Consider the following 72089-nt stretch of genomic DNA (forward strand, 5'->3'; position numbering starts at 1 on the left):
TTTGTTCAACTCCATCCTTTCCCTACTCACAGGTTACAATGTGCCCCTGTATGCCAGTTAGACTTGTGCGCATCAATGGGATGTACATGGTGCAGGTATTGGAGACCAGTACTATATGTTCTGTTCATTCACATGGTGTTGTGTGTGGTTTTTGGAGGCCCTGTATCCTCCTTGTGCTGGGTGCACATTACTAGGTAATGATACTTTACTGCCATACAATGACATTTCTTTGTTTATGATGGTTAGACAACATGTATGTGCATGACTGTATGAGCTATGTATGGATCTTGCCTGAGTCATTTGAGTATCTTGTAAGCAATGTGTATTGTGCCAGAGATCATATCTGACCTTCCCACATTGTTGTCTGAAAGGCATATCATGACTCACTGTGCCCCTCAGGTTGCCACACAAGCCACAAGCCACAAGCCACATTGTTGATGGCCACATGATATACTGTTATGTATGGAAGTGATGGAAATGTGAGTGTCATGTAGGTTCTATATACTCAGCCTGCAGAGACCAGGGCCTGTCAAATGTATCTCCCAGAATGGGACATACTCCAGGGTGTGGGAGAGTCAATGTGGCTATGCACCTATGGCACTGTGCCCACTCCCTGTAGACCTGCACATCCTATCATGCGTGCAATACAAGGCTCTAGTGGCAAGCCTTGACTTGAATGCCTCAGTCCATTGACTAGATTAGGAATGGCTGCTGAAGTAAGTTCCTGAACTAGTCCACCTGTGCACTTTGCATCACTGTCAAAGTGTGTTTTTGAATCATGTCAGGTCACTTACTACCACAGCTCTGTCGTCACCTTCACATAAGTCATATTTGTCCTGTACAGGCATATCGCACAAATGACAAACTAACAGTGCAGACAGTGTGTAGATTTCTAGGAGGCCATGACATGTGACTCAGTAGCTTGATTAAATAGCAGAAATTGAACAAAACATACCTTTGTATGGTGTATGCCATCTCTGTAGGTTAGAAACGTTCAAAGGTGTGTTCTGTGATACATGTACATACCACAGAAACCCACCCTGAAGTGGCATGAATCTGAATTTGTTGGGCCACATGTCCCCACATGCATAAGGAAGATACTTTCTGACCCACCATGCCAGCCTTTTCATTGTCACTCAAGTGTACGTGTAAAGTCTGTACTATGGTATTTGCCTGTAGGGACTGTATGTGAGAAACTGCCTCTTTTTTACATGATTAGCCCCACCTTTTGCTGCTATTTGATGTGGTTTCAAAGTTGTTAGTGCCCAGGGCCCCTGCTAACCAGGCTCCCTGGGTCAGATCTCTTTCCCAAAACTGTTGAGATGCATTGCACAATTGGCCACACCTTTAGCTGCCACTATAAGATCCTAGTAAATGGTACTTAGGTCCCCAAGGCATGGGGTCCTAAGGGTAGACCCCTAAGGACAGCAGCACAGATTGGCCACCCTCAGGGACAATGGATCCAAGTGCACCCAGCACTGCCAGTGCAGGCTGAATGTACTGCTGGCATCCTAAAATACCCACAAGAATACTCTCAGAATCACAACCAGACACCCTCAGCACCGCCAAACACCTGCACTTCCAGATCCACACCGACCCAAACACCACCCTCAAAGGGACCCTCGTTTACAGACCCCCCAGTCCCTGACAGCAGTTCAGCGACTCCATCACGATGACATCAGCACGCACGCTCTCGCATCCACAGACTACATACTCCTTGGGGACTTGAACTTCCACCTCGAGAATACCAACAACAACAACTCTACCACCCTGCTTGCCAACCCCACCAACCTCGGCCTTAAGCAGCTCGTCAGGACACCCACCCACTCCGCAGGACACACACTCTCTGCCAGCAAACACGTATCCTTCAGCCACACCACCGAACTCCACTGGACCGACCACTGCTGCATCCACTTCTCCTTCGAGAAACCCACAACAGATCCCCCACCACAGATGGAACAAGGTCACTGAATACCAACTGATCACTACCCTGTCTCGGAACACACCTATCGATACCACTGATATGGACACAGCAGCCCGTCACCTCAGGCAATGGATCGACAACTGTGCCAACACTCTTGCCCTGATAAAGAAACCTTCTAACAGACGCACCAATAGAAAGGCCTTCAGGTTCACTGCCGACCTTCAAGAATCCAAGCAAACATGTTGAAGACTCGAAAAGAAGTGGCGCCAAGATCAGACACCAGACAACCACACAGCTTTCAAGAACACCATTTGCAGACACCACCAACTCATCCGAACCGCCAAGAGAACAGCCTTCAAAGAACGCATCGACACCAATGCACACAGCTACACGGAGCTCTTCAACATCAGGAAAAAGCGCTCTAACCCCGGCTCCAACGTCAACGACATCCAGCCATCAGAAGACCTCTGTGACTCTCTACCCACCTTCTTCTACTGCAAGATCACAGACATCCATGACAGCTTCAGTACTCAGACCCCCTGTCAACCACCGACACCGCAGACTCACCACCACCAGCCTCCAGCTCTCCTGGACCCACGTCAATGACAACAACACCATTGAAATCATGAAGACCATCCACTCCGGCTCACCATCTGACCCCTGCCCTCACCACATCTTCAACAAAGCAAGCTCTGTCATCGCACCTCAACTCCGGAAGATCATCAACAGCTCCTTCGAGAGAGCCACCTTCCTGGAGAGCTGGAAACACAGCAAGATCAATGCCCTCCTCAAGAAACCCAAGGCGGACCTGAAGGACCTCAAGAACTTCCGGCCCATCACTCTGCTCCCGGCAAAAGTCATAGAGAAAATTTTCAACAAACAACTGACCCATTTCCTCGGGGAGAACAACACTCTGGACCCATCCCAATCTGCAGCACTGAAACCGCCCTCATCGCCACCACCTACGATATCAGGACCATACTTGACAAAGGCGAAGCCGCAGCCCTCATCCTCATGGACCTCTCAACCGCGTTCGACACCGTCTGCCACCACACCCTACGCACATGCCTCAACGACTCAGGACTCCGCGAAAGAGCCCTGGACTGGATCACCTCCATCCTCACCGGCAGAACTCGGAGAGTCCGCCTCCCTCCATTCCGCTCTCAAGCCACCGAAATCATCTGCGCCATACCCCAAGGATCGTCCCTCAGCCTGACCATCTTTAACGTCTACATGGCTCCGCTCGCTAACATCACCTGATCTCACAACCTCAACATTGACACCCAGCTGATCCTTTCCCTCACCAAGGACCTCACCATTGCCAAGACCAACCTCCACAAAGGAATGAAGGTCATCGCCGAATGGATGAAGAACAGCTGCCTGAAACTAAATTCTGACAAGACTAAGGTCCTCATCTTCGGTTCTACCCCCTCCACATGGGACAACTCCTGGTGGCCTGCCACACTGGGAACCGCACTGACCACGCACGCAACCTAGGATTCATCCTGGACTCTTCATTATCAATGACCCAGCAAGTCAACGCCATCTCCTCCTTCTGTTTCAACACCCTCCACCTGCTTCGGAAGATCTACAAATGGATCTCCACTGAAAACCAAAAGGACGGTCACCCATGCCCTCATAAGCAGCAAACTGGACTACAGCAATGCCCTCTATGCAGGAACCACAGCCAAGCTCCAGAAAAGACTGCAACGCATACAGAACGCCTCCGCATGCCTCATCCTGAACATCCCCCACCACTGCCACATCACAGCCCACCTGAGAGACCTACACTGGCCCCCCCTCAACAAGAGAATCACGTTCAAACTCCTCACCCAGGCTCACAAGGCACTGTACAACACTGGACCAGCATATCTCAACAGACGGCTCTCCTTCTACACCCCGACCTGACAGCTTCACTCAGCCGACCTTGCCCTCACCACCGTCCCACGTATCCACAGAATGACCGCCAGTGGCAGAGCGTTCTCCCACCTCACCGCCAAGATGTGGAACACTCTTCCCACCCACCTGGGTCAGACACAGAACCTACTTACCTTCAGGAGACATCTCAAAACATGGCTGTTCGAGCAGTAGCAGCCCCCCTACCCCTCAGCGCCTTGAGACCCTCATGGGTGAGTAGTGCACTTTACAAATACTCTGATTGATTGATTGATAAAATGCAAAACTGAGATGGTGCACAGCATGTGTGACCTGTCCACTACACACTGAATGCAATATAGGTAAGCCACCCCTCTGGCAGGCCTTCCAGCCCTAAGCCAGGGTGCACTATAATGCATGTGTGAGCATGGATGCATGAGAAATATGCCCCTAATGTGTCCTTGCCTACAGTGAATAAGTGAACAGAGTAGCCATTTTAAATGCATGTTCCAGACACCGGTCAGGACAAGTTGCACAGCTACATAAAGGCCACCCTGAACCTTGGGTTGTTTGGTATCAAACAACTCTGAGCAATAAACCCAAACTGGTACCAGAATTGGATTTATTGCAAAATGTACCCAGGGGCCACCTGAGAGGTGACCCCCTGCAAAAGCTAATACACCCTGACATGGTTGCTGGCTGGTCACAACCAGACTGCCACCACCAGACAACATTCTGGAACCTTGCTTTTGCTCTCTGGTTTCAGAAAACAAAGCCTTTCCTGGGCAGAGGTGTTACACCTCCTCCCCCAGGAAAGTACACTGCCCTGCCAGCGAGCTTCAAAGGGCCTGCCACCCTTAAACCTTGACTCCCAGTCCCGCTGCTAGCAGCAGATGGCCACCCCCATTGCAAACCCCCACTTTTGGCAGGAGCAATGATGGGAAAATGCACATAGGACAAGAGGAGTGGTCACCCCCAGCCTGCACCACCCCTAAGGTGTTGCATGCAAGGTGACCCCTCCATTTAATTTTCCTCCATCTTGCACGGTAGGCTGATAGCCTACCATGGATAGGAAAGTGACCTCTGCCCACAAGAAGTGGTCACATATTGGGTGTAGCCAGCCTAATGTAGATGGCCCTTTGATCACTACTAGGGACTCCCCTAAATGCCCACTAAATGCAGTATGTAGTGGGCAAACCTAGAGATGCAGGTTCCAAGGACACAAAAAGGCCAGCATCAAAGAAGACCCAAGGCTCGAGAATTGCATTCCTGCTGCACAAAAAAAGATGCTGACCTGCAATCCACCCTCAAAGTGACCTGCCTCCTGCTTCCAAGGGCACCACTGCGCACAGCTGTTGGCTCACCTATCTGCTCTGCACCTGGCTTCCCTGGGCCCTCTAAGGGTCACCCACCCCTTGCGAACTGTACAGTCCAAGGGGACTCACTAGACTCACCTTGAAGTCCGCCTGTACATTGCTTTTCCAAGTGGTTCCCAGCAGTGGTATTGTACCAGCTCCAATGACTTTTCAGCAGCAGCTCCTGCCAAAACCATAAGCTGACCCAACTTCCCCAGCTGGTCCATAGGACACCTCGATGACCCCAACCTAAAAACGAAAAGCAACTTAGGTAAAAGCATTGCCTGATTTTATATGCATTTTTTAAGTTTTCTCACAATGATTACTGTGGTGCGTAATTAGACACAAAAGACTAATTTTGCTAAACTTTGAAAAATCATAACTTAAAAAGTACTTACCCTGTTTTAATGATCTTGGTCTTAAAAACTGTATACAAATCTGCAGTATGTTTGTAAATTGTCTCAGGTTATTCTTTTGAGTGTGTGTCCACATTTATTTATTATGTGAGTACAACAAATGTTTAGCACTTCTCCAAGATTAGCCTAAGTGCTCAACCAAGCTACCATAACAATTAGAGCATGAGCTGGTCTACTTTTTACCTCTGTAAACAAAGGTGAGGTTGCTTGGACTCTCTGCACAGTGCAGATCATTTTTGTATACTATGTAGACAGCCAGCCTCCTACATTTGGTGTGTCAGTGGTGGAATAAAGACTTTGCATTTGCTGATACCACTTTTCCAGTTTGCGAGCACACGCATAACTCTCAAAATTGTCTCTGGCTTATCTGCATTTTTTTCAATTGGCAAAAATTTGGGAAAATGTTCAACTAACTTCTATTAGCCCTTGTTAAGTCCCTACAACAAGAATTAGAGTTAGAAGTCCTCAGTTTAGTTGGCCTTATCCAAAAGGGTTCCAAATTTGTTTTAAAAGTCCCAACTTTAGTAGCATAAAATATGTCGGACACAGAGAACCAGAGCCAGGAGCTCGACATGGCCCCTTACATGGTTTAAAACTATGCCCAGTTAAGCAAATTCGGCAAGCCGCACAAAATCCCTATTGGAAAATATACCAAATTAGACCATCTTAGATTTCTGGTGGACCAGTATAAGGAAGCCCACTCCACAGAAGACATAGATGGTGAAACTTCTGGTAGAGAGCAAAATGCTGTGGACAATGGGGATTAGGGTAGCTCCTCTTCCTCTAGCACTAATGTACCCAAGAGGAAGACCTGGCTTTGGCCAGGTTGACCAAACGACTGAACCTGGAGGCTCAGCTTTTGGAAATTAAAACAAAAAGAAAAGAGTTGGGCCTAGGACTCATCTATGTAGGCAGCAAACAAGTATTAAGAGAGAAATCTTTCAATCTCAAACTCCCAAAAGGAGTTGTCCATCCCTTCTCAGAAGGGGCTAACGTAGTAAAATGTTTTTCTGCCTTTGAAAGAGCCTGCATTGGGTGGGAAATTGAAAATAAATATTGGGGCACACTGTTGTGGGAGTTATTCACAGGAACTTGCATGGATAGGCTCCTGACACCGAATGAGGCAGATTCTAAATGCTATGAACTTAAGAAGAGTACCCTGATAGAGGGCTTTGGATTTACTACTGAAGAGGCCTGCATAAAGTTGAGGGAGGCTTGAAAAACCAAGAGCCAAACTTGGGGAGAGTTTGTGGACTATTCAGTAAAAACGCTGAGTGGTTGGTTAGCTAGTAACCTGTACAAGGTTATGATGGGATATGTTCTTGGAAGAGCATCTGCTAAATAATTGTTAAAATGAGAAACTACATCAATACCTGGTAGACCTATGTTCACCTTCTTCCCTAGAGTTGGGGAAGAAAGACAACCATTGGGTTAAGACAAGGGTGAACAAAACTACCACTTAGTGGGGGAGACCAAAACAAAATTGGCCAAAAAGCCCCCCCAAGGGAAAGATGGGTGCCAGAATAAAACAAAGATTCTTCTCAAGGCCCTCACATACCTGCACAGGAGGGTGGGCCCAGAGACTCCTCACAGCCTCGGGGTGGGTACTAAGGAAAGAACTTTGATCCCCAGAAGGCTTGGTGATATAATTGCAAGAAAAGAGGGTACCAAACTGGAGACCCTAGCTGTAAAAATAACATAAATGCCTCTAGCCAACCTGCAGTAAATGCAGTTTCTAATCTCCAGATGAGATCACGATTTTGGCCTGACCATGTCAGTGAACCCACAAAGGCAACACTAGTCACAGAGCATGGGGTAGAATTATCATGTGCTGCCTGGCCTAGTAATATGTAAAATGCAGGCAGCACCCTTTGTTAAATGGGGAAAAAGTTGAAGCCCTGTGGGTCACCATGGAGACCCAACACTTGGTCCATTCAAATTAGTTCCTGGTAGGGAAGTCTTATCCTGTCATCAGTGCTGACAATGAGACAAAGTTCCATCCCATGGCTTTGGTAACATTTGACTGGGGGAAATAGCTGGACAGAAATAAATGGTTTTGTCCCTATCCATCCCAGTAAATTGTCTGTTAGGGAATGACCTGGAGCATTCACCCTGGGCTAAAGTAGAACTGAAGACCCATGCAGCCATGCTTGGGATCCCAGAATGGGCCTGTGTTAAGACTAGGGCACAAAGCAAACTTCACAGAGGAAAAAAAGTGTTGGATCCTGACATAGTGGACCAACATTCCACGACAAGAAGACTGGGAGACAGCTTCTAACTGATCATATGTCAGAACCCCTGTTCCCAGGAAAATGACTTGTTATTCCCAGAGGGAACTGAGCCTGTAGAGATTGTGCCTTACCACCCAGAGCTCTTAGGCCCAGGGGGACCCTCCAGGGAGGATTTGTGCCAAGGACAAATAACCTGCCCTATTCTTGAAGGCTTGAGGCAGCAAGCTGCACAGGAAGAAAAGTGTAGTGTCAGTCACACCACAGGTTTTTTTTGGAGGATGGACTCCTGTTCACTGAGGCGGAAAACCTCAAGCCTGGTACAATCAGGAGGGTGGGAGTACCTCAGCAGCGCAGAGAGTTTCTAATCTCTCTAGCCCATGGCATTCCCCTAGCTGGGCATTTGGGCCAAAACAAAACTTAGAGCAGGCCAGTGAATCATTTTTACTGGCCCTGGAATGTCCCAGAAGGTGAAGGACCTTTGCCAGCCCTGTGTCGCCTGTCAAGCCAGTGGCAAAGCAGATAACCACCTAAAGGTCCCCTTAATTCCACTACCTGTGGTTGGGGTACACTTTGAAAGGCTAGGGGTTGATATTTTTGGGGCCCTTAATGCTCAGGCCGCATCAGGAATTAGATATATCCTAGTGGTGATAGAACATGCCACTAGATATCCTGAAGTCACACCCCTTAGGACCATCACTGCTCCTGCTGTAACAAACGTGCTCATGGGTATTTTTACCAGAGTTGGGTTCCCTAGGGAGGTAGTATCAGACACAAGTTCTAACTTCATGTCTGCATACCGAAAACACATGTGTAAGGAATGTGGTATAATTATAAGTTTACTACCCCATACCATCCACAAACAAATGGGTTGCTTGAAAGATTTAACCAGACACTAAAAGGCATGATTGGAGGACTCCCTGAAAAACTCAAAAGGAGATGGGATGTCTTATTTCCATGTCTGCTTTTTTCCTAAAGGGAAGTTCCACAAAAGGTATGTAGGATTTTCTCCTTTTGAGCTTTTGTTTGGGCATCCTGTTATGGGACCACTGCGTCATGTAAGGGTAGGCTGGGAGAAGCCTCTCAAAGAGCCCAAGCAAGACATAGTAGATTATGAACGAGGCCTACATTCAAGTATGGCATTGTACATGGAAAAAGCAAACCAAAACCTTCAGGCCAGCCAGGAGCTGCAAAAAAACTGGTATGACCAAAAACTGCTATGGTGGAATTCCAAGCAGGGCAGAATGTTTGCGTGGTGGAGCATGTGGCTCCTAGGGCTCTCCAAGACAAGTGGTCTGGGCCCTATCCCATACTTGAAAAGAAAGGGGAGGTCACTTATCTAGTTGACCTGGGCAGTTGAAAAAACCCCAAGATAATAATTCATGTCAACTGTCTACAACCCTGCTATGACAGAGCTGATGTGACCACGCTCATGGTTACAAGGGACAGGAAGAAGAGAGTGGACCTCTCTCTGACCTTCTCTACAGCAACTTACAAGACGGTTCTGTGGAAGGAGAGGCCTTATCAGACACTCTCACAGAGCAACAGCTGGCTGATTCAAGGCAAGCCCTCAACCAGTATGCTAAGTTATTCTCATTGATCACTGGTAAGACTAATTGATTTATCCATGATGTGGACACTGGAGACAGCTTGCCTGTCAAAAACAAAATTTACAGGCAGTCAGGCCATGTAGGAGAGCATCCGGACAGAAGTCAAGAACATATTGGATTTGGGTGTCATTGAACTCTCATAGAGCCCCTTGGCTAGCCCAGTAGGTTTTGTCTCAAAACCTCACTCCAAAGGAGAGAAGAAGGACATGAGGTTCTGTGTGGATTACAAGGGCCTCAACTCAGTAACTAAGAAAGATGCACACCCAATCCTAAGAGCTGATGAGCTCATAGACAGATTAGGGGTAGCCACATATCTGAGTACTATTGATTTGGCATCTGGGTACTGGCAGATTGGCCTGACCCCAGGAGCAAAAGAGAGGTCTGCATTTGCCACTCCAAGTGGGCTTTATCAGTTCACTGTTATGCATTTCGGATTGAAGAATGCCCCTGCCACCTTAAAAAGGTTGGTGAACCAAGTCCTTGCTGGGCTGGAATCCTTTAGTGCAACTTATTTGGATGACTTGGCTGTCTATAGCGCCACCTGGCAGGATCACCTGATCCACCTAGAAAAGGTCATTGAGGCCCTGCAAAAGGAAGGCCTCACTATCAAGGCGAGTAAGTTGTTTACTTGGGCCACCTGGTAGGTAGAGGCCAAGTCCAGCCCTTCCAACCTAAGATCTAGACCATTCTGGCTTGGGAAGCTCCCACAACTCAGACTGAGGTCAGGGGATTCCTTGGCTTGACTGGGTATGATAGTAGATTTGTGAAGTATTATGACACCATGGTGGCCCCCTCACAGAATTGACCTCCAAGAAAATAAATGACCAAAAAGGTTAACTGGACAGTGAGTTGTCAAAAGGCCTTTGACATTCGGAAGAATGCTATGTGCTCTGCTCCAGTCCTAAAAGCTTCAGACTACTCCAGGCAGTTTATTGTCCAAACAGATGCCTCAGAACTGGGGGTAAGAGTGGTCCTAGTCCAGAAAATTGATGACGGACATGACCAGCCTGTTGGTTGCATAAGCAGAAGACTACTACCTAGGGAATAAAAATGGAGTGCCATAGAGGGGGAAGCCTTTGCTGTGGTCTTGGCCTTGAAGAAGCTGAGGCCATACCTGTTTGGCTCTCACTTCATTGTTGAAACAGACCCCAGAATTCTCAGATGGTTGCACCAAATGAAAGGTGAAAATCCCAAACTGCTTAAGTGGTCTATTTCATTACAGGGAATAGACTTTCAAGTGGAACACAGACTGGGACTGGCAATGCCAATGCAGATGGCCTTTCAATGCTCTTACACTTACAAGATGAGGACTCACTAGAGAAAGGGTAATCTCCTCCTGTTTCATTTTAGGGGAGTTGTGTTAGAATGTGCCTCTTTTGAAATGGTTAGCCCCCCAATTGTTCCCTGGTATTTGATATGGTTTCAAAGTTGTTAGTGCCCAGGGCCCCTGCTAACCAGCTTCCCTGGGCCAGATCTCTTTCCCAAAACAGTTGGTGATACATTGGCACAATTGGCAACACCATTAGCTGCCACTATAAGACCCTAGTAAATGTCCAGCGAAGTCCAGTTCACTGACTGGCCGCTGGACAAGGAACCAGACACAGCAGCCATAACACGTTCTGCCTGACGGACCCAGAGGACAAATCCTACAAGTGTGCCAAGTTTGGTGGCAGTATGACCACCAGTGGCTGAACTGTACAATAGCCCTGGGTACTGAACCCAGAAGAAAAGTCCACTCCAGACTCTCAAAGGACCAGGAGCAAGTCCCAGTCAAGAGGCTTCAGGAGACATAAAAACCACCACCCAAAGTGGTTGTGCTGACCTGCAATCAACCCTCAAAATGACTGGCCTCCTGCTTTCAAGGGCACCTTTGCGCACAGCTATTGGCTCAACCATCTGCTCTGAACCCGGCCTCCCGTGGTCCTGCACCGAAGAATCGGTGCCCCCCACCCCTTGTGACCTCTACACTCCAAGGGGACCCACAGGACTCACCTTGAAATCCATCTGTGCATTGATTTTTTAGGTGCCCCGCCCGCAGTGGTATTGCACCAGCTCCATGGACATTTCATTAGCTGCTTCTGCTAAAACTGGGAACAGCCCAAACTTTCCCAGCTGGTCCACAGGACACCTTGATGAACGCGACCTGAAAACAAAAGGAGATATTATTCAATGCGTTGCCTGTTATTTTAGGCATTTACAAAAAAAATTCAGACTGATCCCTCTAGGGCGGAATTATGCACAAAAAGGCTAAACTTTGAAAAATCATAACTTCAAACGTACTTACCTGATTTTGATAATCTTAGTCTTAAAAATGTTATAAAAATCTCCAAGATTGGCCTAACTGCTCGACCAAGCTACCACAAAATTTAGAGCATAAGGTGATCTAGTTTTTACCTCTGTGAAACAAGGTGGGGTTGCTCGGACTCTCTGCACAGTGCACATTATTTTTGTACACTATATAGAGAGTCAGCCTCCTACACTGTATGCATTTAGTCAATGTTGCAGAGTGTAAATGTGTTTGTCCACTCAGGCCTAAGAAGTTTACCCTTCAGAAGCCACATTGGTGTATAGGTTTTCATTGTGGCTAGCATCATAGTACATCTTGGTGGAGCACTGACTACCTGATGTCCGTAGGCTTGGTTAGTCATTGTAGGCCATGATTAGGATAGTGGGTTAGTCTGCAGATGACTCCAAAAGTATGTGGTAATATCCCTATACTTAGTGGCATGTGTGCTTTACACTTGTGGTGTGGTGATAAATTGCCCTTTTTGTGTTTGGTGTTTCTGACATGTGTGTTACACAATAATTTGTGCTCAAACTTGTGTTTGTAATCGTTTGATAATTCTCTTGCATCCATACAGGTCAATGCCCTTCAGAAGAAGGGTATTTGGAAAGCCATCACCTGGAAGGTGTGGACCCTGGAGTCAATAGCCGGTAGAGCGCCCACTGTCAGAAAAAGTGGGAAGACCTGAGATGCTGGGCCCGGCAGCTGGGGCTGGCCTCCCAACGTGGCAAGACACATGTTAGAGCCTAACCTCCCTAGTGGCCTGCATTCTGGCAGTGGCCTACCCAGAGCTTGATGGGCATTTGAGAGGAGGACAGCAGCCACAAGGGGCTGAGTACAGGGCATAATCCTGCCTGTCACATAGCTAGGTTGATGTGTTAGGCACTGCCATTTCCCCCTAACTATTGTGGATGGGCCATGTGTGACACACAAGATGATTAACTGTTTGTGTAGGTATTGGAATTTAGTGCAGACTGATACGCCTTGCCTATTGCCCCAGGGACCTAGGACACAACTGAATGCACCCCACAAAAATAAATTGCTCTCTAGGGACAACACATGGCTGTGTACATTGATCAATTCAGTAATGTTTGTTGTTGTAATGGGTCTAAATTCTATACAACAGATCACTACTTCTCAGAGTTACAGTCCAAGAAAAAAGAGGTGATGGATAACTGTCCTCAGCTATGTGTCTGGTCAAGTGAGTAAATTGGCATTTGCCCCCCAGAGGCCACTTGTCTTCAGTGTGCAATGAGTTCTGGTGCCTTACTACTGTCTGTCATGTGGAGGTGACCATGATACATGTAACAGAGCATACATTGTACTTTGTGTGTAGCTAAAGATCACTACTTTCCCTTGGTATGTGGGGAATGTCAATTGACATGATTTATATCTCCCTCTCAGTTTTTAAAGTCATCAAAAATATTTGTAATTTTACAGAATATTGGGGGTTATTCTAACTTTGGAGGAGGTGTTAATCCGTCCCAAAAGTGACAGAAAAGTGACGGATTTACCACCAGCCGTATTACGACTCCATTATATCCTATGGAACTCGTAATACGGCTGGTGGTATATCCGTCACTTTACCGTCACTTTTGGGACGGATTAACACTCCTCCAAAGTTAGAATAACCCCCATTGTGTTTTCTCAAACTTGGGCTGGGCTCCTATTGGGGGGATCCTCTGCATCTTCCAAAAAATGCCCCACAGATTTTGAAAGATGCATACTGGGTGAGTGTACAAACATCAACCCTAGCAGCTGTTCCGTTGGGTAGTATGATAGACAGCTTTTTATCGTTTAAGTGTCATTATGAGTTTGAGCATTTTTTTGATACAATTTTACATCCTGTGGCACGTGCACTTTACCTAAGATTCAGATTAGGATCCTTACCAGTGCACGATCCTACTTCCAGATGGAAGAAAACTTAGTCTGTCAGATCTTTGCCCGATGGGGTGCAATACTAGGAGAACAATTCGCCATCTTTAATTCTACTGTCCTGCATATAAAAACCAAAGGGCCCGCTGGATAAGACCTCTTTGTAACTGCATGGGAATTAAGGATCCCCATTCGGCTCCCAGGATTTGTTGTACCAATACCCACGGGCCGGTGGTGTGTGCTGTGGCAAAGTTTTAGCAGCCACATGGCGTATTAGAGCAAGCTTATTGACACAATATTTAAGGATAGAGACTGTGTTTTTAATTGGTTTAATATTGTTCTTTTTAGAGTTTGACAATATAATTGTATTATACCAGACTTCTGCCTAGTATAGGGAAAAATTGTAAGGTTTTAGGAATGTAATTTATTTGCTCAAGTTTATTGTGTTATTTGTTTGATTTAGAATATAAGCTTGGTAAAATATTCTATGCCATAGGCTCACGAATATTAAGAAAAACTAAGCCACATGCATCCATTTATAGAGCAATTTAGTGTCTGATTTGCATGCCCTGGGTTTAAGCAATGCAATTTTTTTTTCTCTCAAGGATTTTAGTATTGTATTTTTATAAGTTGTATTGAGAAATATGGTCTTATGTGTATATTTGTACTGCTTTTATGGTAGCTGCTGCCGAAATAAAGCTCAAATGAATGAATTAATGTATTTTCTCTCACTTAGTACTCCTACCTATCTGCATTCCTCTGTCTTTTCACTGTTTCCTAGGCCCCTGCCAACCCTACCCAAGAAGAAACTCACACCTCTGAAGAAAAAGCCCACCTCCCAAACCGGCCTCTCCCAAACCTACCTCATCCCAAATCCGTCTCTACCCCACCCAAGCATGATCCCTGAGGTGCCTGCCTGCCCACTTGGTGCTCCTTCCTGTGGAGATTCCCTGGCAGTGATTAGAGTCAAGGTGGGGCATAGTACTGTGCATGGACTCTTATGGACTGGTCAACGGCTTTTGTTCTTCACAATTTTGGTTCAATAACCCCAAATTGTTTTTTGTTGGGTGCACACTTGTCCTGCCATTACTTTTCTTCCTTTTTGTTGTTCATGAGTAGCTTGTGTTGTATGCCTACAGTTGTGTGTGTTTCAACCTGATTGCTGATCCATTTGCTGTTGTTTGCAAAATCAGACTTTGTGGGCAGTGATGGTGTGACTCAAGACAATGGGTAGATGTTCAATGTATGGATTTGGGTTTGTTAAGCCAATTGGGGTGTTATTGCATTGTGTTATGTGTGCTATGGTAAGTATTTCATCTTGTGTTGGCCAACATCAGCATGTATGGTGTTAGATATGTCCCCGTGATATGGATAGTACATTTATTTCATTTGTGGAAGCTAAAGTTTTTTTGTCCCCACATGGAGAGTGTTCAATTGTATTTGCATTTGACTGATCATGTGTCCATTTTCATGTGTCTACTTTGCAGCTATTTCATCTCGATTTATGGTGCATGCTGTTGCTGTTGAATCTGCTTTCCTGACTTGCACTTTCACATTTGGCAGATAGGCATGCCACTTGGCTCTACTATTGTATGTCCCTGGGATACATGAAGGGTTCAGTTCCTGTGCAAATGGTGTTTTGGGACATGTACAATGTGAAATGTATCCCAGGGCCGCATCCTTCCAGGGGTGCACCATCCTTATTCTGCAGGTATTCTTTGCACTGTGAACTTTGGATATTTGTTTCACAAACTATTATGCATCCCACTGACCTTTCATTGTGTTGCAATGTGGATGTTTAATGGGAGGGCTATTTGTGTTCCATGTCACAGCCATGGACATGGGTCTTCAATCTATCTGACGACAGTCCAAGGCATGTCAGCAATGTGAGGGTGTCAGTTGAATTGGTAGATGTGAGGTTGCTGTGGTGTTGCTGTTATGTGACACAATGTTGTGTACACTTCACTTTCCCTGTGCCTAAGGTGGGAAGATGTGTGTTTTTGTGACCTGCCCAGAGGGGGTGTTTGATAGCTGTAAATGTGTCATTCTTTGTGAATGACTCTAACTGTGGACACAATGTCAAGTATACTTGGTGCCCGTAGCATGACCCCTATATCATGTGGATGACGGCATGAAGATTGGTTGTTGAGTTTCATGAAACAGGTAGGTGTGTGTCCTTGCTCTCGTTTGTGTCCACGGCGGCATGGATTTTGGGCTCCATCGATGAGCAGCAGTGATAGGATGTGTGTGATGGGCTCCATGGTGGCACAGGATGTGTAAAACTGCCTGCGGGTGAGTTGCTTTCTTTATACCTTTGGTTTCCACCTTCTGGGATGTGGTGGTTGGACCGCCATGGTCACATTGCAGTAAGCAATATTATAATGCGTCCGGCAGAAACACTGGCTCTGTCAACCTGTTTGGCCTGCCTCGCCACTGCGGTGATCTGCACTGCCTGGTGATACCAGTGGGATCGCAATGGTCCACCCGCCAAGCTGCTAGCGGTCGCACCGCCACCACCGCCATGGGAGTGCATAGACTGCCAAACTCTTAATCAGGCCCTAAGTCTGATCGCAGAAAACACCGTAACTTTGTTCAGCAGCTCCACAATGACGACTATTCCTCAGATGCCACTAGCTGCCTTGCCCCATTAAACTTACCTTCTCAGACATTTTTTTCTGAAATCTTTCTAAGTCCAAATGTAAGCAGAGACCAGGCCCAATCCACTTTGTGCATCCGACCTGCTCTCCATCACGTTCGGTCATAACTTCATTTTTTGCTCCGACGTCGCTCAACAAAATGTTGGTGTTAATGCTTTTTTTTTTAAGTGCTATTTTTCATTAACATTTTAAAAATTCATAACTCTTGTTTTACTGGTTGGATTTCTGTCATTTTAGTGTCAAATAGTGTATTATTAAAATGTACTCTGTTTTTCTAAATTAGTTTGAAAGTTTTCTTGTATTGTGTTTTCACTGTATTACTGTTTAAGTGCTGCATAAGTACTTTACACAGTGCCTCCAAGTTAAGCCTAAATGCTTTTGTGCCAAGTTACCAGAGGGTTAAGTCCAAGCTACTTTAATGGCTTTTTGTGGATCGTTGTGACAGGGGGTGTGGCTGTTTCACCCACCTCAACCAACAACCCAGTTTGTCACATTGATGAATCATGTTGCTACATAAAGGATTGCTTTCAGGGGAGTGAGGGTAGTCTTTGGGACACCTGTGAGTAGAGTATTGCCTCCATGTAAGGAGGGGAATGCTAGAGCTAGGCTTCTACTAGGTGGTCTCTGAGATACCAGTAAGCAGGGTATTACCTCCATCTAGGTGGGAGAGGATTAAGGCCAGTCTTCTCCTTGAAGAAGGAGTTTCAATTTTTAGTGACTTAGGGTCTGATTACGACCTTGGCGGATAGGATGCTCTGTTAACAAGGTGACAGATATCCCCCCCACCGTTTTACAAGTTCCATAGGATATAATGGAACTTGTAATGTGGTAGATGGGATATCCGTCAAATTTTTGACAGAGTAATTCCCTCCGCCAAAGTGGTAATCAGGCCCTAAGTCACTAACTTCCTCTTCCTTCTCACGTTCAATTCAAGCACTCCCTTGTTGATTCTGAGGTTTCCGTTTTACACACATTTTATACATGTTTTGCAAACTCTGCATATACTCTATACCCACTGTTTGACTTTTTTCCTTATGCAGGGTCATCCCCAATCTTTTTGCCTCCCGCCTCCTATTTTTTCTGACTTGTTGTTGTTGGCTTTTGAACTCTGAGCACTTTACCACTGCTAACCATTGCTAAAGTGAATATGCTTTCTGTGTAAATTGTATGGTTGATTGGTTTATCCATGATTGGCATATTTGATTTACTGGTAAGTCACTAGAGGTGCCCAGGGCCTGTAAATCAAATGCTACTAGTGGGCCTGCAGCACTGGTTGTGCCTCCCACAATAATAGCCCTGTAAACATGGCTCAGACCTGCCACTGCAGTGTCTGTGTGTGCAGTTTTTAACTGCAAATTCGACTTGGCAAGTGTACCCACTTGCCAGGCCTAAACCTTCCCTTTTCTTACATGTAAGACTCCCCTAAGGTAGGCCCTAGGTAGCCCCTTGGGCAGGGTGTAGTGTATGTTTAAGGTAGGATATATACTAATGTGTTTTATATGTCCTGACAATGAAATACTGCCAAATTCGGTTTTCACTGTTGCAAGGACTAACCCTCTCATAAGTTAACATGGGGGCTGCCTTTAAATATGAGTAAGCATAGATTCCCTTTGGGAGCGGATAGACATGTGGAGTTTGGGGTCTCTTAGCTCACAATTTAAAAAGGCATCTTTTATTAAAGTTGATTTTAAGATTGTGTGTTTGAAAATGCCACTTTTAGAAAGTGAGCATTTTCTTTCTTAAACCAATCTGTGACTCTGCCGGTTTGAGGATTCCCTGTCTGGGTCAGTTTGACAGTTGGGCTGCTTGCACCGCTCTCTAGACAGTGACACAAAGGCAGCTGGGGTGTAGCCTGCATATCCTGATGAGCCATCTGTGCTAAGAGGGAGGGGAGGAGTGGTCACTCACACCTTAAAGGGCTGTGCCTGCCCTCACACAATGCAGTCTCCAACCCCCTGGTGTGTGTCTGGGGCCTGGCCTGGGCAAGGCAGGATTTCACAAACAAGAGAGACTTTCCTTTGAAGTAGGCCTACTTCAGAGGCCAAAATGGGTATAAGAAGGACACCCAAAACCACAGACTTTATATCACTTCTAGAAATCAAAAGGAACCTCTGCTTGGAGAAGAGCTGAAGAGCTGAGGAAAAGTGCGGCCCTGCCTGTGACTGTGCTTTGTGGAGCTATACTGCAGTTGCTGCTTCTGCCTGATGAAAGGCGACAAAGACTGGACTTTGTTGTGCATTTCTGCTTGTGAAGAAATCTCCAAGGGGTTGTCCTGAGCTTGCCTCCTGTTGTTGAAGTCTCAAGGCCATCAAAGACTTCCCCTGCCAACACCTGGACTCTCTGCTGAGACTGCTGCCCTGCCAAGTGGTGCCCTATCCAGTTCCTGGGGCCTTGACAGGTGAAGCTGGCAGACCAAGATTGACCGTGCGGGCAAATTTCCAACGCAACCTCCAAGACGTGGCTGAAGAAACGACGCGCCGCCGGCTCCACGGCTGAAATTGACGCACCGCCTGCAGCACAGCTGGAAGATCGACGCACGCGGCTGGAGAACTGACGCGCCAAACCGCAAACGGAGGCTGGTAACATTGCAACCCACAGGGCGCGGTTTTGCTGATACCATGCAGCAGGATTTTCGAAGCAAACCTTGCTGGGCGTGGAAAAACAATGCAATGCCTTCCCCGACCCGAGTGCTGCATCGCTCTCCTGCGGACAGGAAAAACAAAGCACGCCGACCCAACCGCAGAAGGAGAAAAGACGCACGGTCTCGCTTGGGGGTGGGAAATCGATGCTCCTCTCACCGCTTACCTTTTTTGATGCACACTCGCCCAACGCTACCCAGGTACTTTTCAACGCTAACAGTATTTTACCTGTTTACCAAAGGATTTAAGACTCTTTTGCTTTTAAAATTAATAACTTGACTTGTGTACGTTGGATTTTTGTTGTGTTGGTCTTGTTTTGTTTAGATAAATATTTCCTATTTTTCTAAACCTGTGTTGTGTCATTTTGTAGTGTTTTCACTGAATTACTGTGTGTGTTGGTACAAATACTTTACACCTAGAGCTCTGAAGTTAAGCCTGGCTGCTTGTGCCAAGCTGCCAACGGGGTGAGCGGGGGTTAACTGAGGGTGAGTCTCCTTTATCCTGACTAGAGTGAGGGTCCTTGCTTGGACAGCGGGTAACCTGACTGCCAACCGAGGACCCCATTTCTAACACACACCTTTTACAGATATATTTTACACACATTATACGCATTTCATACACATTATGCAGTAGAATATCTGTACTGAAAAAAGAGGGGGACTGGGATATTAACTCGTCCAGTGCACGTTCTCCCAATCTACTATATAACACAATGAGTGCACTGTTCCAACATCTGAGGGTTTTATTTGACCTCTCCCACTGGCACACGCTCATTCAGAAGCAATAGCCCTCATGCATCATCATCGGGCTCTGCTCCACATCAGACTGCACTGCAATGTCTGACGGGGTCCTACAAGGGACCAACAAGCCAAAACAAAGGCCCATATTTAGAGTTCTTTAGCACCGCATTTGCATTGCTTTTTTATGCAAAAACGGCGCTAACTTACAAAATACAATTGTATTTTGCAAGTTTGTGCTGCTTTTGCATCAAAAAATTACGCAAATGCGGCGCTAAAAAACTATAAATATGGGCTAAAGTTTTTTTTGTTTATCTCAGCACCAACAGCAGTCTTGGGTTGCTAAGAAGCAACTGGAGAGAATAAAGTAAAATAAAATTGGCTCAGGTGCCTCCTCAATGTGAGCAATTGTTTAATGAAAAAGAGGGCCCGGTCAAGATTAAAAACACAAAAGGAAAGTGAAGGAAAAATTATGGTTCCACACTTTCTATAATCGCAGGTGCTGAGGTAAACAAAACAAAAATGTTTCGGCTTGTTGGTCCCTTGTAGGACCCCGTCAGACATTGCAGTGCCAGTCTGATGTGGAGCAGAGCCCGATGATGATGCATGAGGGCTATTGCTTCTGAATGAGCATGTGTCAGTGGGAGAGGTAGAATATCTGTATTCTTTTTATAAAATAGGCGGAAACCCAGTGCATGACCTTACACCATGCGCATTCAGAATCTCAGAGTTTACTTTCTACCAACAGTCATTTTTTTTTTGTTGCAACGGGGTTTAGTGTTTGTGGTGGGCTATTTGGGATTAAAAGAAAATACGGATAGTTCCTAACAGCTTTGTTATTGCCTCCAACCAGTTGCATAGTGTCTAAAAGCTGAAGGCCAAAGGCAGATCGGTGTATTCACTAGAGAATCGCAGCTTCATACACTGGACAGGTTTCAGCCAACAGGTATATTGATTACTCGATAAAGACAAAGCAAAGTAGTATGAGCAGTGATGAGCAAAGGGCCTGGAACCTGGTTTTCTCGACCTCTGTGTTACATAATTATCATTGAATGAAATGGTTTAAAAAGCAACTATTGTACATTCTACAACCTGTTTAACCTTCGGCAATCCGCGTACCAAGCTTTCGTTTGTAAATCTTTATTCTAACCCATGGGAGCCGGCAAAATGTACTAGGAAATCACGTCCTAAAAAGTAAAGTTCAGCCACACCGCACTAATTTCATTTGTGTTTACTGAAAGCAATCAAAGTTCAACTTGTCCTTGTGCGACACTGGAGGTCTATCTCTGCAGGCCGCTCGCTCTTTTCATTCTCCTGTTTCTAAACACTTATTAGGCTTTCGCTGGGGAGGCGATGATTTGAAAAAGGGCTTTGCAGTGTTTATAATTTCATTTCCAGGAGTGCTGCTGTTTCCAGAATATCTTCAATTTTCACAACAAGGACAGGCAGCTCCAATGTCCTCCAGTACCCAGGTTAAGCGCATATTTCCTATTTTATGAAGTAGTGATTTCAGCTACTGTTTATTACAATTTATTCCTAATTTTCCCGTACATAAAAAATAATAATCACGGAGTCGCTTGTACACGGGGAATAGGATTTACCATTTAAAAAAGAAATTTTTGCTTTTTTAAAAGCAATCACAGGTATGTTGGCCTGCTGAACCTAGCAGTCCACCATCCCTGTGATGGCAGCAAATCGTAGTAGTCTGTAATTTGTGGCCTTCCTCGTTAATATTCATGAGGTAGGCCAACTGGCAACCCATTAAGATTTGGTAGTTTGGGACCTGACTGAATAGTACATAGGTCAGTTCTCAAAACACCACATGGTATACATAAAGTCAGTGTGCAAATGGCAACCACTTTTTGCGGATCCTATTTTAGTACTACTGACCGGCTGAGACAAAGGCAGATACCCCATTTCACGAAGCCTCATGTGCACTACAACACATCTCTTTCGCAATGATAAAGAAAATACAAACTGTTTCAAGAAACATACAAAAGGATGTAAATAAACAGATAACCACCACTGATTCACAAAGCTAAATGTACATATGTATTTGTACCCACATATATACCTCTATACTTAGGTGTAACAAGTTTTTGCTATTCTTCATTTCTGAATGGAAATTTCACAAAGGTGTAGAATTACGTCTCAACCTCTCCAATGGACCACCTACAAATTTATTTATGACCGCAAAGGTGCTACTAGTAACTTCATATTGTATTGTATGTTCTGCTCAGTTATATCAATTACATTTATAAATATAAATTTTTTGAACTAAAGTTTTAAAACATGGTCCCCATCAATAAAAACATGTAATCTAATATTTGTAAAGTTAAAGTTATCAATTTAATTATTTTATTTTTCAAATTTAAAAGTTTAATGTAATATTTTTAATTAGGGTTATTATAAATATGTTATATATATATATATATATATATATATATATATATATATATATACATAAACACACACACACACCAGTATTGTTGAAGCATTTTTTGTTTTGCCAATAACTGTGGTACCATTTGATGAATCTTCATGACGTTTAGAAAACATATAGGCTAAATCCTTCAGCTGCTGTCTTGAAAGTTTAAGGGTGATTCATCAAGCAGGGGCTGAGAAAAAGAGGGGGTCCCAAAACGCATTTTCCCCATGTTATTTCTCATTGGGATTTTGAGCACGACCACAGCCCGGAACACTGAATGGAATTACACCAAATTTGGTAGAAAGGTAGATTTTGGTCTAGAACGATCTCTTTTTGTGATTTGGTGTACATCCATTCACTAGTTTTTTCAAATATTGAAGGAAAATGGAATGTGTCAATCTAGGGATTCGGATACTCTGCGGATCCAACATATTTCATGCTGAAATTTGATTGACTGCTCACACTTCAAACAGGAAGTGTTGGCAGGCATTTTGGGACTCAGACTCAGCTGAGTCCCAAAAAAAGTAAAAACAAAAAAGAGAAGGGAGTACCCGTAGGCCTAGTAGTGTGGTCCACAGGGGCCAAAAAGCCTTTTTTTCAAATGTTTGCCAAAAAAATTGCAGAGGATCTGCGAACCTAGGCAAAAATAATAAAAAACAAAAAACAAACACAGTCTCCCACACTTGTTTAAACCTTGAACTTGGGTGGGGTCGCCACCTCCCTAGGGGCCAGGCCATTTTTTTCAAGAAATAGGTGGCAGCATGACCACCCTGTTGGGCCGTTTTTGCACCAGGGACCACCACCTGCCTGGGGCCAGCCCGTACAATTTTAATAGAGGGGAGATTCTTGTAGGGCAACTCCAAAGCAAAGTTTCTGGTTATCTGGCATTCATGGTAATATTATACTTTCAGCATCAGCCACTGCCCTCTAGTCTCATTGCAAACCCCAGCCTGTCCCCAGACATTCAGACTGCAATAGGTAGTCATAACAATACTTCTAACAATGATGACCTCATACACTGCCAACAGTAATGAGGGGCTTCTCTAACATTAACAATGAGTAATAGTATGACTAGATATCTCAGGAAAGTCTGATATTTGGTACCCTGGACACCTATTCCACAGCAGTCTAGCTCACATAATGACAGGGCATTCGTGCAAGGATGCAGAACCTGATGATCAAACACACTTAACAAGCTTCAAGCATGCACAGTGTGTCTGTTTCCAAGCATGTGACTTGGTGTCACTGATGACTTTGGGTCATGCATACTGCTCTAGTTTTCTGCCTCTCCTCTATCCTTCTCTTTTCCCAACTTCTCACAGAGTGAGGTGGGGGTCAGGGTTTCCATCCCCACTCACCCAGTGACGAGTTGTGAAAATTCCTTCCTTGCAGATTAATATGCAGACTCAGGCAGAACCGGGCTGAAGCCTAAATTCCCCAGTCTGGGCACGTCTTTGTGGTATTTATAGAACTGCGATATGTAGCTCATAAGCCTCAAGTAGTTCCACAAAGGAATTCATGTGATGTACAAAACATACTACAAAATGCAGTTTATGAGTTGGCCCCTTCATGTGTATTAAAGATTCAAGCATTAATCCCTAGTGTTTACTTGGGTTGATCTCTCTAAGTAATGAATTCAAATGAGAGGGATGAGGAGGTAATGCTCCAATTACTTACTAGTAATTGCATTACTCTGCCTTTCCCACACTTTATTTTATGACTTCCCACCTTGTCATGCCTATCCAACTGTGTGTTATTTGGGTAGATACAAACTGGATTTGTCAGAGGTGGGAGGGGATTTTATCCCAAAGTGTTTGTGCAGATTGATGTTTCTGAGAGGCAGGGGTGCCGCACTACGCATTGAATTGAAGTGAGGGAAGAACTCAGAGTAGTGCAATCACCCATAAGTAATTAAAGCATCTTCTATCCCCACCGCCTCCTTTCTCTCACCCTTTTCCTGCAATCTCTTCATGTGTGAGAAAGCAACACAAATCCCAGCTATATTGAGTCTCAAATACTATTTTGATAAATTGCTGTGTGTGCGTTTCCCTAGGCTGTCCCCATTAAACACCTCCCTGTGTGTATCTGTTGGAATTTTTGTGGACTTAGAGTATTGTTTATCTTCACCAGAATTAACTGTGCCACTCTTGGTCTTTGGTCAGATAGTCCTGCTGCACGCTGCTTGGTATAGGAAATGTGTATACCATGTCTTTAATCTGAGGAATAGGTAAAAAAATAAAATATTACCCGGTTTGAACTGTATGCACTGAGTGAGATACTTCCCAAGGAAGTTCAGGTGGAAGTGTTCCTTGAAGCAAAGTTTCCTCTATTTATTTTTCCTTTCATCTGCTCTTTCTCTTTTTCATCTTTCATTCCTTTGTTACCTTGTTTGCCTTCTGTGTTACACACTACAGATCCACTTGTTTTTTTCTTCTTTTTAACGCTTATCATTTCTTGGTCTCTAAACATGCCTGGTTACTTTGCCAAGAACGTATTTGCTTCCCCTTGCTAACAAGGTTAATTGGATTGCTTATCGTAGCTCTGTCCGCATCATCATCACTTCATTGTCTTGGTCGCCACCCTCCAGCCATAGGAATGCAGGCAATACATTTCCACTGCCTGGAGCACCTCATTCCCATTCCCATTTAGTGCTCTGCCAAACAAGGGGCATGCTAAATGGACCCCACTTTGTTTTGTAACTGATACTGTGAACCAAACTTTAAAGGTTGAAGATCAGAGGACATCTGCTTCAGCATCTGCAGATTTTCCTTTTTAATATTTGCATTATTTACCCTGTATGCTCTCTCGTGCTGCTATGATCATAAGGTTACTGCTACCTTTGAGCCCAACTTAAAGATGGCCATATTTCCAAATGTATGCGTTCAGCCATTACTTTGCAATTCCATCCCATCAGCTGATCGGCTGTTACTGCTAAAGCAGTCATCTAAGCAGTAGTCTTTTAGAGGATAGGCTCTTCACCTAATTGTCACAGTATCAGTTATAGCAGAATCACACTTGCCAATAATGTTATTTCCCTTTGCAGTTTTTCATTCTCAGAGTATTGCATGCAGTCTTAAAAAAACGTTTCCTCTGCATTCCCATAAAATTAACTTTGATGTAAAACTTTGAATGTTGCCTCTCCTTTATTTTCAAAACTGACATCCCTTTACCTTCCATCGTCTTCATGTCTCCTCTTCTGAGCACAGTGTACACTAAATCGTGTGCATGTTTGCCTTAATCCCTACTGTTTCTGCAAATTGTCTGCACCTCTTTTTCAAAGTTCACTACCTCTAAAACTAACAAACAATACCCAATCTTCTGTAGCTCGTCTATTAATACAACAGATCATCCTGCCATTGCATGTAGTAACTTACCACCCTCTCAATAAAGATCACAACAAATTCCTATTAATCTAATCTACCACATAGAAATTGGATTACATGCATGAAATAGCTTCCTTAAGAGCACAAGTCGAACTCCAATAACTAACAACAACCACTGTGAGAAAACCTACTCACTTTAGTTTCTGTGTGCTGCCTGGTGTAAGGTCCTTCAGGTCCTCATCATGAACAGTAAACACTATATAAATGGAATTACAATACAATATATCAACCCTTCTGATCCGCACTAATATCAATACCATAACGCTGAGTTGACGGGCAGTCTACTGTGGCTTATACAGGCTGCATAATATTTCCTTTGTTCAGAGTGATACTCTTACACACACAATAAAACTGCTACAAGTCATGTCAGTCACCCAATACTCTACCAATTTACAGTAATAAACTACATATCACTAACTGAACAAGCATGAAATAACTGAAGAGATCTGCCACATGCTGCTGGCAAATGGGGAGCTTTAATTTAGTTCACCACTGCAGATTCTAACAAGCTGGATAATATGATAGCTGATGGATAGTAATAACAAAATCTAACTGAGCAGATCTATCCTCCATTTTAATCCAGCCTTTTCCTGATCAAGACCATAAACATTAAACAAAATATCTCCGAAATAACATCCCTGTGAAGTAACCAGCTAGGAGGACTATGGCCATAAAATACACCACAATCAGACCTGCAGAGCTGCTCGAAGCTACCAGTGCTCCTCTCATTCACTTCCCCTTCTATACCATAAATTGTGCTCCTTTCACACACTTCCCGTTCTCTACCATAAACCGTGCTCCTCTCACACACACCTTTATCTATCACACTGCTAAGCACTGCGTCCCAGATCACGAAAACCACACCTCGTGGTCATCACTCACAACATGGAAACACTTCCCACATAAGACAAAGACATACTTTCAAGCTTATACCCTACATGCTATAGCTTACTGGTGATATGGACAAGCGCTTTAGCGCCCCACATGTGGTAGTAAGCATATATATATACAAGCGCTATAGCACCCCACATGTGGTAGTAAGCATATATATATATATATGTATAAATATATATATATGCTTACTACCACATGTGGGGCGCTAAAGCGCTTGTCCATATCAGCAGTAAGCTATATATATATATATATATATATATATATATATATATATATATATATATATAATATATATGTATATATATATATATATATATATATATATATATATATATATATATTGCATATAATGCATTTATACTTTAAATATAACTTATGAGTGCGGCAAGATAATTAGCATAATATTAGCTAAATTGAATTTCGGACCTTTGCATTTCAAATGTATAAATATGATCAAAGTCATTGATAATGGCAGTGTGAGTTTGCTAAGTGGTGAAATGAGTTATATTATTGTGCTGATTACTTACTGGACAGCTTCATGACACTGTGCTATATTCTTCACATCACTTGGCCCGGAGGAATGATTTGATTAAATCTAAACATTCTTAGTTTCGTAGTCCTTCCAACTTGACTGAACTTTAGAAATCATTGTTAGCTCTAAGGAAAGAGTTATGGGTTTTTGAGCAATCAGTTTAAAAGGTTACAGCAGTTACTGCCGGGAGTTTTTCACAGGAAGCAAAGCATCAGGATGAAAGAACTGTGCAAGGGCTCAATAACTTATAATAAATGCGAGAAATTATTTATTTTCAGTTGGCAAAAAGAATCATGTATAGCGCAGTGGAATTGGAACTTTTTATAAAGATCTGTGGGTTATCTTCGGGTCATGTTTGAGACTTCTTTTGACAATGAAATGGCCCTTCAGTGCCTAATTCAGCGAGTGACCTCAGAAAGATGGAAGGACAAGCCATCACTGTCACAGTTCAGATAGTCGCAGGTTACACATAGATCCCTAGAGAAGTCCATTGTGGAGCCCTGCGTCAGCCATGCCTAACCTTTCCACTCACCATCTTGTCAGGAAACAGGGAGATGAACTGATAGACCAGTCCCTCGTAAGGCGTATGTGGTTAGGACATAGAGTGATAGGTGAAGGATTGCTTTAGACACACCGTTATGAGAAAAAGCAGAAACACAGTGGCCTTCAGGAAAATGTTTTTTTTAGTTTTTATTATTTAATCAGAACAATACATTGATGAAACACAAAACCAATCGTTTATGACCCCCTAACATCGCATTCATGTATGTACTTACGGTACGTATAAAAAATTAACACGTGGCATGCTCATAAGGAGTACACTTTGGAGGAACCTACCCCACCCTCCAGATGCCATCAAACATAGGGATCATCTCTGTTCGTCTGCGTTGAAGTGACAGTAGTGGTTTCCGCATGCATCGGTATGTTCGGCTTAAGAGGTCTCCAGATGTTTTTGGGTAGGGATGTTGGAGGCAGGAGGTCGGCATGCACTTCCAACTGTTCACTGCAGTAAATTTGATCAGACAGCCATTGCTGTAATTTGGGAGCCTGGCCCTTTCCCCAGCGGCATGCCATGTGTCTCTTGGCCAGCAGAAGCGGGATAGCAAGGAATTCCCGATATGGAGTCCCAGTGGTCTTCATCCATCCTAGCAATGTAATAACTGTGTCCACTTGTATTATGTACCCAACCATGGCAAACAATGCCGAAAGAACCCCTGTCCAATACCACTGAAGCCTTTGGAACTGCCAAGCTACATTCAGAAACTCAGCATCTGCTGCACCACAACTCGTGTGGTTTGAGACTTTCCTAATGCCATGTTTATACTGTTCGACAAGAGTGTATAGGTATTTGTAGTGAATAATACGAAGCCTACTACTAGAGGAGGCCATCTGAAAGTCTCTGACCCCGCTCCTGCCTCCTAGTTCGCTCTTGCCTGATGCAACGGAATAGGTACCTCTTCTTGTGTTGCGTTAAAAGGTTTAGTGATCACGTTTTTTATAGTGGTGACCTCCACATAGTCAATAACACTCGGAGCGGGCTTGGCTCCGCTAGGAACTCTGGGAGCACCACCCTCTGCTGCTGCTCAATCTGTAGTATATGAATAATTCCAAAGGTGTGCAGGTTTGATCCCCACTGTAAGCCTCTAAGGTGAGGAAGTGCCCATATCTATAAAGGTCCTAATATGTCACAAGACCCCTGTTACATAGCTGTATCACCGTGGGAGATTTATGAATGAGTTGGAGTAAGAGGTGGTATGATAGAGGGAGGGTGGGGGAGTAAGGGTAACTGGGTCAAGTCTTTCCCATGCTCTAATCTTGCATTTGGGCATAGATACATCTGGCGTGCGGTGGGAAGGACTTTTCCCAATAAAAGAGTACAGTGGTATGGAGGCCCTATGTCAGACAACCAAGTGTCGGTCAATGTCAATAGAAACCAAAGTGATCTTGAGCACACAGATAGTGCAATTAAAAACGTGGAGCGTAGAACCCCTTGCGGTGGAAGGGGAGAGTAAGGGTCTCCCATCTGACTTGGGGCTGTCTGTCCGTCCTTGTCAACACTCCAACTGGGTCTTAAGAATGTTAAACAGTCTCAGTCAGAGGCAGCGAAATGTTGAGAAGTAAATATGAGTTTCCGGAGGATCACCATTTTAATAAGGTGATCTGGACAGCTAAGGAGAGAGAAAAGAAGATCCAGCAGTTTATTTGGTCAGATACCTTAACAATGATTGCACCATCATTTTACCTCACCACCACTCTCTCTCTCTGTGTACCCTGATACCTTGATACCTTAAGGAACCTGTACAACACGCAAGGGGAAATCTTGCTGTGAAGCGTGCTGTGTTATCTTTAAGTGGAAATATCTCTGACTTACTCAAATTAATTAACACCCCAAAAAGGTTCCTGAAGTGAAGATACTCCCTCATAATCACATCAGGCCAGCGATTTAGGGCACGGACATATAGAGTCATATTATCTGTATACAGAGAGATGAGAATAGGGCTACTGGTGTATCTCAATGCAAACTATGAGTAGTGCTGTCAGGGATTAGCAGCAAGGGACTCCATTGCCAGCGCGAAAAGAATGGGGGATAGCAGGCACACCTACCTCATACTGTAGGAGACCTCGAAGGATTTAGAGAGGGTGCTATTGATGTGGACTTGGCTGTGGGGTACGTATAGAGTAGGCGGATCCAATCAATATATTGGGGGTCATTCCAACCCTGGCGGCCGGTGATAAAGCGGCGGCCAACCCGCCAACAGGCAGGCGGTCAAAAAAATGGAATTCTGACCCTGGCGGGAACCGCCAACACAGCCCGCCACTTTAACACTCCGACCGCCACAGCAGGACAGACAAACAGCGCGGCGGTCACCGCCAACAGGCAGGCGGCAGACAATGTACTGCCCACCCTATCACAACTCACCAATCCGCCACCTTTTCCGGGGTGGGAGCCCCGCCGATAAAAACACGGCGGAAACAGACTACGAACGGGAAAACGCTCACCGATACACACTCCACGAGGAAGGAGGACAGCATGGAACCCGAATTAAACATCCTACCAGCTATTGTCTACCTGCTCATCTACCACGAGTACGAACGCCGGCGCAGACGACAACGGTGAGTACTGCACCTACGACACAGGGGAGGGGGGAGGAGGAAAGCTCACGGGCACACATATACGCCATACACCCACCCCCCCACCCCAAATACCTACACCCCAATGCAGAGCAACAAGTCAGAGTGACACCCCCCAAACCCACCGGAATAATGCAAAGACACAATTAAATTGATCTATCAAATATATGTATAAATCGCTCCATTGAAGTTCTGGGAAATATGCAATATGAAAGATACAAAATAAGGAATGAACATAGTTAAAAATATATACATAGGCAATAAGTCCTGCCCATTCTGTCAAAGTTCCATAGTCCGTGGGCCAATGTGCACAAACACATGGGCAAAGCCCACACAGGAGACCAGATACCATTGGAGAGAACACTGCTGGGGCATCAGATGATAAAACTACAAGCACCTCAGGGGGAAGGGAAGGGGGGGCACCTCAGCCACAGGAGTCCACGACGCCACATTCACGAGGGGCCTCCATGCCCACTGTCCCATCCTGGGGAGTGCAAAGCCACAGTCTCACAAGTCTCTACAGTGGGTGGCTTGCCCACTGTGCCATCCTGGGGAGTGCAAAGCCACAGTCTCACAAGTCTCTACAGTGGGTGGCTTGCCCACTGTGCCATCCTGGGGAGTGCAAAGCCACAGTCTCTCAAGTCTCTACAGTGTGTGGCTTGCCCACTGTTCCATCCTGGGAAGTGTCAAGCCACAGTCCATCAGATGGATTACCGACTCCACTGTTAATGGAGGAGGCATGGTGCCCAGAGTGCTTCGTGAAGCCCTGCTCGACACAGAACCGGCACTGTCAATGGGCCAGTGGTGCTTGAGACGGCGGTGCCCAGCGGAGCGGTGCTTGACAGGAAGGGCCCAGCGGAGCGGTGCTTGAGAGGAAGGGCCCAGCGGAGCGGTGCTTGAGAGGAAGGGCCCAGCGGAGCGGGCCTTGACAGGAAGGGCCCAGCGGAGCGGTGCTTGAGATGAAGGGCCCAGCAGAGCGGGCCTTGACAGGAAGGGCCCAGCGGAGCGGTGCTTGAGATGAAGGGCCCAGCGGAGCGGTGCTTGAGAGGAAGGGCCCAGTGGAGCGGTGCTTGAGATGAAGGGCCCAGCGGAGCGGGCCTTGACAGGAAGGGCCCAGCGGAGCGGTGCTTGAGATGAAGGGCCCAGCGGAGCGGTGCTTGAGACGGCGTTGCCCAGCGGAGCGGTGCTTGAGACGGCGGTGCCCAGCGGAGCGGTGCTTGACAGGAAGGGCCCAGCGGAGCGGTGCTTGAGATGAAGGGCCCAGCGGAGCGGGCCTTGACAGGAAGGGCCCAGCGGTGCGGTGCTTGAGATGAAGGGCCCAGTGGAGCGGTGCTTGAGACGGCGTTGCCCAGCAGAGCGGTGCTTGAGACGGCGGTGCCCAGCGGAGCGGTGCTTGACAGGAAGGGCCCAGCTGAGCGGTGCTTGAGATGAAGGGCCCAGCGGAGCGGTGCTTGAGATGAAGGGCCCAGCGGAGCGGTGCTTGAGAGGGCGTTGCCCAGCGGAGCGGTGCTTGAGACGGCGGTGCCCAGCGGATCGGTGCTTGACAGGAAGGGCCCAGCGGAGCAGTGCTTGAGATGAAGGGCCCAGCGGAGTGGGCCTTGACAGGAAGGGCCCAGCGGAGCGGTGCTTGAGATGAAGGGCCCAGCGGAGCGGTGCTTGAGACGGCGTTGCCCAGCGGAGCGGTGCTTGAGATGAAGGGCCCAGCGGAGCGGTGCTTGATAGGAAGGGCCCAGCGGAGCAGTGCTTGAGATGAAGGGCCCAGCGGAGTGGGCCTTGACAGGAAGGGCCCAGCGGAGCGGTGCTTGAGATGAAGGGCCCAGCGGAGCGGTGCTTGAGACGGCGTTGCCCAGCGGAGCGGTGCTTGAGATGAAGGGCCCAGCGGAGCGGTGCTTGACAGGAAGGGCCCAGCGGAGCAGTGCTTGAGATGAAGGGCCCAGCGGAGCGGTTCTTGTCACGGCGGGCTCCTGTTCAGCTATGCTTCTCACGGCAGGCCCCTGTTCAGCGGTGCTTCTCACGTTGGGGCCCTATTCAGCGGTTCTTGTCACGGCGGGCCCCTGTTCAGCAGTGCTTCTCCTGTGTTTCTAGGGAGCCAGACCTGGCCAAGACTTCCTGCTCAGTCACCATCCGACCTTGTGGTCGCGGGGCCCTCCTGTGATGGAGTCCTGGGCCCGTGGGTGTCGTCCGTCACAACCGGAATGGGGCTGGTGGGGCCCTCCTGGGCAGCTCGCCAGCTGCCTGACTTCTCTGCCCTGCTGCCCTTGCCCTCCTTCGCTGAAGCTCTGTGGCCCTTGCCTCCCTTTGATGATGTGGCAGGTGACGGGGCAAGGCTACTGTCCTTGGTGGCAGCCGTCTCAGGCTTGTCGCGCCGGCCCTTATTTTTTTTGGTCCTCTTCCCAGGGGGTGGGCTGGCTGTCCCCTTGCTGCTGGCCGATGTTCCTGCCCTAGGAGCTGGTGGACTCCAATAGCCCTGCACTATGGTCATAGTAGATGCAGGGCTGGTGGTGGCAGAGGTGCTTTTTTGACTCTTACCAGATGGAGGGGGTGGGTCAGTGATTGGAACGAGCTCAAGGTTGGAAAGAAAAACCACTTGGGAAGGACAGGGACGGGTAGGTGTAGTGGGTATGGGAGTGGAGGAAGAGGATGTGGTTGTAGGTGAGTCAAGTGTGCTGTCTTTGGGTGCAGGTGCTTCTGACGGAGGCTGTCGTGAGGTGGATGGCTGTTGGGTGGGTGGCTGCATGCGTTTGTGTGGTTTGGAAGAGGGGGTGACAGACACACTGGGAGAGGACACAGGGGACGTGTAAATGGCAGTGGGGGTGGTGACTGCACGTGTGTGGACTGTAATGGAGGGTGTGCTGGTGATGGAAGTACTGGCTGATGGTGGTGTGCATGCAGGTGTGAGTGGAGACGTGACAGGGAGGGAGGAGGGAGATGAGGAGGTGGGGGACACAGAGGTGGTAGTGACTGTTGGCATGTCTGCATCTGGATGTTGCTTGGGTGAATGCTTGTGGGATCTGTGGTGCTTATGTCTGGATGAGCTGCCCTTGGGTGTAGAGGTGTGTGCAGGCTGGTCTGATGGTGTGGATGGGATAGGCAGAGGAACAGGAGACTGGGACTGGGTGGAGGGAGTCAGAAGAGGGAGGCTGGAGACAGGCACAATGGCTGCCGTCAGTGCTGAGGCCAGAGCATTGAACGATCGCTGATGGGCAGCCTGACCCGAATGAATGCCCTCCAGGTATGCATTGCTCCGATGCACCTCCCTTTCTACACCCTGGATGGCATTCAAAAGGGTAGACTGCCCAACAATGAGCGTCCGTAGGAGGTCAATGACCTCCTCACTGAGGGCAGCAGGGGTAACTGGGGCAGGGCCTGAGGTGCCTGGGGCGAAGGAGATGCCCGCCTTCCTGGCCGAGCGGGCACGGGGCGAAGGCTGAGGGGCTGCTTGGAGGGCGGGGCTGGTGCGCTGGGTGGCGGCTGTACCTGTTGTGGCGGTGGGCACGGATGTTGCAGCCACCGCAAGGGAGCTCCCTTCCGAGGACGTGTCGGTGTCGCTGACTTCTCCACGGGTCCCCGTTGTGGAGCTCCACTCGCCCTCCGTCTCACTGGAGTACTCGGAGTCTGTTGCATGGCTCTCCGGGGCCATGTGAGATGCAGCTCCCTCGTGCGACGATGCCACTTCTCCTCCGCCTGATGATGCTATTGCACACATGAACAGGAAGACAAAGAAAATGGGGGGGGGGAGAGAAATGAAGACAGGTTGAGGGCATGCATTGGCAACACCGTTGTCGGAGAGGACAGACACAGAAGCCCCCTGAACTAGGCCGCGCAATCGGGGTACACTACTCAGTTATTGTGACTAGGCCTACAGGTCTATGGACGACAAATGCACACATGGGTGAGGCCGGACCATGGATAGCTGTACTTGGCACCCTACAGAGGTGGGGGGCGGGGGCACAGGGCCATGCCTAACGGAGGGGCCTAGCCTACAGAATGCGCCCTGGCCTAGAGATAGCCACAGCCCTCCTCCCCCACCCAGACACCTTCACTGCGTGCAAAGATAGCAGAATGTGGTGATACTCACCCCCTTGTGTCTGCTGTGATGTCCTCACGCGCCCATCCAAATCGGGCTAGGCCACCGCCAGGATCCGGGACATCAGGGGGGTCAATTGGCGGCTTGCACCCCTCCTACGTTGGGAGGCCATCCCCAGCAGAGACTCAGCGGTCTTTCTGGTCCCGTGGATGATGTCCTCCCACCTCTTTCGGCAGTGGGTGCCCCATCTGTTGTGGACCCCCAGGGCCCGGACGTCCTTGGCGATGGCACGCCAAATGTCGATCTTCTGATGGGCGCTGACCTATGTGACATGTACAGGTTGGTAAAGGAAATCTCATCACTTTTCTGCCTGGTCAATGTGAGTGGCCCCCCCTCACCAACCTTGCCATGTGGCACATGCTCTCATCTTTCGTGCGTTGCACTCCTCATTCGCTCCCCTCCCCACCATCTTACATACACCCCACTCAACACAGGCATAGCCCATTCAATGTGCACCCTGTGTACTAACCTGTTGGTCTGGAGGACCGTAGAGTAGCGCATACTGGGGGAGGACCCCATCAACAAGTTTCTCCAATTCTTCTGAAGTGAAGGCAGGGGCCCTTTCCCCAGTCGCAGCAGCCATTGTATCTCCCAGACCGAGGTCACAGCAGCACTTGCAGTATAGGTCCTCTCCTGTGGATGATCAGGTCTCGAGTGATTAATAAGATAGAAAATGGTGGTCACGCCCGCGGCGGTGCGTACCGCCGCGGTGCGTACCGCGACCGCAGGTGCACATCCTCATTGGCTACTGAAACCCATAGGGTGCAATGTTAACCAATGCGGCTTAGCACCGCGGTCTTCGACCGCCTACCACCACGGTGTGCCACGCCAGCGCATTGACCTCACATCCCACTGTCACACTTCACAGGTCAGGCAGCCGCCATTTCAAGGGCCCACATGGCTGAATTTCTACTGCGTCACACAGGCCTAGGCCTTGCATTGCCACTCATACAAGCCTTTCAATGCATAGCGATTCGTGTACTGTGCAAGCTGTGTGAACGAACCTGTGGGTTGCTTGACTCTGTGCTCCATGTTGTCCTTCCTAGGCACCGTCCGCTGGGACTTGCGAGGAGAAGGATGAATCCTCCCGTGTACCGACCGCTGGTGGACCTGTCAACAATGGAAGAACGACATATCATACTTACATACAGGCTTGACAGAGCAACTATACATGAACTATGTGCCCAGCTGGAGCCAGAACTGATGTCCCCCATCCGCCAACCCACAGGGATTCCCCTTCTGGTGCAGGTTCTGTCAGTACTCCATTTTTTGGCAAGTGGGTATTTTCAGACAACAGTGGCCATATCATCTGGGATGTCTCAGCCTATGTTTTCTAAGGTTTTGTCCAGAGTGTTGTCTGCCCTGAAGAAATACATGCGGAGCTACATTATTTTCCCTGAGGTGGGCGATTTGGCTACAGTGAAGGGTGATTTCTATGCCCTTGGACATATCCCCAACATCATTGGTGCCATTGATGGGACCCATGTGGCTTTGGTTCCCCCCAAAGAAAGTGAGCAGGTGTACAGAAACAGAAAAAGTTATCATTCGATGAATGTCCAGGTGGTCTGCTTGGCTGACCAGTACATCTCCCATGTAAATGCCAAGTTCCCTGGGTCAGTGCATGACGCGTAAGTCATGCGAAATAGCAGCATCCCCTATGTGATGGAACAGCTACAGAGACACCGTGTGTGGCTAATTGGTGACTCTGGTTACCCCAACCTGTCGTGGCTACTGACCCCAGTGAGGAATCCCCGGACCAGGGCAGAGGAACGGTACAATGAGGCCCATGGGCTAACTAGGAGGATCATAGAAAGGACCTTCGGGGTCCTGAAGGCCAGGTTTAGGTGCCTGCATATGACAGGGGGATCCCTAATGTACTCACCAAAGAAGGTGTGCCATATCATCGTGGCCTGCTGTATGCTTCACAATCTTGCTTTGCGACGCCAGGTGCCTTTTCTGCAGGAGGATGGTCCAGATGGTGGTGTTGTAGCAGCTGTGGAGCCTGTGGAGAGTGAAGAGGAGGAAGACGACGGGGACGACACGGACAACAGGGATACAGTCATACAACAATATTTTCAGTAGCACACAGGTAAGAATCACCCCGCCATTTTACATTTACTTAAGGCCTCATGCGTCTCCACTGTCTGTGTTTCCCCCCAGTTCCTGTTAACTGATCTGTGACTTTCCCTTCCCTTTTCAGAGCTGTATGACCCACTGCGTGACTTCTGCTTTGTTTGCCCATGGACTAAAGCTTATTGAAATTGGTATGTTGTCATCACAAAGTAACTGGACATTATTGCACCGTTATGTGTAATACATTTGTTAAGAATACAAGCAGACTCCTTTAATTTTAAGTGCAATAAGTGATTTATTTTAAGTGCTACATATAGGTACATGATTGTAAAACGGTGATGGGTGGGGGTGGAGTAATGTCCATGGCAGAGTCCAGTTCTCAGTCGCACAGGTGCATTGTGCATATGCCTGTGGAAGGATGGAGCAGGGGCAGTTAAAGGTTGGACAGGGTGACAATGTGGGACAGTGGGATGACATCAGGGGGTATCTTAGGCTGGCGGGGGTCTTGCAATCCTACTCTGTCTTCTTGTGAGATATCAGGTTCCGCTTGCGGGGTGGTTCTTCTTCTGCAGGAGGTGGGGTTCTGGTGGCCTGTTGTTGTGTGGGGGCCTCCTGTCCACTAGCGCCGGCGGAGGTGGTAGGCTGTTCCTGGCCTGGGCTAGTGACAGGGGCCCTTTGGGGTGCCACATGGTCCCGCAATGTGGTGACTATCTTGTTAAGGGCCACGACGATGGTCCCCATTGCGGAACCGATGTTCCTCAGTTCCTCTCTGAACCCCATGTACCGTTCCTCCTGCAGTGCCTGGATCTCCTGGAACCTGGCCAGTACCGTCGCCATCGTCTCCTGGGAGTGGTGGTAAGCTCCCATGATGGAGGAGAGGGCCTCTTGGAGAGTCGGTTCCCTGGGCCTGTCCCCCCTGTCGCACAGCAGCCCTCCCAGTTCCCCTGTGTTCCTGGGCCTCTGTCCCCTGCACGGTGTGCCCACTACCACTGCCCCCAGGTCCCTGTTGTTGGGGTGGTGGGTCAACCTGGGTGCCCTGTAGTGGTGGACACACCGCTGATCGACGTGTCCTGGAGACAGAGGCATGGGCCCGCTGGGTGGGAGCTGTGCTGGTGTTCCCAGAGGGGGTTGGGTCTGGTGTAGCCTGTGGCTGTCTGTGGGGAACCGACTGTCCAAAGGTCCCCGATGGGCCGGGCTGGTCATCTGGGTCCAGGGAGACAGAGCTGCTGTCATCGCTGGGGGCCTCTTCTGGGGGTGGGATGGACATCTCTGGACCCTCCGTGGCGGTGTGGTGGCGTTCGGGTCTTGCAGGGGTATAAAGATATGGTTATTGCTTCTGTGTGTGGCATTTCGTGTGATGGGTGGGTGTCCGTGTACCCAAGTGTAGGCATTCCCTTGTGGGGGCTTTTGTGAGGGTGGCTTGTGGGGGTGATGTGTGTGTGCAGTGGGCATGCTTTGGTGATGGGTGTCCATGCTTTGTGGTCGCATGCAGGGCTTGGTGTTGGGATGGGTGGGTTGTGATGGTGAGCCATTTGCAAGGAGTTGGTGTGATGGGGGTGGGGGTGAGGATGGGGGTATGTGCTGGCATGCAGGTGGGGTGGGGGTGGGAAGCAGTAGTGAAGATTTGACTTACCAGAGTCCATTCCTCCGCCTACTCCTGCGAGGCCCTCAGGATGCAGGATGTGCAAGACTTCCTCCTCCCATGCTGTAAATTCTGGGGGAGTAGGTGGGGGTCCACCGCCAGTCTTCTGCACCGCAATGTTGTGCCTTGATACCATGGAACGCACCTTCCCCCGTAGGTCGTTCCAGCGCTTCCTTATGTCATCCCGATTGCGTGGATGCTGTCCCACCGCGTTGACCCTGTCCACTATCCTTTGCCATAGCTCCATCTTCCTGGCAATTGTGGTGTGTTGCACCTGTGCCCCGAAGAGCTGGGGCTCTACACGGACTATTTCCTCCACCATGACCCTGAGTTCTGCGTCAGTGAATCTGGGGTGTCTTTGGGGTGCCATGGGGTGGTGTGGATGAGGTGTGGGGTGGCGTTTGTGGTGATGAGTGTGGTGCGTGTGGTGGTGTGTGGTGTTTGGTGCGTGGATTCTGTGTGGGTGATGGTGTCGTGTGCCTCTGTGTTGTGGGATTGTCTATTCTGTGCTCTCTCTCTTGCCTTCGTCAATAATTTCGGGTCGTAGGGGTTTGTGGGTGATGTGGGTGTGTGTTTTATATTGTGTTGGGTGTGTGGGAGTGGTGGTAGTATGTGTATCAGGTGTGTGTGTTTCAAACTGACCAATGTGGCTGAGTTTTCTATGTGTGTGTGTATTTTGACCGCGGCGGTGTGTATCGCCAATGGAATACCGCGTTTGAAAGAGCGCCGCGTGGATTTGTGGGTCGTAATGGTATGGGCGTATTTCTGTTGGCGTGACGGTGGAGGTTTGGTCATCGCCATTTTTTCGCTGACCTTTGGTTTGGCGGACTTTTGTGGATGTCGGGTTTTTGGCGGTTTACAAGTTGCGGGTCAGAATGACCGTGGCGGTTTACCACGGCCGCGGCGGTGTTCTGGCGGTCTTCTGACCGGCGGTAAGCGCCTTTTACCGCCGAGGTCAGAATGACCCCCATTATGTCAGTAGCCCCATTAGAGTCACAATGGCAAAGAGATACTCCCAATTCAGGAAGTCGAATTCTTTAGAGGCATCTAGAAATAAGACCACACCATCAATGTCTGGGTCCACATCCTGTAAGATTACGAATAGTGTGCACAATTTATGCACCATCGATTTCACAAGTATAGAGCCTGACTGGTCAGGGCACTCCAGGTTTGGAATTTTAACCCCTTCGCTGCCAGGCCTTTTCCCCCTCCATTGCCAAGGCTTTTTTTTCGTTATTTCGGGTAGTTCACACTTAGGCCCTCATAACCTTTTCTCCACATAAGCTACCCACGCCAAATTTGCGTCCTTTTTTTCCAACATCCTAGGGATTCTAGAGGTACCCAGACTTTGTGGGTTGCCCTGAAGGAGACCAAGAAATTAGCCAAAATACAGCGAAAATTTATTTTTTTTCAAAAAAATTGGGAAAAAGGGCTGCAGAAGAAGGCTTGTGGTTTTTCCCCTGAAAATGGCATCATGCAGGGGTAACATCATCATCTTCCCAGCTTTCAGGAACAGGCAGAGTTGAATTAGAAAACCCAATTTTTCAACACAATTTTGACATTTTACTGGGATATACCCCATTTTTACAATGTTTTGTGTTTTCAGCCTCCTTCCAGTTAGTGACAGAAATGGGTGAGAAACCAATGCTGGGTCCCAGTAAGCTAAACATTTCTGAAAAGTAGCCAAAAATCTGAATTCAGCAAGGGGTCATTCGCGTAGATCCTACAAGTGTTTCCTACAGAAAATAACAGCTGAAATTGAGGTAAAAAAACTGCAATTTTTCTCCACGTTTTACTCTGTCACTTTTTCCTGCGATTTCAGATTTTTTAAAACAATATACCGTTACATCTGCTGGACTCTTCTGGTTGCAGGGAAATATAGGGCTTGTAGGTTCATCAAGAATCCCTAGGCACCCAGAGCCAATAAATGAGCTGCACCTTGCGATGGGTTTTCATTCTATACCAGGTATACAGCAATTAATTTGCTGAAATATAAAAAGTGAAAAATAGGTATCCAGAAAACCTTTGTATTTCCAAAATGGGCACAAGATAAGGTGTTGAGAAGCAGTGGTTAGTTGCACATCTCTGAATTCCGGGGTGCCCATACTACCATGTGAATTACAGGGCATTTCTCAAATAGACATCTTTTTTACACACTGGCATACATTTGGAAGGAAAAAATGTAGAGAAGGACAAGAGGCAATAACACTTGTTTTGCTATTCTGTGTTCCCCCAAGTCTCCCGATAAAAATGGTACCTCACTTGCGTGGTTAGGCCTACTGCTCGTGACAGGAAACACAAAATGGACACATCACATTGAAATCTGACATGTTTTTTGGAAAGTGCCTAGCTGTAGATTTTAGGCCTCTAGCTCAGCCGTCACCTGGGGAAACCTAGCAAACCTGTGCATTTTTTAAAACTAGACACCTAGGGGAATCCCAGATGGAGTGACTTGTGGGGTTCTCACCAGTTTCCGTTACCCAGAATCCTTTGCAAACCTCTAAATTTGTCCAAAAAAACACTTTTTCATCTCATTTCGGTGACAGAAAGTTCTGGAATCTGAGAGGAGCCACAAATTACCTTCTACCCAGCGTTACCCCAAGTCTCTCGATAAAAATGGTACCTCACTTGTGTGGGTAGGCCTAGCGCCTGCGAAAGGAAATACCCCAAAACACAACGTGGACACATCACATTTTCACAAAGAAAACAGAGCTGTTTTTTACAAAGTGCCTGGCTGTGGATTTTGGCCTCTATCTCAGCCGGCACCTGGGAAAACCTAGCAAACCTGCACATTTTTTTAAAAACTAGACACCTAGGGGAATCCAAGATGGAGTGACTTGTGGGGCTCTCACCAGGTTCTGTTACCCAGAATCCTTTGCAAACCTCAAACATTGGCCAAAAAAACACTTTTTCCTCTCATTTGGGTGACACAAAGTTCCGGAATCCGTGAGGAGCCACAAATTTCCTTCCACCCAGAGTTCCCCCAAGTCTCCCAATAAAAATGATACTTCACTTGTGTGGGTGGCCCTGGTGGCTGCAACAGATAAATGCCAACAACCTGTAGAGATTGAGGGGATAGCACAGCGACATGATAAGCACATATGTTTCTTTTATACATCTTTTAGAATGACTCTGCTTTTGGAACCCACACAAGTGAGGTATCATTTTACTTAGGAGACTGAGGGGAACTCTAGGTGGTAGGAAATTTGTGCCGCAGCGGTGATCCTACAAAGAAAAGTGAGGAAAATATGCTTTTTTAAGCAAATACTGAGGTTTGCAGAGGAGTCTGGGTAAGAAAGTGTTGGGGGATCCAGGCAAGCCACACCTCCTTGGGGTGTCTATTTTTATAACATGACTGGGTTTGGTAGGTTTCCCCAGATGAAGGCCGCACCCAGGACCAAAAACATAGGTGCTCCCCCCCAAACACAGGTAGTTTTGCAATAGATAAATTTGATGTGTCCACCTACTTATGTGTTGTTCCAAACACTAAAATGGTGAAAAGAAACGCCCTTTGGTTATGTTAAAAAGACCCCTCACCCACCAACAAAGTTGGCTTCATCATCGGGGTCCCACCTGAGACACCTAGCGTGTCACAGGTGTGCTGTGATGCCTGATTGCAGCAGAGCAGGTTTTGTCATTTTTACCACACATACTGGTTGGATTTGGCACGAGGGTGAGTGATGGTTCAGTGGATCAAATTTTATTAACAAGAGATTTCACAAAAATGAAATGCACTGTTAATAACTGAAAGTCCAAAAAACTGAACCATTTACTCACAGCAATGCACCAACCGCTTTACAGACCATTCACACACCTTCCATACATGCACAAGACCATTCACGCGGCCAGCCACGGACCCAGCACATTACAACACTCACATCGACAGACAGTGCCACTCAAGGGCCCATCACTTTCACACGCCCACATGTCTGATACAGCAATCACACCAGCTGATGAGTGTGTGGACTGGCGTTTGTCTGGCACCGCCAGCCAAGTGCCACCCCACGCACACCACCAGCCAAGTGCCACCCCACGCACCTCACCAGCCAAGCGCCACCCCACTCACACCACCAGCCAAGCGCCACCCCACTCACACCGCCAGCCAAGTGCCACCCCACTCACACTGCCAGCCAAGCGGCACCCCACTCACACTGCCACCCAAGTGCCACCCCACGCACACCGTCAGCCAAGCACCACTCACACACCAGCCAATCGCCACCCCACGCACACTGCCAGCCAAGCGCCACCCTACGCACACCGCGATCACTTTTTTTGTTTTTAAACAACAAAGAAACCACTAATTATAAATGAGTACAAAACTACAAACAGAAAAGCTCTAACTGAATACATGACAGTAATGCCAACTGTGAAACTGAACATATAAAAATATAAAACAGCAGTTTACGCTCACAGAATTTCCCAATAATTCTTCTGTGTGTGATAGCTCCTAAAACAGCCACCCACACACAGCCCAGGCTTTGAAGGACAATCAGGGCAGTACATCCTAGTCTCCTTCCTGATACCTCTTTGAGTACAGACTCTACATCTCTTAGCAGGAAAGTTTTTTTTGTCCGTGGGAGGAATGTGCTCAGCAAAGTGACGATCTTTCAATCTAGCCACATCCTCCACCACTGCTTCTCTAGGAACTCTTGCCTGTTCCAGCACAACAAGGCTCGCTATGATAGACTCCTGAAATTTCACAAATGTCATCCTTCACTCTGGAGAACTATCCTTGAACACAACAAAAGCATTAAAAGTTGCCAAGTGGAACAGATGAACCGCTAATTTCTTATACCAAACATAAGACTTATGAGCAGCAGTGTAAGGGTCCAACCTCTGATCTACTCTATCAACACCACCCATGTGCTTATTATAGTCTAAGATGCACACAGGTTTGCGCACTTCGGCAACCTGACCCCACACAGCCACAGTTGCAGTACTCTCATCATGGATGGTACTTAGCATGTACAATCCCTCCTGTCTACAAATTTCATTTCGCAAGGCACTGCACTTTCCGTTCTCAAGTTTTTTACAGACAAGCTCTCTTGGATAGCCTTTCCGATTAGAGCAGATTGTGCCACAAACAACAGTGTCCACTCTGAACAACTCCTTGAACAACTGAACTCCAGTGTAGAAGTTATCTACATATAAATGGTGACCTTTGTTAAACAGTCGTCTATCAAGTTCCCACACAATTTTCTCACTAACTCCAAAAGAGGGTGGACAACCAGTGGGGTCAATATTGGATTTCCTACCAGTGTAGACCTGGAAATTATAAACATATCCTGTACTACTTTCAGACAGCATATACATCTTAATTCCATACCGTGCCCTTAGGTATTGGTAGGAATGTACTGCCTAAAAACCAAACAACCCTTGAACAGGACCAAAGACTCATCTACAGATATTTCTTTGCCTGGCACATAGATCTCTGAAAACTGATCTACCAAATGATCGAGGACAGGTTTAATATTAAAAAGACGGTCAGAATCAGGGTGATCTTGTGGCAAGGCTAAAGCATTATCTACAAAATGCAACATCCGAAGAAGAAGCTCATATTGGTTACGACTCATGATGGCAGGAAATATGGCAGTTGCCATCAAGGGACTAGTAGACCAATATGAAGCCAGTGATGGCTTCCTTATCAGCCCCATCAAAAAAGTTAAACCGAAGAACTTTTTCAACTCTTCCAGATTTGTGGGAATTTACCGGCTAGCTCTATAGTGTGGCCTAAGTCTGGCAGCGTTGTCCCTCAAATACTGCTCTGCATACAAATTAGTCTGCTCAACAATCTCTTCCAAAAATATATTGTCCATAAACAACTCAAAAAAGTTGACGGGCAAAAAGTGTTCTGTATTAACTCGACACCCTGGGAAACCAGTAAACGCAGGCAACTGTGGCTGCTCCATGTTTGGTGCAACCCACGTGTCAGGTCTTCCAATGGAAAGCCTTTCAGCCGCTGGCTCCTGCACCATTGGCACATCAGTGTCCTCCTCTAAAACAGGCTGTTCATCAGCACTGAGAGTGGCTTCATCATCAGATGATTCCTCTCTGACAGAAAATTCACTTCCAGAATCTTGCACTTCCTCCTCTGCCTCAGATGCAGAGTCAGTCTCATAATCATGGTTAGAAGACGACTCAAAAAGCACACCAACAACCTGTTAAGCAGTCATCCTACGGCTAGCCATGATCCTTCCTACAAAAAGTAACTGGACAAATGCACTACCAACAACCAGCACTGTGTGAGATAAGTAACAAACAAAGTCTAGCTTTATCACTAAGAGTTATAAACTCAAAGACTATACCGCTCACTTGCCTGAAAAAGCTTGGCTCACCAGCAACTACTCTGCACAGCCACAGCAATCACCAATGATATCCCACTAAAAAGAGAAAAAAAGCAAATTAGAAATAAGACAACACAATAATCATTGTGCATAAATCTAAAGACAATTTCACACACAATCCTGCATTCAGTACACTACTAACAAACATATCATTCATTCATGGCAACAATACTCCTTTGGAGTAAATTTATTTACTTACCTAAAACATGCAACTACGCATACCGCATGACAACCACTACCAAAACTGCAACAAACCACAGCAAAGGAAGCAAAAGCTTTGAACTAGAACAAAAAGAAGAAATAAACTGTTATTTGTCAGCGAGACCGGATCCTCGGGGTTTGCGCCTGTTCCCAGTATGTCTACCTCTTGGCAGCTCCAAACTCTACTAGCTATCATAGCACAGAGTTAAAGAATGTCCAAGTGGGGGATGGGGTTTTAGGCTGGAAACAGCGGGGAAGGAGACCTGTGGAAGCAAGAGTTAAAAACACAATAGCAAGGATATTCACATTAATCCTCATGAACTTGTTTTAATTCTTTATGCTCTAATAACATGAGAGATCAAGAACTTTTCAATAACGTGACCTTTTTATAATCACATACTCTGAACATTGAACTCTCTTAAGTTAGTCCTTAGAATAGCAATTACGTCATAACAAGAATCAATGAGTACATTTGTTTGCAAAGAATTAACTGCTATAGGATTCATGAATGATACTGTAGAATAGGCAAACTGACTAAACTTGTTTTGTCTAGAAAGATCACAGTCTGTTTGATTTGAGTTTCAAGATTCAATTGCCCAGAAATTATTGCACACCTTATTGCCAGACTGCACATCAAGACTCAAATACCTGGAATGATCGCGCGCACTGCCGATCTGAACTGCAAGGGTTAATTGCTAAGAATGAATCATGCACACTGTTGACGATTCAACCATCAAGATTCAAATGCCTCTAAATGATCGCGGACTCTGCCGATCCGAACTGCAAGGGTTAATTGCCAAGAATAAATCGCGCACACTGTAAATCACAAGGCCAAAACTCATATGTTTCTAGAAACGGAGTCGAGGGCCTACCCCGACTGCCGCCTTACCGCCCTGCTTGAAGATCAGAAAAATAATGAGGACAGGGCCAGGTAAATGCCTAAGTAGGCCTCCGGAACAGGAGTTCAGGAAAAGGCTGCTGCTCTGCACCGGGACCTCTGAATAGTGAGCACGTGGAGCTGGGCTAGGTCCCTTAAATAGACCCAAGCCCCACCCACATGACACACCCAGCCAGGCTTCAGGAAAAGCTTGAAAATGAACAATACATTACAAACAGCATTAATGACATTTCAAGATAAATGCCTGCAATGCAAAAGGTTAATATACAATATCAACACATAATGCATGAATTATTACATTGCATAAGGTTTGTCATTTTGCATTATGCTGCCCGTAGAGCGCGCACTGTCCTGGTGTTGACATTATTATCATAAATGCAAATACTTCGCCAGTTGACAAACACCCCGCCACCAACCATTTTTACATGTTCCCTTGTGTCTAGTGTTCTCTGCTTGGGGGCAGATGGGCCTAAAAAAAATAGGCCAATCTGCCCCAAAGGGGGCAGAAATGCCATACAATATATTGTCCCTTTTGGAGGGCGACCCTTGCCCAAGGGGCCACCCCCCCACACAAAGCACACACACACACATGATCCCTGGCGCTAAGTGGATTCTGCCCCCTTGGGGGCAGAAAGGTCTAAAAAATAGGCCGATCTGCCCCTAAGGGGGGCAGAACTGCCCAATAGTGCTTTTGTGCCCTTGGGGCGACCCTTGCCCATGGGGCCGCCTCCCAACACAAAAAAACAAACAACAAAAAACAATCCCTGGTGTCTAGTGGCTTTCTGCCCCCCTGGGGGGCACATCGGCCTAAAAATAAGGCCAATCTGCCCCCAAGGGTGGCAGAAATGGCGAAAAAAAGTATTTCCCCCCAAAGGAGAGTGATCCTTGCCCAAGGGGTCGCTCTCCCATTCAATAAACACACACACACACTAATTCCCTGGTGTCTAGTGGGCATTCCTGCTGCCTGATCGCATCGCGATCGGGTAGCAGGAATGCTCAAAGAGACATAGAGGGAAAGGAAAACTCTTTCTTTTCCCTCGATGCCTCTTTCACAGGCATCCCCCCCCGGAGGTAAAACTTACCTCCTTTCCTGAAGACACGCTGGAAGCAAACGGCTTTCACCGCGTCTTTCCTCCCTTTCATGATGTCGTGCGCTGACGTCATGGGGAGTGCGGGCGGTGGAAGGGGAAGGGATTCCCCTTCCAGCTCTGGTCTTTGGCCCTCGGGGGAGTGCTAGCGCTTCTCCCGATGTCTGATCAATGGACGTAATGGTTATGTCCATGGCGCCTCACAGGCGCAGCCATGGACGTAACCATTACGTCCATGGCAGACAAGGGGTTAATGTTAATCTTTTTGCAATCAATTTGGCCAAAACCTTGACATTCAAAAGGGAGAGTGGACTGTGTGAATCACATCTGTGGGCGGGCTTCTAAGGCTTCAAAAGTGCTATTATCACAGCTTCACGCATAGTATGGAGGAGAACTTTACACTGCTAAGCCTTCTCAAACACTGATAGAAAGTGTGGGCCAACACCCCGAGATATTTATCAAATACCTTTGGTAGGCCACCTGATCCAGGGGCCTTGCCTGGGGGAGTTCCATTAGTACTTCCAATATCTCATCAACCATGAAATGCTGCTCTATGAACACACAATAGAAATGCCTGAGCTGACCCAATGCTGTGTCCTCCAAATATGACTGGATGGATAAGTCAGACTGCCGCTAGGAAGTGGAGTATTAATCTCAAAAGTAGGTGATAAAAACCAACAGTATCCGGCCAGCCACCTAATAGGACTGGCCTACGCGGTCATCAATTTCCACCACTGAATTTGCAGCCCGGTGTTTCCTCAGCATGGTCACTCTCCCTCCCCATATGCCATTGCCACTGCATATTTATTTCTGTATTTTCACTCTCTTGCAGCACTTTATTATAGTCTAAAAGTTTATCCTTAATTTGTGCTAGTACATGTGGACTTGCCCCAGGTGCCAGTGCCTTCTTCAGTGTTCTAATGTCTGACTCTAGATGTGACAGGTGAGATCTAAGGGACCACATAATCCTATGACATTTAGCTACATATTGACATGTATGTTTATGTTGAACGCCTCCCATACAGTTGACATGGAGTCAACAGTGCCCATGTTGGATTCAAAATAATTAGTCTGGATTTCTTCCACAAAGGCAGAATCAAGGAGGGTTTCTGAGTGTAGCGTCCAGTAGGAGTCTAATTAGGATTGACTGGATAGGGTAAGGGATATCAGCAGAGAGTACCGGCCAGATGAATAACCACCTTGAGCCATTGACTCGTATCTTTGGATATCAACCAGTAGTCAAGGCGTAACCAACTACCATGGGCATATGAATATGTGTTTCCTTTGCTGAGGGAGGATGCCCAGTCCTCCAAATATTCAGTAGATCATGATCAGTCAGCATATCCCTAATATGAGTGGCTGTCACTGACGTATGGTGAGGGCCCTGGTGAATCTATCTATGCCATCCTGCAGAGTACAATTAAAGTCACCCCCCCTCCATAGGAGGAACTGTGGAGTCAGGGAGAGCACCCGTCCACATAGCTGAACAAGAAATTTTGTTTCATCTGCAGTTGGCCTGCAGATGAAACAGAATTTCTTAGTAGTTAGCTAGTTAGTTAGCAGTTAGGCTTATGTTAGGATTCTAATTGCAGTTTGGACTGACTGTCATCTGCTTTCCCCATGACCGTCATGCCTCAGCAGGGGCTCACACTTCGTGGCAGGGGATGACTGGTACTATGGCAGTTGTGACACCCAAGTCCAGGCTTCCAACTCTGACCACTCTCTCTCTGATGGTCCTAGCTCACCCACTGCCTCCTGGGGGAGTGGGGCAGGAGCAGACCTGAGTGTATTCCCAACCTCAGGTGGCAATGCAGAGGCCTCCTATGCATTGAAGCTCATCACTGTAGGGCCGACTTGCATGAGGGAGGCAGCGGAGGCCCAAACACCAAGGCAGGATCCCGAAGGCATGGCTGCCAGTGACTGGTGATGGTGCACTAGCCAATCTCCATCTGGGAAGAAGGATGAATGCATTGGCAGGGGCAACCCACCAGGGTTTAGACCCAAGCAACAATTACACAACTGTGTCTTTAAGGTCAGTGGGCCTCCTGCTAGCATTCATCAATTCCAGCCATCCCCCAAGCACTTGCCATTCTGAATTCTCTGCTCAGCTACCGACAGCACTCCCCAAGCACTGCTCTCCAGTGTGGATATGTCTCTTGTACGCGGGCATCAGCCTTCCCCAGATAAGCACATTCCAGGCACCACCACTCTATATTTTGGGCTGTTCTCTAATCACGCCGCCACAGAACATACCGGCTCTGCCACCTCAGGGATTCACAGTCCACCCTAAAGGGTATCAAGTGATGGCATGAGGGAAAGACTGTCTGCCCCCTCCCCAGATCAGTGATTACAAGCCAGCATGAAAGTGAATGTAGATAGAGAAAAGCCTCTAACAGCAGGAGTCTGTTATAATCACGTCCGGAGACACCGAGGTAGCGTTTTGTGTCGTCTTTATTATTAAATAAATAATCCATGAAGAGCGCAGAAATCGCGTCTCATCTCTGGCTTAATCCCACCTCCAACTGCCGTACTGCCTCGCTCGAGCCACACGACGCGCCCGAGGCAGTCTGGGTTCGGCACGCAGCAGCGCGCGCCGAACCTGATCATAACATATTATCTCCTTTTTTTTTTTTGAGAACAAAAAGAACAACTTACATACATAAGAAGAATAACATAAAAGCATTGAATAATCTATGCATTACATAACATTTTACAATCAGATCAGCGTGACCATGAAATACAAAAAACTTAAAACATACTTGCTAAATACTATGATGTTCCCTGAGTTTGATCGGAACCCGTTTCTCACGGACAGACCTCCTCAAGGTGTCGGGTCCTAACAAATGATTGTCTAACACCCTGCGTTCTTGATGAATACCCTCTGACCCAGAGGTGTCACTTCCACCCACTCCACGGTGCCCAACATCCTTAACCTTAACAACCTTCCCCATATTCCACCATTGGCCACCCTCAACCATGATGGCATTACCACATAATTTCTTTACCCTCACAGGAGAACCATAGCAGGCTTCCCCTTTCTTCACAAATGTCTGTAACTTGACACGCACCAGATATCCAGGTTGGAATGAGAGTTTTTTTGTAGAATTCTTCAGGTCATACCTAGCTTTCACCTTTTCTTGATTTTTTTTTACCTCACCCAACACCCCGTCCTTGTCCACCAAATCAGGAATTTTACCAGAGACAGCTCTGGCTAACCACGCTGGAAACAGTCTTGAGGTGCTACGTCTTCCTTTGAGCAGTTCAAAAGGAGAAATTTTTGTCACAGAATGTGGAGTGGTGCGATAGAACCACAACATTGAATTCACTGCTTCTCCCACATCCAGTTTACTCACTTTAGCCCATTTGACACACTCCACAACCATCCTATTCATTCTCTCTACTAAACCATTGGTTTGAGGATGGTATAGAGAACTTTTCAAATGTTTCACACCAGATTCTCTCAGAAACATTTCCATGTCATGACCCACAAACTGTACACCATTATCCGAAATCAAGGTTTCCGGAAAACCTTCCCTCCAAAAAATCTCTTTGAGAAACTGAATCGCACTACCCGCAGTAGGCTTTGCAAAAAAACGCACTTCTGGCCACTTACTGTAATAGTCCATTAACACAAAAGCATAACGCATCTGGATGGGGAGAAAATTGAAAGGTCCAACCATATCGACCCCAACTTTGATCCAAGCCTTGTCCGGTAACGATATGGTTTGTAATGGAGGTTTTGCAATCCTCAACCCTTTTTCTGCACCATTACACACCACACACCCACCAACCACTCTTTCTACATCCTTGTCCATAGATGGCCACCAATAGTGAGCTCTAATACGTCTCTTAGTCATAGTGGCACCAAGATGACCCTCATGAGCATGGTCCACCAACCTTATACGAATCTCACATGGGGGAACACATTTATCATTCCTCAAAATGATTCCACTTTCAATTGACAATTCATCACCCACCTTGACATATGGCTGAACTTCAGGATTCACATTTCTTTCCTTAGGCCAACCATTGATTATATGCTGCTTAACAACGGACAACACCTCATCACTGCTTTCAGCCTCCCTCCACACAGTCTCAGTGCACACCTTGGACTCATCAGCATCAATTGCAGCTATGAAACAGTCTTCCACATCATCCTCCAAATTCAGATTACTCTCTTCACATATAGGTAGACAAGAAAGAAAATCTGCTGTGAAATTGTCTTTCCCCGGAATATACTTGACCTGAAAGTCATACTGCAACAATTTTGTGGTGAGGCGTGCGATACGAGGAGTCGTATAGTTAATTTTATCACCATTTAAAATGTAAACCAACGGTTTATGATCTGTTTGAATTACATATTTTCTGCCCCATACATAACTCCTAAATTTTTCACTAGCCCAATAGCATGCTAGTAACTCTTTTTCAATCACTGAATAATTAAATTCAGGATCACGTAAAACTCTAGAAGCATAACTTATAATTTTCTCTTCTTTCCAAAGACCTTGCGACAACACCGCCCCCAACCCATACCTACTAGCATCCACCGTAATCGTACACATTTGGCTGGGGTCGTAAGGACTCAGTGGCCTGGCGTTTACCAACTCCTGCTTCACATCTTCGAAAATGGTTTGACACTCACTGTCCCATTTAAACGGAACGTTGCTTTTGAGCATATTGGACAAAACTTTCATTTTGCTAGCATAGTTGGAAATGAACTTTGAATAGTATTCACACATGCCAACAAAAGATCGTAACTCATCTTTATCTTTAGGGTTAGGGGAATCTACAATCGCCTTTACTAACCCAGGACGAGGTGTAATACCTTCCCCAGACACACAATGGCCCACAAATTCTATTTTTTGTTTATAAAACTCACACTTTTCCTTCTTCACACAGACTCCAAAGGACTGAAAAATATTAAACACTGATCTAATTTTCTCATTGTGATCTTCTAAACCCCTTGTGTGAATCAATACATCATCCTGAAAGATCAAAATACCTTGGATACCCCCCAAAATTTTGTGCATGATGCGTTGGAACGCTGATGCCACAGAAGCCAACCCAAATGGCATCCTGCAAAACTGGAAAGTGCCAAAGGGTGAATTGAAAGCAGTGTAATGGTGCGAATCCTCATCCAGTTCAACCTGGTGATAAGCAGACGCCAGATCAATCTTTGAAAACCATACTGAGCCCCTGAGCCCTTCAAGTAGGTCACTGATCTTGGGTAAGGGATATGAGTCTACCCATAATTCCTTATTGAGACTCCTGAGATCCACACATAAACGCAGGTCACCATTACGTTTGCGGGCAACAACCAAAGGAGAAAGCCACAAACTGGACTCAATTGGCTCAATTACCCCATTCTGTTGAAGCTTGTCCAATTCAGATTTAAGATCTTCTCTTAAACTAAATGGTACTGACCTGACTTTATGTCTTACAGGAATGGCCCTATCCTTAACCTTTATTCTATGCTTGAATCCTGTAATCTTCCCCACACCCTGGGCAAAAATACCAGGAAACTCATCCTCAAACGGTGTCTTGGAATCTGCACACTCCACCACCAAAACCTGCTCTTTCATTCCAGGTTTCAGCACCATGCCAAACAAACCCTGATGATACCACCCCAAAATGTTCAAACCCTTGTAGGCCACATATATTTTACCAAAAATCTTGCGACCCTTGAACACCAAAATGTCTTCTATGTAACCTTCTAACTCAATTTTCCTGCCTTCATACGAGACCGGAGACCTATCAGGAGGGAACAACTTTCTGTCACCCCAAGTGTTATGAAACAGATCTGATGAAATCATAGTAATGCATGCCCCAGAGTCCACCAATAAGCGAAGCCTCTTATCACCAACCCAAATATCCACCATGGGATCTATGCATTGATTATGTTCCTTGACCCCTAATACTTTATCTGTGACCACAACAATCATGTCTTGGAAGGCTTTTACAAAAGACTCTTCTCTATTTTCTTCTTCTTCCTCCCCTATGGACGTGACATTAGCTTGCTTATTACTAGTGGATTGACAGACTCTAGCAAAGTGACCGACTTTTCCACATTTTCTAGACATAACGTTCTTTGCAGGACAAGACTTGCCATCTTTGAAATGAGGCATGTTTCCACATCTAAAACAAATGTTCGAAGATCTAAAAATAACATTGTCACTCTTCTTCATATCAGTATTCTTTGTCACACCCCTTTTTGTAACCACGCTGACATGAAGAGGATCCGAACCCTTCACAGTAGAGCTAGAAGAAAGTTCCATCAAAGAGATCTGGGCAAGCTCCACACTCTTGGCTACTTTGATAGCTTCATCCAACGTTGGATTTCCCATGGTGAGTAATTTCTGCTGAATATGTTTATTTGAACAATGACCGATGAACTGGTCTCTTATGAGTTGGTCTTGAAAATCCCGAAATTCACACTTTGAAGCCAGTTGTCTTAGAGCACTGACATATGCATCAACATCCTCGCTTTGAAACTGCTGACGCTTGAAAAATTTGTGCCGCAAAACTACAAGACTAGGTGAAACATCAAATCTTGTGGACAATTCTTTTGTAGTCATCAAATATTCATCTAGTTCTTCTTCATCACCTTGCGGTAGCTCAGGTAAGTATTTGAAAATCTCTCTCCCTTCATACCCCAATGAATGTAACAGCAAACATTTCTTTCTCTCAGAACGAAAACGAGAGGCACCTATTGCACCCAGGTAGGTTTCAAAACCATCAAACCACTGTCTCCATGGAATTGGAGGAGACCCAGGAGTTTCCAAGAACGGTGGTGGGGGATTGACAGACTGCATTACTAAAACCAGGCGTGACGTTTACAATCAATGTGTTATGACAATGTAACAATAAAGTTCAATTGGTGATCCAATTCAGTAAAGGTTCATGCAAGAAATACTTCCAAGATGGCACCTGAAATGGCCAATTCCTGTAAAAATGTGTACACGTTCTATACTTGCTGATTCACCAACCTCCAGAAGGGAACACCCCTAATACGTCTGTTTTCTTCACAGAAATGATATGTAGGACACCTCCCGGGAAGAAGCTGCCAATGAATAACGACTTAATCTTCTCCCGATGCACGCGTAGTAGGAAACCAGCTCGTCGCCAATTTAATCCTGTTATAATCACGTCCGGAGACACCGAGGTAGCGTTTTGTGTCATCTTTATTATTAAATAAATAACCCACAAAGAGCGCAGAAATCGCGTCTCATCTCTGGCTTAATCTCACCTCCAACTGCCGTACTGCCTCGCTCGAGCCACACGACGCGACCGAGGCAGTCCGGGTTTGGCACGCAGCAGCGCGCGCCGAACCTGATCATAACAGAGTCTCATGGCAGTGCAGCCATCTTGCTCAGTGCATCTCTGGCACCCTCTCAGTCTTCAGGAAAATGTTAACATTTTCTGACATATTGGTGCATCATAAAGACCTTGTGATAAATCTCCCAATCTCCTGCAAAGCTAATCTATCGATGGATGGTGTTACCTCATTTTAAAGTAACCTAGTTCAATGGGTCCCATTTTATCCTCTTCAGAAGACTGAAATCCTGAGTCACATTTTCTCAGATTCAAATCTATCACTCACAGACAGGAGAAGCAGTAACCTACTATTCTACCTCTGTATGTATTATCTGTGCTGCAACTTTAATCCCTTAAATTTTGAAGGTTTCCTAACTGCAGTACTGAGCCCTTTTTTGACATCTGGGGCACTTCACACTTGAGCCTTTACAACTTTTTTTTCCACACATGTTCACTGTACAAGCACTCCATTGAGATTTGGGACCTCATCGACCCCAAAGCATCAGACCTTCTCTTCCTCACCAAAACCTGGCACAACCGCCACATTGGCACCAGACGTTGCTGCAGGGATCCCTACTAATTTCAAAATCCTGCACTGGGACCAACCCCATAAACCAGGAAGAGGACTTGCCATCATCCACAAAGACACCATCAAGTGTACCTCTTTCACTGACCCAGAAGCCACTTTTAGGGAACACATGCACTTCAAGTATCAGACACACAGTAAAACCATTATAAAAGGCACCCTCATCTACTGGCCCCCAGGACCTCGTACCCATGCCTGAGAGGCCTCACAACACCCATCAAAAATTTCATGCTCTTAGGCAATCTCAACTTTCATCTCAACAACCCCAAGGGCACCAACTCCATGGACTTGCTCGAACGTCTAGAGAACATCAACCTCACCCAACTCATACAAGGCCCTACCCACATCACCAGATACACCCTGAACACCATCTTCTCCTCCATCGACAAGGTTAAAGTCAGCCACATCACTCCACTCAGAAGGACATACCACTCCATCATCCTTTGCCATATAAAAGGGCCACCAACCACCCCTACAGAGTCCAGCAAAAGTTACAGAAATGGAATGGCTGAATGCCCTCCAACTAAACTACAAGACCCCACCAACAACACATACAACTTCAACAATTGGGTCACCACCTGCGACAATACCCTGGTACCCCTGAAAAACACCAAACCCAAAAGTTCCAACAAACAAGCAAGCTGGTACAATGCTGACCTCACAGAGTCCAAGGCAGTTTGCAAGCAACTCAAAAGTAAATGGACAATCACTTGAGAAAACACCACATCAAATGCCCACAAGGCCACACTTAGACATTATCAACATCAAGTGAGAGAGGCCAAGAAAAAGGCCCTGGCCCTGAGAATCCAATCTAGCTCCAATAACTGCAGGGAAATTTTTGTCATTATCATGGATTTCACCAACCCAACTGCTGGTGGCAACACTATCACCCCTACACAAGATTTCTGAAACAACCTCTCCAAGTTCTTCCACAAATAAATCACAGAGGTTTACTGTAACCTCGAGCCTCAGGGACCCCCCATTGACCTTCACAGCCTGCTGACCTCATCAGCCAAAGACTACCAACTATTAGCATGGAACCCTCTTTCCATGAACGACACTGCAACAATAATGAAGACAGTCCAACCAGGAGTGCCCACAGACCCCCCTACCCCCACCATATGCACAACCTGGGAAGAGCACAATCATCGTTGCACTTACTTTCAAAATCAACAGCTCCCTCAAGACAGCCACCTTCCCAGATAACTGAAAACATGGCAAAGTTACCACCCTTCTCAAAAAACCCTCAACTGACCCCAAAGTTCCCTTCCTATCCAAAGTCATCAAAAGGACCACCAACAGACAACTCTCTGAACACCTAGAAAGCCACAAACCACTGAATGACTCACAATCGGGATTCTGAAACAACCACAGCACCAAAACAGCCTTCATCGCTGCTGCAGCTGACTTATGCACCTTCCATGACATAGACAGACCACTGCCCTCTTCCCCCTCGACCTCTCCCCCTCCTTTGACATCATCTCCCGCCACACACTCTTCGCCAGACAATGGGACTACAAGGACTAGCTCTCAAAATGATATCCTCTTTCCTCTTCAGAAGAGTTTACAACACATGAGGCTCACACCATTCACATCAGACTCCAAGGACCTTAGCTGTGGAATCCCACAGGGATCATCACTCAGCCCCACACTTTTCAACATGTACATGGCTCATCTGGCTACCATCATCAAATTCCATAGAATCAACATCATCTCATACGCTGATGACACCCCTAGATTTTGTTTTGCTTTCAGATGACACCATCACCACCAAGACAAACTTTAAACAATTCATGAAGAACGTGGCCAATTGGTTAAAAGAAAACTGCATCAAGCTCAACCCTAACAAAACTGAAGTACTGATCTTCAGGGATAAGAGCTCACCTTGGGACTTCACCTGGTGACCGACTGTACTTGGATCCACACTCACCCCATCTGACAAAGCTAGGAACCTAGACCTCATTCTGGACATCAACCTCACCATGAAGATCCACATCAATGGTGTTACCTCCTCACCCCCACTGAACTATATCTTCTCATAACAGTCTTTGTCATGCTCCGCATCTTACATAAAATCTTCAAGTGGCTCCCACCAGGCAAAAGACATACCATCACGCAGCAGCTAATCACAAGCAGATTATATTGTGGCAACACTCTTTATGCCAACATCTCAACCTGTCTTCTTAACCGACTTCAGACTATCCAAAACACCACCACCAGACTTGTCCTTGTGCTCCAGCACCAAACCAACACCTCACCACTCGTCAGAGAGCTCCAAATGCTCCCCATCCAGAAGCGCTGCCAGTTCAAACTTCTCACACACACATTCAAGTCACTACACAGTACAGGACCTGTGCACCTCAATCACATCCACAGAAGCAGAACAGGTTGTCATTCGTTCTCCTACCAAGCCCAAATCCTGAACCCCCAACACATCAGGGCCTCTTTCTCACTTTTTGAATTCTCCAAAAAGCTGAAGACCTGGCTTTTCAATTAGTCTTCTTGCAGAACCATCAAGACTGCCTGTACTAAGGCCCAGCCTACACTTACCTACTCAGTACCTGCATACTCTCGCAGGTGACAAGCAGCACTTTGAAATTCCCCTCTATATTACATTACAACAGTATCCAGGCCAGATTAAAGGAATTTTTCCCATATCTTGGAGATTCCTAATGTACCATGGATTTGTGGATTTCCCTAGAGGGAACAGGAAATATAGCCAAAATATAGAAAATTTTAGATTTAGTAAAAATGGGAAAAAGTGATATGCAAGAAAGCATATTTTTTATCTCTAAACATGGCATCAACAGAATGTTCCATGCTGGCTCTACAATGTTACTTTGATTACATTGGAAGAAATTCAATCAGTCTTAGCTAAGAACAAATCTGAGCACCCTTTGGCTCCCCACTGCCTTTAATCTTGAAATTAGGCAATGATCTTATTACTCCTCATCTTTGTCAGCTCCTAAATTAATCTCTTACTTCTGCCACAGTCCCTGTGCTTTGTAAGTTAGCTTATGTTAAACCAGGGCTTAAGAAATCAGATGTAGACCCTTCATAACTATCAAACATTAGGCCCATCTCTCTCCTACAGCTTCCCACTAAAATATTGGAAAAATCAATTAACCAGCACATATCAACATATTTCGAAATAAATTCATTATTGCACAACTCCCAGTTGAGGTTTTGTCATTTGTACAGGATTGAAACCATTCTCTATGCAGCCTTGGAATGCATTTGAGTAACTTTAGACCTTAGAGGTTGACTGCAAAGGCCCTCCTGAACCTATCTGCGGCTTTTGACGTGGTCTATCATCAAGTATTGCTAGAACGTCTGCTTCAGCTTGGAATAGAGGCTCCACTCTTATATGGAGAGCAATCTTTTTCTCAGATGGCTACCAGATAGTCACTTTCATACTCTTCTGGTGTCCCGCAGGTTTTCTTTCTGAGCCCCACAATATTTAATGTGTACATCAAAAAAGTACTATACTTTGATGAAACTCAGTTGATTCTCTCCATAGAAGAGAAACTGGCCCAAGTAAAATTCAGGACATGCCTGACAGTGGTTGCAGCTTGGATGCAACAAAGTTGTCTTAAGCTACATGGTAGTAAGTAAGAAACTTTTTATTTAGCACACTTAACTACTTCTCATCCTTGGTGTGGTGGCCTAAGAAATAGAGCAATGTTTCTACCAGAGCCAGAGAAATTGGAAAACTAGGCATCAACTTTGTTCAAAGCTTATCATTCAAAGCATTCAAATCTCAGATAGCACCTGTCACCACAACATGCTCACCCTGCTTAAGGCTCTAAGGGCCAGATGTATCAAAGATCCATTTTGCATTTCGTAAATATTGAATTTTAAGAAATCGTTATTTAAGAATTGCAAAATGGGATGTATGATAATTGCCATTCAGTAATAGCGATTTCTTTAAATTCTCAATCGCAATTACGAAATCGCAATTAGAGAATGTGACTCCATTCATCCCCATGGGCCTGTAGGCCCATAGGTGCAAATGGTTTTGCATTTCCCAATTTGTGAATTCCATTTAGGAATTCGCAAATTAGGTAATGCAAACCCCAGGGTGATGCACCCCAAAAACAATATTTGCGGACATGTGAAGCACACACATGCCCTAGGGACATGTGTGTGCTACATGTCATTTTTAAAAATGCATTTATAATGCATTTTTTAAAAATTGCAAATGATTACCACCAAACTTGAGTTTGTGGTATTTGCATTTCCTAAATGCCCAATCCGCATTTAGGAAAGGCTTGATACATGTGCTTTGGAAATAGCAAATAGGAATTCCTTATTTGCGATTTCCTATTTAGAGACTCGCAATTTGCGATTCTCAATGGGGTTGCAATTTTAAGGAATCGCTATTTTTGTGATTCCTTAAAATTGCACTGCGAATGCCTTTCATACATCGTGAAAGGCATTTTTGCATTTGCAAACGGACGAATTTTGCGATTCTCACAGTTTGCAAATGCAAAAAGGTTTGATACATCTGGCTCTGATGAACATATTCAACATGTTGCCTTCCTCTACTTGAATAATTGTGGTCTTTGGCTTAATTACTTGTAGGCTGGACTATGGGAACTCTAAATACTTGTGAAGTCCCATATCTAGCAACTGCAGTTCTTTGCAAAATGTCACAGCTAAACATATCCTGAATATACCCAAATACCAATGTATTGCTCAGAGGCCTTTCTTGGTTGCCCATCCATAAAATAATTATTTTCCAAGCACTGGTGCTCACTGTTCCTGCTGCCCCCAATATAACCGTAAAATATCTTTAGGGCTTCATAGGTACCTAATCTCCTACAAGACATTTTAGATTTTCTAATGCCAGACTACTGACTATTCCCCTGTTCATGTGATTCAAACTCAGGGGTTGCTGTTTTTCAGATTTAGCTGCAAAACTGTGGCATGGCCTTCCTCAAGTACTGCGCCAGAATCATCCTTTACAACATTGCTGAGAACAATTATATTTCAATCCAGATAACTCTGTGTTGGACCTCACCCTCTTTTCCGGATCACCCCCAAAGCTTTTACCTTCAACCCTCCTCCTTTTGCTGAATTCCTTTTAGTTGGCCTTAGGACTCTGTGCACTTTATAACTGTTAACCGGTGCTGAAATGCTTCTGCCCTCTCCTTTACACATGGTATTATTGGCCTCCACCAATTGGTATATTTAATTTTCTTATAAGTCCCTTGTAGACCAATATACCATAAAACAAGGGCCTGTAAATTAAATGCTATTGGTGGGCCTCTAGCACTTATTGTCGCACATGCTTAAGTAGCCCCTTAAAACCTGTCCCAGGCCTAACACTGGAACCTGAATGCAGTTTTAAACTGCCTATTCAACTTGGCAATACAACCCCATGCCAAGTATTAAAATCCCCTTTTGTTGCCTATGTCACACCTAAGGTAAGCCCTAGGTAGCCCATGGGGCAGGGTGCATTGTAATTAAAAGGTTGGACATGTACTTTTAGGTTCTACATGTCTGCCGGTAGTGAAAAACATCTAAATTCATTTTCCCTACTTTGAGGCCTCCCTCTCACATAGGATAACATTGGGTTGATTTATTACATTTAATAAGTGATAACGTTTGTTTGGGAACCCGTGAACATTTCATGTTTGGTATCTATGAAATTGTAATTGATCTAGTGGTCGGATTTAAAATTTCAATTTTAATAATGCCACTTTTAGAAAGTTACAATTTTCCTGCCCTTGCTATTTAGTGTCTGTAGCCTGTCCTCGGTCACATGACTTGGTGTTGTTGGCATTTAAGCATTCAGACTTTTTAGTTCCTCCAAGATCGTCACACACTAGAGGGTATTAGGTGTGCTTGAATGAGCAATCAACTGTCAGGATGTGAGAGGGGGAAGTTGCTGTGCAACTGACTAGGTTGTGCTAAGCCTTCACACACAGGACTTTTTACCTTGCAGCCAAGGCAGGGGAGTCAGGAAATTTCAAACACTTTAAAGTAAAGTGTCTAGTAACTTCTTATTCTTCAAAGACGGCACCAGGTATTAAAATAGGACCCTCAGAACCATTTCTTCAGTTCACTTTCTGAGCCTGGGAAGGATTACTGCTGTGGTCTGTTGGATATTCCACAAGAAGCTTTGCTGCACCCGGAAGGACTGCTTTGCTTCCTGGAGGCTGCCTTGAACCCTCAAAGACCTGCTCTGCTTCTTGAGCCCTGCTTTATCACCTGAACCAAGGTCTACAAGAGTGACTCCAAGGGCTAGTTTGGTGGCCTCTTGTTCAAAGCCTCAGGGACAGAAATGGCTCCCACTATCTTGAACCCACAGCTGCACCCAGCCTGAGTGAGTCCTGAACCCCCAAATGTTCCCCCTTCAGTCCTGATTCATTGGCTGTGGTGTTAAATGTGCCCAGATAGCCAAAATCCAAAACTTGGGACCTGACATTTTTTTGGCTGAAAACTGCTCTGAGAACCAAGGGAAGATCAGGGCCGACCTGTTCTTCTATTCGCCAGTGGTATACTACCGGTCAGTCTGACTTTGTGGCAGCTCCCGCTATGTTCTTCTTCATAGCAGCAATTCAGGTTCAGTATTCCCTCAGAGAATGGGTACCTGGCCTCCTGGGCCTCTTATTGGCTACAGCCTCCAGCTTCTTCCCACTGAAGATTTTCAACTTCAGAAAAATAGACTAAGTTTTGACACTGCCTTAGCCCACTCAACTTTCCCTACTTAGAAATTTTTTTTTCAGAATTTTTTGTAAGTCAAAAAGACACTTCTATTAAAGTTAGCATAAAGAACATTATAGTTAAAAGCACATTATATCATGCTAGTTTACTTAAGAAAGGTGAATATACCAATATAATGCAGCTTTAAAAAGATAAAAGTAAAAACATGCAAATATTTTATTAAAACCTTTCTGCTGAATCAAGAGTTGATCTTAGTGTCCATCTGAGGATATTTCGACAGCATCAGGTTCACATACAGCATATGTAGGGTTGTGGAAAAACATTCAAGGTGTATCTGTTATCATTAGCTCACACAGTAGATTGGGCAGCAAGTGGTTGCAATTCCAAAGCATTACGTGATGGTGAGAGGAATTCATTTGAAGGCTCAAACAACTACAGTGATGCAAGCCAATCCTTCAGAATCTCATCAAAAAGTGAGGCTGGTGACATTGACCCAACGTAATTAGCATCTTGCAGTAAGGATAGATGCATTGCTTGGCATTATCTCTGCTGTAATTGCAAGAGATTTCAGCTGGACACTCGATACACCAGAACACAGCTTTCACTTGCACAGTCTCCTACAGGGAGAAAAAGCGCTAGGCTTATTTTTGTATAACCTGCACAGACCAGGGTTACCCCTAGGTGGCAAGTGAGGGTTGGCTTGATACATGTATGCCTTGTAGAAAGCTGGGTCGTTAAAACCACACAATCTTTCTACATTTCTTCCCCTTTTTAATAATACCATTGGGAGGACGCAATAAAGCATAGCTTTCCTACCTGGCAGTTTTTTTTAATTCACAATAAAAGCCCCTACAGCTCCTATTTAACATCATTTGGTGTATACCATTCAGTGATCCTGTGTATCTTAGAGGTAGCAGCATGCCCCATTCCACACCGGAATGGGAAAAACCCTATGATGAAGCACACCACCAAAGGGTAAGTCTGGTGGGTGAGGGTTCTACAAAAAAAGCCTCCCACTTTTTCCCTTTGTAGGAGGTTCAGCACACTCTATGGAAAATGGCTCCAGTGTTTTTGATGTGTATTTAACAAGTTGGACGAGCCCCCTCTGGGAAATTCCTCTTATCTCCCTCTATTTCTTTGTTTCATCTTGCAAAAAGACAGCATCCAGTTTTCCATAATTTCAGAAAGCCAAGCATGTCCAAATAGGATGCTAGGGTTTCCCTGTCCAACTGGATACATGTACTACATGTTGTTAACTTCCTTGTAGGATCAGGAGGAAGATGACATACCAGAGCCGATGAGCAGGAGAAAGGTAAGAAATCCTTCCAAAAGACTAGAGAGTAAGGAATGAAAAACTGATGGCATCAATCTGAATATGTCTTTGAAAACAGACCCCAGACCAGATGTAATGGTCTTAAAAAGTGCACAATACTAGTCACCGTTGAGGAATTGAAAATCATATGAGCAGTATCAGAAACGTGAGTCTAATACTGCATATGTAATACCCTCTGAATCTTAGAAGCAGTTCTGGCTGCCTGCAAGTTTTAGGTTTCTGCCACGAAAGTTGAAGAGACTTCTTTCGGTAGTAATACAGAAACTAATTTATTAATTTCATCAAAGCACATGCCTCTCATATCAATACTTGGCCAAGGATCACTTTTGATTACATGTTGAGGCAGTGGGGACAAGGAGGCAGATGTACAAAAAAGTCATTTTGCAATTTCCTACTTGTGAATTTTTGCAATTCGCAATTAGGAAACCTCAAACACCCATGTATAAATGTGTCTTTGACTCATTTTGTGATTCCCAGTGGGTTGCAAATATGCATACCTCATCAATATTCATGAGGTAGGTCTTTTTTTGAGACCCATTGAGAATGGTAAAAATCACAGGGGTGGTAGCCTGCTGAGGTAAGCAGACCACCATGTGTGCGATTGCTTTTATAATAAAGCAATGTTTTTTATTTAAATGCAGTCAGTTTTCTTTAAGGACAAGTAGGATGCATTTAAAAAACAAAAAATGCTTTATTTTAATTTTTTAAGAGTAGACAGTGGTCCATGTGACCACCGCCTGCTCTTAAAAATATTATCACCCACATTCACAAAGCGGAAGGGGTCCCCTGGGGACCCCTTACCATGTGTGCATGGGCTACCACCCTCTTCAGGGAGTTAGTTAAATGTGAAAGCTTTGTGACCACATTTCAGCCACAAAACATCACATATACAAGTGTGATTCAGTGTTAGGAAGGGACATCCTAAACACGACCCTTCCTAATACCGAATCACAAACTCTATTCACGATTTGGTAATAGGTTACTGATTCACAAATAGGGCCTCGGGTACATAGAAAAATTATTTTTCTTAGTCACAAATGGCCTGATTTAGCAAATTGGACTATCGGAAACCATAATAACATAAAGTTGGCCAAGTTTCAATTGTAACTGTTATTTGTTAATATAAAATAAGGACCAATATTTAGTATTTAACGGTGGATGGAGATGGGTGAGATACAAATAACTGATAGGACTCAACTTAACCCAGGAATCAAAGCATTACACATTCCATGCAAGGAAATTGTATCTCGTAAAAGAGAATGAACTTGAGGATTTCTGCATTTCGAAATGCTGACAAACAAAGGGTCATCTTCACTTAAACACTTGTAAAAAACAAGGAAATTTCCATGAATGAAATAGATGTGATTTGTGCTTTGTTGCATAGAAATCTGAACATTTGCATGCTTAACAGTTATGAAAATGAAAAGTTGAATTATGCAGAGAAATAATGCCTTGTATCAACCGAGTACCTGGTGGATTTTGACTATTTGAAAACAGTGTTAATTCTATTTATTGGATACTAAACAAAGTATATGTGGATTTTTTTAGCAATTGTTTTCTGTGCAATGTTGGAGTGTAAAGTTAAAAAATAACTCTCATTCAAAATTTGCTAGGGAACACAACCTGATCTAAGGGTTTCTAGGCCCAATTTAATAGTATTATTGGAGCTTGTTCAGGTTGTAATAGACCTTGGTCTCCTATAAAAATATTTAAGGCTGAAGGCAGAATGTGTTTTAACAAATACACTTTTTTAGAAAATGGTGTAAACCATCGTTGACCACTTTAAAAACTATTTGCAGATTATTTTAATCTGACTAATTCTGTCTGCAACTTTTTTTTCTGAGTACATATTCCATTCATTTTAAATGGCATACGTTTCTATCACTATGAATTGCTTCTTCCTAGTGGTTAGAGTTGCTATTCTGACAGTTTGTACTGCAGCCTTGGCTGCTAAGTCAGCTGCACAGTTATGTTTGGCATAAAACCCATCATGTTGATGGCCCAAAGTGTGTGTCACATGGACCAATGGAAGCTTATCTTGTAGGACAGCTACCTTTCCCCAGAACTGTTTGTTACTAATAAGTTTCCCCGTTGCCAATGTTTCATATCAACACTGTACTCTTGCACACAGAGGAGTGAAGCGGACATTATTAGTGTGGGAACAGACAGGTGAGCCTTCTGTAATGCAAGTACCAGAGCATGAATTTCTGCATGTCACGAAGTGCTGTCACCCAAGATTTTAGTGTCCTGTGGAGGGAATTCACCATCTTTCACTGCACCCTGCACTGCAGCACAGCCGTCCATAAAGAAAACGTTCTAATATGACTGTCGGTTAGTCAAAACATGTTTATTTACCTCACTCTTTAAACAAGGATTCTAAAACACATCACTACAACACCTGTAAAACATAAAATTAAAGTCTAATATTGAGAGACACTCACAATAAAACCTATTTCAAACCGCAATTCCTTCAATCATAATAAATCTACATATCCAAAAGCTACACACAATAAAAAGATTACTCCTCAAATACTTAGTAAATGTATCCAGTTGACCGTAAAGATGTATCCATATAAAAATCTACTTCTCCAAGGGTTACAAGAAATGAAAGGGTTGTTCCTCATAATACATTATAAGAGCATCAATTTGACCTTAAACCGTATCCACAAACCATAAAAATCGCCTCATAGCACAAGTTACATTCAGGAATTTAATCTCAACAAGTAATATGATCGCTTGCCCCCTATCCTTAATATCATAATTTTTTTTACAGGTTTTCAAAAGAACTGTGTTGGTATAAAAGCCACAGTCAACCAAAATATGTATTACATTTCTCTTCATGTTGTTACCACATTTAAAGATTTTATCTTTACTTAGCAGGGATCCCTACACCTCTGACATCAAGAAATTGGTTTACACCGCAACTAAATCTCAGGAGATTTTGTTGAATCTGTACATTTGGGAGTTTCTCCAGATAGGGGAAGGTCTCATCTTCTATCTATGAGTTGATCAGGTGGGAGACAGAATTCTTATTCTCTGAGTAGGTAAAATCCTCCTCTCTAAAACTTGTTTTATTACTCTTTTGAGCTCAGTCGTACCGATCCCCACCCGATCAATACCGTCTTCTGTATTTATTTTTAGATTCCTGCAGCAGTTTCAAATCATTTCTCTAACTGCTCATGCCCAAGATAACTCACTTTGCAGTATCTCCCTTTTATGTAGCAAGAAGATTTTAGAAGTCTCCTCTCAATCTATGCGGATCCAAAATGTTAATATTCCTGCATATACCAAGTGTGACCATCCTGTCAGACCTGTTTCTATTCTAAGTGCTTGCACCATTGTGGATGGGGGAAGGGATAACAGACACTTTCCTTCTTGTTGGTCCCAACTTATTTTACCTCTGTTTGGTGACCACTTCAGCACCATACAAAAACTGCAGCCTTATCATACGCTGATAGACTGCCAGCACCAGTCACATGCAGGGACTCCCATAGAACCTATCATATTTTCTCAGTCCTCCCACTGTTGAAAGTGCCCTGGTCTCTATGGAAGTTAGATGATCCCATCATCTTGGGTCCTAGCTTCGTAGGTCATAAGATAACTACATTTCAAGTATTTATATTTCCTAACTACCTCAATTTTAACTTTATTTTTGGCCCAAACCGAGCTTATTCTCTTTCTTCCCAAACGGAAGCACTTTGGTCTTATCCATGTTGACTTTTAGTTTTTTCTTCTTGCAATAGTCCAAAAATATGTCCAATTTTCTCTGGAGACCAATATCTGTTACATCAAGATTACTAAGTCATCCGCATATAAAAGACAGCTTGCATGTCTGTTATTCATTTTAGTCCTAAAGCTATTTGATTGGGAGAGTATATTAAGAAGGTCTGCAAAAAATAAAGACCATAGGGGGCGAAAACACTCCTTTGTCTCAGACAGTTACATATATTAATCCTCTTCAAGAGGGATCCATCTAGATCAAATTCTACTTGGACCCAATTATCCCTATGGAGTTCTTGGAGGATTAAAAGTAGATCATTTGGTATTCCATAACTCTTTAGTGTTTCCCATAGCAAAACCCAATCCACTGAGTCAAATACAGATTTAAAATCTACAAAGCAGCAATACAGTCCGCCGCACTGTTCTATTGATTTCTTAGCAATGGCCCATAGGCTAAAACAATGATCACTCATCGAATGCCCCCCTTAAAACCTCCTTGCTCTTTTGGGATGATTGGATTTAATTAGGGTGTTCCTCTTCCTATTTGAGAGTCGCATCGCGATGTAGGATTGCTTTGTGACCGCGAACGCGGTCGCAAAGCAATTCGCAGTTACCACCAGTATCACACTCGTGGTAACCCATTCGCAAAAGGCTAGGGAACCCCATGGGACCCCTTCCCCTTTGTGAATGGCCTTGAAAACATTTTTTCAGAGCAGGCAGTGGTCCTATGGACCACTGCCTGCTCTGAAAAAATTAAACTGAAACATTTAATTTTTCATTTTGTAATGCATCTCGTTTCCCTTTAAGGAAAACTGGCTGCATTACAAAAAAAAAAAAAAAAAGCTTATAAAAAAGCAGTCACAGACATGGTGGTCTGCTGTCTCCAGCAGGCCACCATCCCTGTGAGTGCTGCGACTCGCAAGGGGGTCGCAATTTTCGACCCACCTCATTAATATTAATGAGGTGGGTCTTTGCGACCACCTTGCGACTCGCAGATGGTGTCAGGGACACCATCCTGCATCCGGCATTGCGATCCGCAAATTGTGAGTCGCGATGCCGGAATTTCGTACATCTGGCCCTTAGCTTCTTTCATCTTTTCCCTGACTTTTTCTCTAAACCTGGTTCCAGATATACCCATAGTGAGGATGCTTCCTTGCCCTGGTCCATTCTAGGTCCTTGGTGGCTGAGAAATCCCAATGTTAGTTTTATATAGGAGCATTTTCCTTTATCTGAAATGAATTTAACCTCAGGAGTACGCACCTTTGATTCTTTTCTTCCCCCTCTTGGGTCCTTCTTTCTGTTTCCCTCCCTATGAGCTCCCACTTTGTGACTCCACTGAGGACCTTTTTGCATCTGTCGCCCCACTCGGGGCCTATCAGCAAACCTAGTTGTTGCATTTGGGGGTCATTTTTTCTTTTGTTTACTGATATTTCTACTCTGGTTCCCTGGGTCAGATGTTGGTGGACTACCTTTACCATGTGTGCTACCTGCACTCCCCCCTTCCTTTTCCTTCATACAACACGCTAGGGAATGGGGATGTTGTCTAGCAAACCCCATTTTCATTTTCCTGCCCCTAGGTATCAGCCCCTGGCTCACATATTTTGTAAATACGTTGTATCTTAAATGCCCCAAGGTCGTGGGATATCCCCTGTAGGAACTGCTTAATTTCTTTATTAACATTGGATAGTTAGATATGTACACTGACGGTAATACCTCAGAGATTGGAGTCCCCACTGAGTGGTTATCCAATTGACCCTCAGTGGGCTACTCACCAGCGAATGTGCACTGGCCTGGTTGTGTGACCCACTGTTTCACAGGACTTACTAGCTTGAACATACATCCATTTATCTGTTTCCATTCAGAGGCAGTAGTCTGCAAGTACAGTTTATGAGTCTTCAAAGTGTCAGTACTTAGAACCATGGCCTGAAAATGCCCTGCAAAGTTTTTTGCATTAAGACCATAACATCCAACATAGATGAAGAGGAACAAGGGGCCAGATGTATCAAGGTTTTTTGCATTCGCAAACGGTGCGAATGCCCGTTTGCAAATGCAAAAAGCCAGTTCAGAATGTATGAAAGACATTCTGAACGCAATTATAAGGAATCGCAAAAATAGCGATTCCTTAAAATTGCGACCCTGTTTAGAGAGTTGCAAATTGCTACTCTCTAAATAAGAAATCGCAAATAAGGATTCCTTATTTGCGATTTCTTAGCACATGTATGAAGCCATTCCTAAATGCGATTTGGGCATTTAGGAATCGCTAATTACCACCAGGTTGAACCTGGTGGTAACCATGTGCAAAATTTAAAAATGCATTTGAAATGTACATTTAAAGCACATATGTCCTTTTGGCATGTGTGCACCTTACATGTCCCCCCCAAAAATGTTAGGGTGCAACAGAGGGGGCTTTAGGCCCCCAGCACCCTGGGGTTTTGTATTTCCAAAATTGCGATTTCTGGTAAAGAAATTGCAATTTTGGAAATGCAAAAAATTAGCAGAAATGGGCCAACAGGCCCATAGGTGCGAATGGGGACAGATTCTCTATTTGCGATTCGGTAATAGCATTTGCGATTTTTAAGAAATCGCTATTACTGAATCGCAAAAATCATACATACCTTTTTGCATTTCTGAAATAGCGATTTCTTAAAAATCGCTATTTGAGAATCGCAAATCGGTTATATGTTACATCTGGCCCAAGATGCCTTATCCAAAGCAGACATTGAGGTCGAAGGGAGTTCCTGATGCACCATATTCATTGGACTTAATGTGGACCTTTCAAGATCACAGACTAGGCTAGAGACCATAGTATTAATTGCTTTTGATAAAATTCATTTGATGGCTTCTATATTCAGGTCCTGAATTCCTTGACTCCAATGTGATGTCTCCCATTTCCTGGCTTGGGAACCTTCTCCCCCAGATCCCTCCAATAGCAGGCATGGCGATGATGAAAAGCTGGGTTCTGGTTGAGCTACCCTTTGTTTGAGCAAAAGTTGTGTCTCTTGTAGCTCTAGCATGTTCCTATCCAATAGGGAAAAGGGGGCAACCTGGGAAGCTAGTGATGCAATAGATACATTTCATTTTCCTTCTTTTATACAAATTGCCCTTAAAATGCTTCCCCACAAATTATTGGATAGTTACCCAGGGGTGATGCTCTTGAGGTAATTGTTCCATCTGCCTCTTGAACTCTCCCCTTTCTTGTATGGCCATCCATCACAAATGGCTGATCAAGGCTGCCCTTTTGGAGATCAGTGTATTCGGAAAATATAGCTGGGCTCTTGTTTTTCTCACTTTCTTTGCTCCGGTGATTCTAGCTTACTAACACAAGGCCATTTATTAGGAGTTTGTGATAGAATTTAAGTGTTTGCTAATATATGAAAAGAGTTTATAGGTGCCATTGGAGGGATTTTCCCTTACAATTACTTTACAGTTACATCAGCTTATTGAGTACTGACAAGTACCAGTTTTCCCAGCTAGAACGCCACTTCCACCACAGAACTACCACTTTGAACTTACAACATTTCAGCATTGTTCAGACTGTTTGAACTTATCCCCGAACTAAGACTCCTTTGCTCCTGTGGGAACTTTATTGAATCTTTCATCCACACAAGTACCATTGGGGGCTGTATCCATCTATTTCCATGGGGCCACTTTACAACCAGAGATTCAAGGGGGTTGTGGGCCGCACCACAGCATATCACGCTCTGCCTCGGCTCTGATGATAGGGTGACGTGGTTACAGCTGATAGCTCCCAGAGCCTCCCAGACACTCTCTCGGGCATGGTTCCCAAGGATCTGCGTACCAGAATGGGGCTGCAGCTTCCCTCATGGCTCCATCTGTTCCAGCAGTCTGTCAGTCCTCTGCTGTTAACTGCAGTTCCCCGTGGGTGCCCTTCTACCTATGCCCCACCAAAGTTGGGGGGGGGGGCTGCAGATGGATCAGTAATGCTTTGCCTCTGAACCACATTCTATGCCAAGATTCCCAGTGTGCAGCACGCTCTGCTCTACATTCTGTTCTCCTCTTCCATGCTCCTGATTCCTGTGGCGTAGACGATCAGGTGTTCTATGGAATGTCTAAGGCTTTTGGAGTTGGAATAACATTCTGTTCATGCTGCAGAAAAGCTTGTTTATGAAGTGTAGGATCATACTGAAACTTTAGGACCATGGCACTTAAGGAAATGGCCCACAGCAGCAATCTGAGGTGTAGAACTTGAGCATTAGGAATGTTTGCCTAAGTGGCTTCCTCTGGTGCCGGTATGAGAGAAACTACAGTTATTAGTTTTCACTGCACCAAAAGGCTGTCCTTCAGGAAAGCTGGAGAATATAAGTGTGACTTGTATGCTATAGGAATGGTCTGTATCTCATTGTAAGTTACATAATTATAACCTGACTGGCTTGGTATGACTCTGAGCACTACGTTGGTTTTACTATCCCGGTTTGCAAATGTTTTGTCTGTAGCATGTCCGCTTGCAGAGCACATAAGATATCAGTGTGTTTGTTAGTCGACTGTTTTGCTGAAAATGTAGGAAAATCGCCTAACATTCTGAGGCAAGTAAGTTCTTCCAAAGTTAAGAAATCCTAACTGGGATTGTAACTTCTTTAGTATATCAGGAAGTTGCAAAGTAGCACACTTCTGAAGGAAATCAAAAGCCAGGTGTAGGAGGCTGGCTCTCTATGTAGTATTTGAAAAAGACATGCACTGTTTAGAGAGTCCAAGCAACCACACTTTAGTAGCTAGAGGTGAAAAGCAGAATGCATAATGTTTTTGTGGTATTGTGGGTTAGATGTTAGGCTAATCCAGGAGATGTGCTAAGCATTTGTTGTACTCAGTATCAATAAGTGTGGACACACACTCAGAAGAATAACTAGAGACCAACTTACAAAAGTACTTCATATTTTTATAACATTTTTAAGACCAAGATCATCATTATGTAATAAGTACTTATTTTGTTATGATTTTTCATAGTTTTGAAAATATTCTGTTGTTTGCGTCATTGTGCACCATAGGAACCAATGGAAAAAACGTTTTAAAAAGCATGTAAAATCAGGCAATGCTCTCACTAATGTCGTTTTCTATTTTCAGGTTGAGGTCGTCAAAGTAACCAATGGGCCAGTCGAAGAACATTGGGCGGTTCCCTGTGCAAGCAGGAGCAGTGGCTGAAGGTCTTGGAGCTGGTGCCAAAAGAAGGGAACCACTTGGAATCACACTGCAAAGTTGGACTTAAAGGTAAGTCGGTGTGTTCCCTTGGAAGATGAAGGTTGCAGGGGGTTAGGGACCCCTAGAACACAGATGGTTGATTGATGCAAGGGCCAGGGACACTGGGTGGAGTGCAAATAGGTCAGCAAGGAGCTCTGCATCCTAGGGTCATTGAAGCCAGCAGCAGCCGAGTTTGAGGGTGGTTTACAGGTCAGTAGGGCCACTCTAGAGGGTGGTTCTTGGGTGTTCTGATGTCCCTTCACTGGTGCTTGCTTCTGGGCTTTTGGGAGTCCAGAGTGGACTTTGCTTCTGGGTATCCCTCCTTGGGGCATGGAACCCCAGGTAGTAGTACGTCACAGCCCTAGAGAGGCGCAGTGCAACCAAACTTGGTACTGTGGCAGGTCTTGTCCTTAAGTGCTGTTGTACAGAATTTTACTGGGCTGCTGTGTCCGGGTCATTGGTCAGCAGCTGGTCACTTTACTGGACTTTGCAGGTTCCTTGCCTGCTGGGTGCAGGGAGTGATACCTTTACTCAAAGGGAGGTTCTTTGCAATGTTTAGAAGACTGAGGTGCTCAACGGTTTTGTAGAGTCCTTCAGGTTTCCAGGCAACACCTCCGCCTTGATTTTCAAGTCCTTGGAGCAGCTGGCAGGGTTTGTTACCTTTTTCTTTGTGCAGCAGGACTTTAGTTCTCGTGTCTTGGGTCTTCTATGTTCCTGGTATTCTTGTATCCATTGAATCTAAGGTCTAGGGATGCCCTCTAAATACTGCATTTAGGAGGCATTAGGGGAAGTACCTGGTAGGGGCCAATGGCCCACCTACCTTAGAGTGGCTACACCCACTAAGTTACCACTTCCTGTAGGAAGGTGTCAGATCCCTAACCATAATTGGCTACTTTTCCTACCATCTAAGATGGATGAAAATGAAATGGAGTGGTCATCTCGGCTGCCACAAATGAGGGATGGTAGAAG

Source organism: Pleurodeles waltl, chromosome 4_1, assembly GCF_031143425.1.
Source record: "Pleurodeles waltl isolate 20211129_DDA chromosome 4_1, aPleWal1.hap1.20221129, whole genome shotgun sequence".
Lineage (NCBI taxonomy): Eukaryota > Metazoa > Chordata > Amphibia > Caudata > Salamandridae > Pleurodeles > Pleurodeles waltl.